Source organism: Cryptomeria japonica, chromosome 10, assembly GCF_030272615.1.
Source record: "Cryptomeria japonica chromosome 10, Sugi_1.0, whole genome shotgun sequence".
Taxonomy (NCBI): domain Eukaryota; kingdom Viridiplantae; phylum Streptophyta; class Pinopsida; order Cupressales; family Cupressaceae; genus Cryptomeria; species Cryptomeria japonica.
Window position 1 is genome coordinate 696929121 of NC_081414.1, and position 72089 is coordinate 697001209.

Consider the following 72089-nt stretch of genomic DNA (forward strand, 5'->3'; position numbering starts at 1 on the left):
TGCCAACTGAAACAAAATGTATGTCTAAATACGTGAATGTATGTCCATATACAAAATATACATGCCAAATAGACATGTAAGCATCCCAAAACTATCTATAACATCCTAAGCTGCTGATGGATCATTAAAATCAATCCTCTTCGCCACACTGCTCGACTTTGAAGGATCCTACACAAGAAAAACAAACCACGATTAATATTAGTTATATTATATAATTCACATTCAAAAAGTTAACATAAAAATGAACTATAATTGAACTATTCATGTTTACCTCATCTCCATGTTTTCTCTTCGGCTTTGTAGGACTCTTGATGTATGTCTTCAGTAGAGGAGGTATGTTTTGAATATTTTCATACACAACCTACATATGTGCAGAAACATGACATTGATACAAGTTAGCATATAATTGTCACTGATAATAACAAATTATATCTACTAATCACAAAATAAAATAAACACACATATACTCCAGGCATCTCTTCTTCTTCTTCATGTATACTGGGTGTAGTCATCAAGGATGTGAAGCCAATAATTCTCTGTATATATACACAACAAGTATATGAAACTATCAATTTATGTCTAGACATGTATAATCACTATAAGTTATTTAAACTATTCATTCAATCATATTTGCATTCAATTACCTTTCCCTTGTCTCCAACTGCACTACCAGATCCTAAATCACACTACATCGCACTCGTGTTACTTGTGCCCTACAAGAGTAAAATAAGATATACATGCAAATTACTACATAATCTAATTAATACCAATATAAATGATGATCATGTATGTACAATAAAATAGAAATGACTAGGTGCAATAATATATGTACCATCAAGCTATCAAGGCCAAATTAAATGGCCTACAAGGTGCCCTCCTGAATCTATCTCAACTCCTCCTTGGTCATCAATTGTTAAATAGACCATGTAAATAAAAATTAGTACTTAATATTCTCTAGATTATAAATATTCATTTAAAATATAACATGAACTGTGAAAATACAAATCTTACCACTACATCATCAATGTATGATGATGGTGCCTCCTCGCCTCTAGCATGTGAGGACTCCCCAGGGTATCCTCCAGTCTGTGTAATAATATCTGGTGCATCATGCATCTCATGCACCTCATAATCTGTACTATCCACAAAAGGATCAATGGGCTATCCAACTGGACCCAAGCATACGTGCCCACACATGACACAACTATGGGGCATGCATATGTGTGGAGCCGAGGATGACATGTTAGTGCCACCAGATGCACCACTACCATCAAGAGTAGGATGAGCTACTCACCTAGCCTGAGAAATAGCCGATATGGTCCGTGAAGCCTCCTCACAAATGATATCAGGATGCTACACTGCAGGTGGGGGATCAACAGGAGGAGGGGGGACATATGGGCCCTGAACTACTCCGACTGCCCCAAGTATATTTTGGGACATACCTAAACCTACACCCTAGAAAGGTTGGATGTCAAAGTAGTTAACATGTTTGCGTAAAACAAACTCAGCATGCAATTTTTTTATGAAATAGAAGGGGACATCAAGATTGTTGTTGGGTGGTTTGTCGAAAACCATCCACCAACGATCCCAAAAGTTTTTCACAATAGCATCATTTGTCACCATTTAATAGAAAGTTTTATTTTTTTGGGATCTACGGGTTGACCAGTGTGGGGATTGACAAACAATGAGGCGATAGCGGCTTTGGATATCTCGAGATGCTTAATATCCTTATGCGACAAGCCATCTGCATATTTTTCCCTCATAGAATCTCACCACAAAAGGGTGGCATTGTGCTCCTCAGTCATGGTTTCCATACTCTTTATGATCGATGTCAGAGGATCAAACATTGGGTTTAGACGAGGGATCCTATGATATACTTCTGCAATCCCCCTCAATTCATTCAAATTTTGTGCAATCAAATCCTGAATTGAGGGGGGGTTTGGCAAAGGAGGGTTTGGTTGTTGCAATTGTGGTTGATCAATGTTTTCATTATTATCCCCCATTTTTAATCTAATTGAATGTAAACAATTAAATTTAGTTAACAAATTTAAACAATTAGGTATTTGATTTAAAAAAACCTAGTTTTTATGAAAAAAACCATATTTTCAATGAAAAATCAAATAAACATTAACAAAAAATACAAAAAATGAATGAAAATGATTGAAAACAATAAAATTCTTACCTTTCTATCTATTTTTTAGCAATTTTTGGCCAAAACATCAGATATCGGGTGCACCGGGTATTGGATTTTTTTAAAATCACGCAACCCGTGAGTTAAAAATGACTCACGGGCTGTCACTGTCGAAATATATTTGTCTCAGAAAATCAGATATCCGATTTTTGTACTCAAATTATTTTAAAATAACATATGTAATATAATAATATATTATATAATATAATAATATATTATATAATATATTATATATATTATATAATACGTATTATATTATATTATAAAATATAATTATATAATATAATAATATATTATATAATATGTATTATATAATATTAATATATATAATATATTATATAATATATAATATATATAATATATTATATAATATATATAATATATTATATAATATATATAATATATTATTATATTATATAATATGTATTATATTATATTATAAAATATAATTATATATTATATAATATATAATATAATATAATAATATATTATATAATACGTATTATATAATATATAATATAATAATATATTATATAATACGTATTATATAATATATAATATAATATTATATTATATATTATATAATATATAATATAATATAATATTATATATTATATAATTATATAATATATTATTATATTATATAATATATTATTACATTATATATATTATATAATATAATAATATATTATATATTATATAATATGTAATATATAATATATTTTTTAATTTAAAATTACAAATAAAAATCGGATATCCGATTTGCATAGGTAATTACCATGCCAAGGTATTGACACTGAGGCCAAGCAAAAAGTCAACACGGATTTTCACGTTTTTAGGTGAGTGAAGAAGGCTATTTTTTTCACATCGCCACTTTTTGGCCCCCCATGATCCTGCACCAACCCAAAAAGGATCTAAACAAGCAGAATCTGATATTCCTAGATCATACCACCTGTTGTTTTCTAATCACTACATCAGTTAAATCCCCTAACCAGGTAAGCTCTAACAAGCTTCATATTAGAAATCCTCTATTAAGGTGATTCATTAACTTGGATATAAATCCTCCACTGAGATTACCTTTAACTAGGTATTTCTCCTAACAGGGCTTTGGGATCTTTAACAGGATCTGCTCTTAACAAAGCACTTTGTAGACCTTAATCGGTCAGTTACCTATTTCTGTAGATAGTTAACTTGTGAGTTCCATCTCACCGTGGTTTTTCCTAGTTGGGTTTTCCACGTATAAATACGTGTGTTATGGTGAATGCTTTACTTGTGAATGCTTTTATAACACTTTGGATTGCATTCAAAGTCATAAGTAAACTGGTTAAATATTTTTACTGGTCTGGGATTAAAGTGTTATTGTTTTTTCTATCACTGATTCACCCCCCTCTCAGTGCTTTATAAGTTTATCACCATTATGTGGTTGGAATTTGGGCCCAAACACTCCCTCCTTGATTGGCCCATTCTCAAAACCTAGTCGCCCTAGGTGTCATACTCCCCCCAATGTGGCCCCAAATTGGGACCTGAGGTCCAAAATAGGAGAGAGAAGTTGAAATGACATGTGGAATTGAGTTGGGATGAACATGACCGGGTGCGAGAGGCCATGCATGCTAAAATAGGACCTAGTTTAGTAAGAAATTATGGAGGGGTGCAATTGAAGACACTACATTTAGCCCTCACTTTAGCGAGAGTATTATCTTACACATATACTCATAGTAAAGAAGAAGAAAGAGAAAGAGAGAGAGGCATTGGGTAAGATTGCAAAGAGATAATACATCACTAAGTTAAAGGGAACAAGTCCCCAAAACCAAGGATCCTAACTCATACAACCATGCACAAGGAAACACAAACAAAAATAAAGACAAGCAAGAAACAAAAGACACACAAAAAGGGGTTAGTACTAAAAACAAAGGCTCCAAGTCAACTATTTGAAGAGACCTGATAATCAAAATATCTCAACCACTAATATCACCCTTGAAATGCTATTGCAAGAACACAAGTTGTCACTTGGAAAGAGAAAGAACTCACATCAAATATGAGACAAGACTTGATGGTCCAATCAATTAGCAAAGCATGCTATGGGGTCATAGAGGAGAGAGAAGGAGAGCATGGATTCCACAAGCTAGCAAGATGTGTTATGCCAAGTGATCCATGAAAGAGGAAGGAAGAGTAGAAAATAGTCTAGCAAGTTGTGTTATGATAGTCCCACTCATCCCAGGAGAGCTTGGTGCAAAGAGAGAGTTGAATAGTCTAGCAAGTTATGTTATGCTATTAAGACCATCCCAACGATAACCAAGGAAAAAATTGTGTCCAAGGAAATCTACCCAAAATGGTGCAAAAGGATAACCAAGGAAATCATTATCTCCAAGGAAATTTGCTAAAAATGGTGCAAAGGGATAACTAAGGAAAGCATTGTCTCCAAGGAAATCTGCTAAAAAAAGTACAAAAGGATAATCAAGGAAAGCATTGTCTCCAAGGAAATTCACTAAAAAGTGCAAAAGGATAACCAAGGAAAGCATTGTCTCCAATGAAATCCACTATATTATACACAAGGAGGCCACATATATGCCCCCCTCCTTAAGATGAAGACATAGAGCTATGGTGACATCTTAAGGAAAAGAAGAACAAGGATACACACCTTCAATCACCAAGGAGATATCCATAAACAATAATGTACATGAAACCCTAGACAAAGAGGCATAACTCCCGTGAGCTAAGAAAGAGATAATTGTGAGATATCTTGCAACAAATGTAAAGGGGTCCTTTTGAGGGATACAAAAGAAGAAGAAGGAAGAGATCTTTACTCAAATAAATATACCTTCAAGAGGATATCTTGAACAAAAATAACATCATTGACCAAAAGAAAGGAAGGAGAACAAGAATTCACACCTTCCTCCCATTGCTAGGTAAAGGGATTCTTGATGAAGGATAACACACTTTTTGGCTCCAAGTGAGGGATTTGTTTAAATAGAAATACATCATCAAGAGAAGAAGAGGTTTTAACAAAGGATGCACATCTCTTGCATAAGAGAGAATCCTTGAGCAAACAATCAATTCCACACAAGAAATGACTTCGCATCATAAGAAAATATCGCCCAGCCAAGGATCCTTATCATGTAGGGCTTCATCTTTTCAAAATATTATTTTAGAAGATAGATCATGCATAAAGTGCATAAAATCATGTTGCCTACAAATATGTTCATGATCAAGATAAGCTCTAAGAGAATAAGGAGTAACTATAGGGATTGATATACCAACATTTTAACTTTGCCCCCCTCACACTAGAGTATGTATATGAGAAGAAGATGGTGTCATGTTACTCTTCGATGATTCATTCCCATTGGAGATATCTGTAGCATCCTAAAATTGTGACACTTGCAATTTCGACTGCATTTCGGTCTTCACGATGGCGACGCAACACACAACCTGAATGGAGACCCTGAAACCTATTTTTGACACCAAAAACTGCATTTTCTAGCACCCTGGCCTGAACCTCCTTTGCACCCTGCTGTCCCGGGAGGTGGGACCAGAGCGCCCAGCACCCTGGTCCCTAGGCCTATTTTGGGCCCGGTCTCCTATGGGGTCTCGGGTCTTTTTGTTTGCAAATTGGAAAATTAACTTTCCTGGTCGGCCTAAGGTCGGGAAAATCAGTCTATTAACCCTAATTGGCAAGTATATAAACTACATTTTCCTCTCTCATTTGGACATATACATACATGACGGAAAAAGCGTGGAAACTATACTCAAGCATTCAAGCATTCAAGCATTCAAGCATTCCTTCTAAGTCTCCATTCAAGGCTAAGTGTTGCATTCAAGACAAGGATTCAACCATTGAAGAGGAGATCACTTACTACATGCTACATACAACATACAACAAACAACAACATCTATACCTTCACACATAAGGATACAAACATCCTTACAACAAGGTTGCAGGTACGCGGCTGAAATTGAAGATCTGGAATCCTTGTGCAGAGATGAACAGATCCCCCTTCGTTTCGCGGATTTTTCGGAGGACAGTGGCACCGGGCGCCATCGTCTCGGCGACTTTTGCTCAAATTTGTAGGACAGCGCCGTATCGACATTTTACTGCTAATTCCAGGTCCGCAGCTTCATCCTATATCCCTATCTCAGTTTATAAGCGAATCTTTGTCACTTTCTATGCATTCCTAGCTTAATTCTTCTATCAACATTCTTTACAAAAGAGGGTAGCCTTGCTTTCTTAACCCTTGAAACTCATTTAGCATCCAATCTTGCCTTATGTGGGATTGGATCTTGTGGGTTTCAACCCCTCTTTTGAATGTAAAGTATCTCCCTTAAGTGAAAACCATCAACCCTAGCAACCTCCCTTCTCTCTCCTCGGAGTTGGAAGAGGGGAGAGCAACTAGGATTCGATCGCGATTTTCTGCTTTACATTTTGGTGAACCCGACGTGAAAATCCTTTCTGATTATTCATGATTAGATCTGAAAATTGATTCCTTGATTACATTTCCATGTTTGATCTTTTGCAAAATTTTAGAGGTTGATTGCATAAAAACCCTAAATTTTCTTTTTGAAAATTGAATTTGTGAAATATTTAATTGTTAATGCTTGTTTCAGATCTGCCCTTCTATTACAAATTATCAATTCATATTTGTGCTTTAATTTTGAAAATTAAGTGGTTAAGTGTCAAAACCCTAATTTTTGAAACCCTCTTGATTCAACCTTTGTCCGACAATTTCACTGATCAAAACATCTCCAAATCGGCTGTAACTTTAGATTCCGGGATAAAATCACAATATCTTTCATCCCTGAAAATTTGGAAAAAAGTTGCGAGGACCGTGTGCACTCCGAGCGCCATCGTCCCTGACATTTTTTCCGAAATTTCGGGAGCTAGATTTTACTGTATTTTCCTGCTAAAATCCAGAATTTTGGCTGATTTTATCAATTACAACACTTTCAAAATTATAGTCAAAGTTGGTCTTGTGATTGCTTTGTTTAAGGCTTCTAATCATTCAAAAATCATTGAAATTGAAATTTTGTGTCAAAATTGTGTTCTTACTGTCCTAAATCTGAAAAGTGTGTTTGCATTCATTCGAAATTTCAGTGCTTTATTCAAATTCTTGCAATTTGTGACTTTTGAAATTAAGTGCTTAATTACAACAACTTTAATTTCCGCTTTCAAAATTGAATTTTGCGTGAAATTGAGTCAATTTTTAAATTTCAAAACTTGCATTTCTTTTGACATTCCCTCTAAAATCATAAAATTCAAAATTTCAGTTTCCCTCTCTTTTTCAAAATTCAAATTTTGCATTTTTCGACAATCTGGGTAGGGTTCAATTTTGAGATTGCAACTTTAATTTGGCCTATCTACAGATCGTAAAATCACTCAATTTTTTCAGATTAGCTCTAAAATCATCATAACTTTCATCCCTGCAAATTTCGAAAAAAGTTGCCGGGACCATGTGCACTTCGAGTGCCACGGTCCCTGACATTTTTTCTGAAATTTCGGGAGACTGTCGTGATTGCATTTAACAACTTAAATCTAGAAGATTGGCTGATTTTACTGAAAATTGCTACCTCTAAATTCGAAATCTTCTCTCTCTTTCTAGTGCATGAGTTTTACAACAATAAGCCCTACTTCCACTATTCCCGTTAGGCGAAGCCGTAGAATTAAGTCTTTCCGAGGTTTGATTACCGAGGAGATGGAACCTAATTTGAATAGCCTTTTTAACGAGGACATGGGTAATTCCTCTAATCCTCCTAATGATGAAGAAGCTCTCCATGAGGTTTCTGTAGAACAACTTTCGAAATTGGACAATCAATTTGATGATTTTCACCAATGGATGTCTCATGAATATCCCAATAGTCAGGCTCTTCCTTTAATTGAGGGTCTAAAACATATGCTTCAAAGTGATAAGAATGGAATTGATATTTTGCGTGGTATTGCACACATTGTGGATTCGAATGTGATGCCTATGAAGAGTTGTGCCGAATATTTAGGTTATACACAACCTCCCACACAAGTCAATCATTCTATTCCTTTGATAACTTCTATTGCTAGCATGCCTACCTTTACATCAAACATAATGACTACTTCTATACAAGACATTCCGCCTATGATTACCAGTCATGGGGGCAATCCTCCTTCTTCAATTAACCCTCTTCCTTCATTTAATCCAACTTCTTCATTCATCCCTTCAATGAGTGCTCCTATTACATCTCTACAAATGAACATGACGCAAGGGGGCAATTTATTTAACCATTCCATTCCTCCTTGTAGTGTTCCTCCTGTCCAATCATCTCCTATGACTAATTATCATAGAGTCCCACCACCTTACTCTTTACCTTCTTTCAATAACATAACACCTCCATCTCAATCTAACACATCTAATATGAATTCTTCGACTGAAGCGACCATTAACAATCTTGCACAAACTGTCTCTTCTTTACAACAACAAATTGCCTCTATGAATCAATCTAAGTTTAGTGTGCCCACATTTGATGTTGCGAGCCCACTTTCTCTTGACATTGTTCGAGCTATTCCTCCTAAACATGTCGAAATCCCGCATTTGGAGCTTTATAATGGTAAAGGTGATCCTCTAACACATGTTAAGACTTTTCAAACAATATGTACCGATTTTGCTTATGACCAAAGATTGCTTGCAAAACTGTTTACTAGAACATTAAGAGACAAAGCCCTACAATGGTATTGCTCGTTGCCTTCTTATTCTATTACTTCTTTTGAACAACTTGCAAATGCTTTCATTCAACAATTTCAAAACAATATAAGTCCTAAAGTTACTTTGATTGATTTAATGCATTGTAAACAAGGTGTTAAAGAAAAAGTGACTGATTTCATTGGTAGATATAAACATTTGTATGCTCAAATTTCTTTTCCAGTGCCTGACAATGATATTCAAAGAATCTTTATTTCTAATTTACAAAAAGATATTCGAGACAAACTTCTGTTTTCTGAGTTTACTTCTTTCCAACAGTTGTGTGCAACTCTTCACAATTATCAACTGACTGTGAGTCAAATGGAACAATCACATCCTATGGCTCCGGGTGATAAGGGTGATAGCAGTCAACAACCATTTGGGAAGTTTAAACCGAACAGAGATTCCATCAAATTCAATAAAAACATCATCAACAACAATGTGAATGCAGCATCAGGTGTGCCTCCTATTTCTAAATTTTTCAGGAAAGAAAGAAAGTATACTCCTTTGAATGAATCATTACATAGTATTATGAATAAGTTATTGGAACAAAATGTGCTTACTCTTCCTCCTGTATGACAAATTGATCCTGCAAAGATTACTTCACCTTATTTTGATAACAAATCTTTTTGTCACTTTCATCGTCAGCCTGGGCATGATACTGAAAAATGTTTTTCTTTAAAGGGTAAAATTCAAGATTTGATTGATAATAATACTATCTCTGTTTCTGGAGTGAATGATAAAGGCAACACATCTGTAGCTCCTCCTAACCAAAATCTTCAGATTTTTACTGATCCATTACCTTCTCATACCTCTAATGCGATTGAGACTAATGATTCCTCTCTCTCATCTGAAGGTCTTGTGTCTATGACTCCGAATGTGATTAACTTTGTAGAGCAGCAGGAAAACCCTAAAGAACCTTCCATCACATTTGATTCTAGTGAAACTATCAGGGCACCTGATGGTCCTTTATACATAGTTGCAAAAGTCAAGAATACACCTTGCTGTGGAGTGCTTATTGATCCTTCGTGCATGGTTAATGTTATTACTGAAGAATTTCTTTTTACTTTGCAATTGAATCAAGTGATCTATGACAAAACAGATGTGATTGTGAAATTATTTGATGCATTTTCTTCTCCTGCAATTGGTTCTATTACATTGCCTATTGAAGTTCATAACAAATCCCTTGATGTGAACTTTGCTATTATTCCTTCATCCGAACAATTTCGTGTGAAGCTTGGCTATCCTTGGCTATCTTCCATGAAAGCTATTGCTTCTCCTATTCATAAATGTTTGAAATTTCCCCATAATGGTGAAATTGTTACTGTCAATCATAGTCTCTTTAAACTAGCTGAAAGAACTTCTAGTGTTCCTATTGATTACTTTTGGCCTAAACAATTCCAATCTCTTCCTTCGCGAAGTGATCATCTTTTTAAATCTTATCAAAAGTGGAAAACAGATATGATCCTATCTTTAAGTGAACCTAGAACACCCAAACTTGATATTCCTATCATTCTTGAGAAGGAAGTTCTTCCTTTGAAAGATAAAACTAATGTCTTTCCTCAAGAAGATTCCCAACCCATCCCTATGGATGTGACTATGTCTATGCCTAATAAACCTCCTAAAAGTAGACCTATACCTCCTCGTCATGATGGATTTGGTCTTCTTCCTAAACCAAAAATTCCTCCTTTATATGGAGCAGTTCCTCCTCCTTCCTTTTATAGAGAGAAGAGACCTTCTTCTTCTCCTATTATCCAGCCTAAGAGACCACAACCTAAAAACCCAAGTGATAAGGATGAGAACATTCCTCCTCCTCAATCTTCTCCACTTCCTACTAAGACTAGACAAAATCGTTCTGCACGTGAACGTCGATGAAAGCGTCGTCTTAGAGCTCAAGCAGCTGCTTCTCAAACTTTGCAATCTCCAAAGACACCTTCAACAAGCATTATTCCATTTTCTCCTCAGCCGGACATTGAGCCTAAATCTCCTAAACATAAGATGCATGATGGTCTTGATCCTGTGCGAGTTAAAGACCCTATTTTTATAAATCTTGATGATGATATAGATGAAAATGTTATTCATGATGAACATGTTACTTCTCTTGCTTCTGACAGTGAATATGAACTTGTTGATATTGATAACCATTTATCTAACGAATTTTCTAAAGCACTTATCCTAGCTCCTAGACAAGAACAACGTGGCTCGGGACATGAACATAGCCCTTGTTTGGATCTTGTGATAGCTCCATCTGCTGTGTTGGATGTTCTTCCTCTAGCGTGTTCCCTGCCTTCCTGAAACATTGATTAGCAAGATCGGGGGGTAGATGACGTGCTAGACTAGTTACATTAGCATAGCAGATTCTCTCCTCCTCTCTTTTGTTACTTCTTCTATATGTTATTCTCATTCTTCTATTTGTTGTCCTTAGTGTTGTCTACTTGAGGACGATGCAAAGCATTGAGATCTCTTTTGGTCTCTCTCATGTTGACTCAAAAGACACATGTGTTCCCTTCTTCTAGGTGACCTTCCTTGATTGGGGAATGAAGAACAATTATGCATACATACATATGATATATATACATGAATTATCATACAGCATACTGACCCCGAGGAAAGCGAAGTCACCTTGTGCTTTGTGTTTTGTGTCTATTATCCTTGGGTTTATCTCACACTTGGGGGCTAAATATTTGTGATAATGTGCTCCTTTTCTTTCTCATTTCTTATGTGTATCACTACGTTAAAACAATCACCCCCGTTGAGGCGTGTGTGATCACTTTAACGTAGGGGGGCATACACCTTGTCTATCCTTTCAAGATACTTGAAAATTTCTTGGTGAACTTAGCTTTGCCTTGAAAATTTTTGGTCTTTCTTTTGAATGACTCATAGTGAGGGAACCTTACTACTGACAGTCATGGTTCTCCCTCGTGATCTTCCCTTTTACTTTGTCAATCGAAGTTGTAAGATCCTTAGTCCACTGGGGGCTTGGTGTGTCTTGCCTCCTTGATGTGGTGAAAGTCTTTCAATGTTGTTTCCTTGTACTTTACCGGAAGTATGAGCATACATACTCCCGCTAAAGTGGGGGCTAAATGTAGCGTCCTAAAATTGCGACACTTGCAATGTCGACTGCATTTCGGTCTTCACGATGGCGACGCAACACGCAACCTGAATGGAGACCCCGAAACCTGTTTTTGACACCAAAAACTGCATTTTCTAGCACCCTGGCCTGAACCTCCTTTGCACCCTACTGTCCCGGGAGGTGGGACCAGAGTGCCCAGCGCCCTGGTCCCTGGGCCTATTTTGGGCCCGGTCTCCTATGGGGTCTCGGGTCTTTTTGTTTGCAAATTGGAAAATTAACTTTCCTGGTCGGCCTAAGGTCGGGAAAATCAGTCTATTAACCCTAATTGGCAAGTATATAAACTACATTTTCCTCTCTCATTTGGACATATACATACATGACGGAAAAAGCGTGGAAACTATACTCAAGCATTCAAGCATTCAAGCATTCAAGCATTCCTTCTAAGTCTCCATTCAAGGCTAAGTGTTGCATTCAAGACAAGGATTCAACCATTGAAGAGGAGATCACTTACTACATGCTACATACAACATACAACAAACAACAACATCTATACCTTCGCACATAAGGATACAAACATCCTTACAACAAGGTTGCAGGTACGCGGCTGAAATTGAAGATCTGGAATCCTTGTGCAGAGGCGAACAGATCCCCCTTCGTTTCGCGGATTTTTCGGAGGACCATGGCACCGGGCGCCATCGTCCCCCAGACTTTTGCTCAAATTTGTAGGAGAGCGCCGTATCGACATTTTACTACTAATTCCAGGTCCGCAGCTTCATCCTATATCCCTATCTCAGTTTATAAGCGAATCTTTGTCACTTTCTATGCATTCCTAGCTTAATTCTTCTATCAACATTCTTTACAAAAGAGGGTAGCCTTGCTTTCTTAACCCTTGAAACTCATTTAGCATCCAATCTTGCCTTATGTGGGATTGGATCTTGTGGGTTTCAACCCCTCTTTTGAATGTAAAGTATCTCCCTTAAGTGAAAACCATCAACCCTAGCAACCTCCCTTCTCTCTCCTCGGAGTTGGAAGAGGGGAGAGCAACTAGGGTTCGATCGCGATTTTCCGCTTTACAATATCATTGATATGAGTATTGATTCTTTTCTCATTCTCATGAAATACCCTAGGAGAGGTACAAGTGGTAGCCTTTTCAATGTCATCTCTAGGATTATCACTTTCTACAAAAGCTTTTATGTGATCTACATATGCTATGCATTTTCTTAAGAATATCATCATAAAACAACACACAATATAGATAAAATCTTTGAGAAATGATTAGAAAGTAGGAAATATATTTGAAATTCTAATGATACCATATGCAAGAATATTATGAATAAAAGTAAGCAACATGAAATGAAAGAAACCATTATCCAACACATGATTTTAGTAAATATAGCTAAGAAGAAATGTAATCACATGTGAAATAGAAAACCAATTAGATTTAGTGAATTACATTATGAAACACCCCAATTTAGATGTAAAAATCAAAAGATGGGAGTATAAGACACATTGGGTTCACCAAAATGTGATGTGGAGAAATAGGGTTCACTAGCTTGTATAGACAAACTTGGAATCTTAAGGCCTATTTATATTTCAATCACTTTGAGAGGGAGAATGATCCACCTGGCCTAATATTTTCTTAGGCACAAGGTGAATTCAGTGGTCCCTCATGGGGGTTCTTGAAAGATCTCTATAATTTAGGAAGAAGGATGCAAAATAGGGTGATAAAATGACCTTTCTGTGTGCACAAGGAGATAGTGGACTGACAGATCAATTTTGAAAGATGATCCAATAGAGTAGACTATAACCGACCTGGAGGATAAATATTAGGAAAAACTGGGGGGAGCAAGGCACCCAGCTTGACATGCTCCCAAAACTAAGGCACCCTACTCGATCCGGTCCTGATAGTTTCAGCTCTGACGAATTGTAGATTATAGATGTCCACCTACTTACTTTGTACTTATTTCTCTAGATCTATCACCTATTCTTGCACACAAAAAAGAGAGAAAATGTTGGGCATAAAAGGGGTTTGCCTAAGTCAAACCTTGGTTTTGGAATAAACCTTGAAATTGAATTGAAGAGAATTTGAATTGAAAGCGAGTTGATATATAGCAAAGGCTAGATTTGAGAATAATAATGTCTTATACCTTGATGATGCAAATGATTATTTGGAGGCAATCACAAATGTTTATGCAATATCATGACTCCACAAAATACCTAAAAGGACATCACAAAAGACATGCTTGCATGAAGGTTGTTGAAGGTTGCCGCAATGAAGAATATTGTGGGATGAAATGCCTTGAATGCTTGAATTGTCTATAGGTCTCCTCTTGTGTTCTATATTCATGAGATTTTTCCAGCCAAACCTAAAATGAGGTAGGATACCTTGCTTATATACCTATCCCAAGCATTTTGGGGTGCAAAACTCAGAGCAAGACAACATGGGAAAACATTTCCTACTTAACCATGTTGACCATTATGTGGTTTGAATTTGGGCCCAAACATTGGGGAGCGAGGTGCCTTGATTGGCCTACTCTCGAGATCAGGTCACCCTAGGTGCCATACTCCCTCTAATGTGGCCCCAAATTGGGACCTAAGTTCCAAAATGAGAGAGAGGCTAGAATGGCACGTGGAATTGAGCTGGGATGAATTGGACCAGATGCATGGCCATACATGTTAAAATTGTTGGAATTCTACACTCTTATGAGAATAGTTGATGTTGTCATTGATGGCAACCAACTGGCAACCCATTGATAGTTACCGGCACCGGCAATAGACTTCTACATCCACCGACAGGCACTTCACCCGCAATGGCAACAATGCTTACCGACACTCAAGCCGACATGAAATAAACTTTTGTTTATTGTTTTATAATATAATTATCTCTTGTAAAATCCGACATGGCATATTATAAAAGACTCATATATGTATGAGATCTTATTGATATGCGAAGTGAGAGAGAGGATAGATGATATTTTTATATAAGGTGATATAGTTGATAGCAAATATTTTGGTTATAGACTGAGCTTAAACCGGTACTGAACTTGGCATAGTTGATGTTGATGTAAAGCAGTACATTGTATTGGATTTTGATAATCCATTTTGTAAGTCAGTGAAACTTCCATTTTGTAGTTGAGCAGTGAGCTCTAGGCTGCTAGCCTTCCTGCATGTGCAGGCCCCTCATTGTAAGTAATGTTTATTCATTGGCTAGTGAGTGAATATTGTGGGTCACAAATCCCACCAAGGTTTTTCCCACATCGGGTTTCCTCGTTAATATCTTGTGTTATGTTGTGTTCTTTATGCTGTCTCTGTTATTCTTATTTGCTACATTAATTCTCATTTACCAGTACACTATTTTGGGATACAAAGTTCTTAATAAGTTTAAATATTTTGCTAACCGGTTAGACACTGATTCACCCCCCCTCTCAGTGTCTTTGGGACTGTCATTGATTCTAACAAAAATAGGGTCTAGCTAAGTAATAAATTGCATAGGGATGCAATTTAAAATGCTACAACTATCACAAAAAGGATTTGTCCAAGTTGGAAAAACGTAATATGTAAGGAATGTGAAACAATATATTAGACATATTATAGACACCTATATTTGATACATTGTCAATAAGCCTAATAACCTAACCATTTCATCTATAGCTGATTGAATAACTCCCTATTTATCTAAATAATTATCTCATTTTCATATTTTTATTAAATAAACAATATTTTACTATTTAATTAGTAAAACCAATAATCATCACTATTCACCTAACCTCATTTCTAGTCTAATAATTTAATCACACCATTTTTATAGTAATCTTTCTCTTGCACATTTTAAATCCTAATTAAATCCCCTCAAATCCTTCACATCCTCCAAAGGAAACAAGGCATGTGACTTTGTACATGTGACATGGCCTTGGTACCATGTCACATGGATCAAAGGACTTACCCATCCCTCAAGGGTAATCCAAGGTATCCTTTTCATTCTCACCATCCACTCCTCCCAAGGGAAACATCCACCATAGGTTCTTCTTCAATATTGGGCTCTTCCCCATCCACCAAGTGAGGACACTTGTCCTCCTCTCATCCCTCCAAGGGTCTCAACCAAATTAAGCCCTTTATTTTCCCTTTTAATCTTATCCATCCAATCTTATAGCCAAAAACCTACAAATAGGAGGCCATCCTAATCCATTTGAATCTCAACTTGGAATGCAACCTAAAATTGCTGGTAAAAGCACTCACATACCTGTTGGTGTAAATAATTATTCATCTTGGATATTATTACACTATACTTAAGTTTACTTAGGAAATGCATTTCATAATAGTTTGGGTATGAGACACTTGGGTGTTTGTGCCACATTGGGATAGTGTGTGTAGGAGAATTTCCACCTTTTATGGTGTGATCTTGTTGTTACACTCCACATTCAGTGGGTGATCCACCTCATGTGGACTATTATATTATTTCTCCTACCTACCCACACCTATTTCCTACCTACCCTTGTTTCTTATTGAGCCACATGTCATGTTTGTGTGCTCACATATCCATATAGCCTTGCCTATATAAGCAGGCTTATATTCATTGTATGTAATGCTAAATGATCCAGTTGATCATATTTTTCATCTTGATAGAATACAGTTTATTTCTATCATCTATTTTGTTCTCTCTTATTTGTGCTTTCCATTGCCTCTTGATCTTGGCAAAATCTCACATGGTATCAGAGCCATTAGAGCGTCTTTGATTCGTCTTGAAGAGGCATTATTGTGACGTCAAGAGGCATATCTAAGGAGCAGCATCTTTTGGAAGCGTCCTAGACCAGATCCGACCCCGCCATTGCATCCAGAAGGCCGTTTCCATGAATTTTGGTTATAAAGTCGACCTATTTTGGTGAGGAAATTTTTTTCACCAATTTTGCTATTATTGTACGAATTTCAAATTTTTTTTAGTTTTTTCTGAAAAATTGAAAAAAAAAATTGAAGAAAAAAAAAATTGGAAAAAAAAAAAAAATTTCAGAAAAATATTTTTCGAAAAAATTAAATTTCAAAAAAAAAATCAATTTTTTTTTTTGTTTTTGGGGGGTCCGTAGACCCCCCCCTGTGACCCCCTGTGACCCCCGTGACCCGCAAGGTTTGCAGATCTCAGTAGCTCACCACTAGGTGCCACTACCACACAGCTCCTGGCAGCTCTGCCCCCACGCAGCTCCTCTCGTAGCTCCCTTGCCATAGCCGCAGCCCGCAGTCCGCAGCCCGAAGCCCCGCCGCAGCCGCAGCGCCTCGCCGCATAGCCTCCCACCGTGCCGCCATGCTGCAGCCTCCCATCGCGTTGTTCCCCGTGCCGCCATGTGCAGGCCGCCCGCCCCATCACCCGCGCAACCCTCTCTACCACTAGCCCCCGTTGGCCCTGTCGGCCTCACCGCCTCCGGCGCACACTCCCTCTGGCAGCCTCCCGCCGACAAACACCCGCCGGCCCTCCGACAGGCCCTCCTCCTGCTGGAATCCACCACCTCCTCCACCATGTGGATAGCCGACCCCATCAGAAGGATCTTGGTGAATCCACACCTGCCACGTGGGAGGAGGCCATTGGCCCGTGGACACATCACACTGTCACGTCATCAGCCACATCATATTTTTTCGGCCAACCAGATCGCGCCAAGTCAGCACCCAGTCAGCCATGAAGTTTTGACGATGGTCATACGACCATCAAATCTAACCCTGCAGTCTGCAGACCTCATCATTTTTTCAAAAATTTTGCAGGCCCCTCTCATTGAGCTTTTTGATTTTGCAGTTCAACTTCAAATGGCCATATCTTGCTCATTTTTGCTCCTTTTTTGGTGCAATTTTTTTTGAAATGGGCTAGAATTTTGTGTACTTTCACATGGTGGAATTATTTTATGATTTTGATGGATAGAGTTTTCAAAATTCTCAGTTTTTGGTGACTGTACCTGTCTAATCCCCATTTTTGCAACTTCTAGGTCTCCATTCAGGCTCATACAAACTCCTTTTTAGGTACCTTTTTTTTGAAAGTGCGTTATTTTTTGTGTACTCTCAAAATATGCTATCATTTTGTAGCAATTGTGGGTAGAAATTGTACTTTCATCATATGGTCTTATTTGGCCAATTTGGCATTTATATTGCATAGATCTATCTTTCTAATCTTTTACTTTGAATTTCTTAGCCTATTGGGGCAGTTGTAAAACAAAATCAGAAGTCCACCTTGCCATTGTTTGCAAGTGGCCTATTGTACACGCACTACATATAAAGTGCCAAAATTATTATTTTGGGGGGTACTTTGATTGAGCGAATCTGGGGGGTGTCTCTTGTGCTTTTGTACTCTTGTGTTCCTTCCTTTCTGCTATTATGGGTTCTTCTAAGTTTCCTCTCTTAACTCCTCATAATTATGCTACTTGAAAAATTGATGCATGGAGTAAACTTATGGAAAAAGGACTAACTCATTACATTGATGGAACTATTGTTGCTCCCGTTGATCCTAAGGTTGATCTAGTTGGTCACTTGGAATGGATCACTAAAAATATCATGGCAATTGGTACCTTAAGAAAGTATGCATCAAAGGATCTCATTTTTCATATTGAGAAGTGTACTCTAATCAAGGATGCTTGGCAAAAGTTTCAAGACTTGTATGGTCAAGTTGATGAGATTAGGGGATATCAAATTGATAGTGATCTCACCATGTTGGATCCCAAGAACTTTGATACTATACAAGATTATGTCACTAAGATAAATGAGTTGAGGGCACAACTCAAAGATTGTGGCATTGATAAGAAGGATACTCAATTGATATTCAACTTGATAGGCAAGCTTCCACAAGAATATGCAACATTTGTTTCTAGTTTCCAAACCCATAGGATGACAATGGGTTCAAGCTACACAATGCTTACATTTGATGCTTTCAATGAAATGTTGATGATGGAACAAACTAAGTTGATAAGCATGGGAATTCTTAAGGCTTCTAAGTCTCAAGCATTAGTGGCAAATCAAGGTAACAAAGGAAATCAAGGAAAGGACAACTCAAACAAGAAGAAATGGCAATCAAAGCCTAAGGACAAAGCACCATCTTCTCCACAACAAAGAGATTCATCCTCTTCCAAGAGGGATAACTCACCAAAGAGGGAGAAACCTACTTGTGCCTATTGTAAAAAGTTTGGTCATGAGGAGAGTCGTTGCCATTTTAAGAAGATTGATGAGCTCACACATATCCTCAAAAAGCATAACATTGATTTGCCTAATGTCTACAAGAAGGATGATTCATCAACTTCCACTTCCTCACATTCAAAAGGAAAAGGGCAAGCATTCATGGCTTCTACAAGTGGGAAGACTCACTCTTTTGGGACAAGAAAAGGAAAAGCTCTATGTGCTACTATCAGTCATGATTCAGAGAGATGGCTTCTAGATTCAAGGGCTTCTCATCATATGGCATCTTCACAGTCTATGTTCTCTACATTTGAGCCTTGCACCATGCCACAGATTTTGATGGGCAATCATACATACATGGATGTGATTGGGAAAGGATCTATTGACATTGGAGATAACTCCTTCAATAATGTGTTGTGTGCACCCCACTTGACAAACAATCTCCTTTCTATCTATCAAATCACACATGTCACAACTAAGAGAGTTGTGGAGTTCACACCCGAGTCAGTTTTCATTAGAGACTTGGAGACTAGAGTTATCATTGCAACTGGGGTGGTTGATCATGCATCTCGGTTATACTCCTTTTCAGATTTTGTTGATGATGATGATTTCACATTTGATGATTCTACACATGATGATCACACTTGTGATGGTTTAGATTTTGAGGAGAACTTTGGGCACTTGAACATGGGGATTCTCACATGTGAACCCGTTCTCGAGTCTTGTATTTCATCTCCTCATATTGATATCACATCACCTATTGCACTTGATGATGCAAATAGTGCGACAGTTTTGCCTACATGTGATTCAGTGCAGCAGGATATTCATTGTCTTCCAGCTTCAGACTCATGGGATGATTACTTAACAGACGTTGCAGGTTTGTTTGTGGAATCCTACATTACAGATTTGGGAGACATCATTGATGACATTCATCTTCTCTTTGATGAAGGCGATCCTTCTTCAATTGTTGCGAGGGAACACTCTGACCCTCTTGTTCATTCTCTACATGATCATTCTTTCGAGGTTGACATGATTGTGGATACTTATGTACAACAATTGGAGGAGGCCTCTTTATTTTTTGAGGAGACATGTGAGTCTTTGGGACATGTTCTACATCCATCTCCACTAGATCTTGGAGTGCCTTTTTCAGCAGTGTGGCACAGTTTACCACCTTTGGAGGGGGTATCTTTCAGCATCAACATGGAGACACTTGAGCAGTTTTCAGAGATTCCTTTCATCATGATTTTTCTTCATACATCTTGCCTTCGTGATTGGGGAGACTTCATGGATACACCTTTGGTTTTGTTTCTTCCTAAGGGGAGGAATGTTGTTCGCTGTTCGTGGAGTAGTTTCTTCATACATCGAGCTTCTATCATTGGTGCAGATTCCACATTGAGGGGGGGCTTCCTAGCTTCTCTTCTTCTCTCATATGGGGGGGAATTTTTCCTCACATGGGGTTTTGTCCTTCACATACTTCTATGAGAGTTCTTTGTATCTAGTTTTCATCTCTCTTTTGGGGGAGGGTTTTTTCCCATTGGGTTTTTCTCTCTTTCCCCACTTTATAAGAGATTTAATTGCATTGGTTTGCATGCATTTGCATTTGTACATGGGTACCTAACATGGCCTAGTAGCTGGGACCCATCTTCCATTGCTTAGTTGCATTGTAGACTTAAGTGCATTCCCCTAAGTTGCATTTAAGGGGGGGTGTTGGTGTAAATAATTATTCATCTTGGATATTATTACACTATACTTAATTTTACTTAGGAAATGCATTTCATAATGGTTTGGGTATGCGACACTTGGGTGTTTGTGCCACATTGGGATAGTGTGTGTAGGAGAATTTCCACCTTTTATGGTGTGATCTTGTTGTTACACTCCACATTCAATGGGTGATCCACCTCATGTGGACTATTATATTATTTCTCCTACCTACCCACACCTATTTCCTACCTACCCTTGTTTCTTATTGAGCCACATGTCATGTTTGTGTGCTCACATATCCATATAGCCTTGCCTATATAAGAAGGCTTATATTCATTGTATGTAATGCTAAATGATCCAGTTGATCATATTTTTCATCTTGATAGAATACAGTTTATTTCTATCATCTATTTTGTTCTCTCTTATTTGTGCTTTCCATTGCCTCTTGATCTTGGAAAAATCTCACATCATCATCCATCAATCTTGAACACAACCACCACAAATTAATGTAACAAGGGTTAATGTAGGTGAAAACTTTGATTATTTTCATTAACTTTATGTTTAGTCTAAGTGTTGTATTTGATTGCGAGTGAATGGTTTAGTTTAGGTAATTCATTTGCATGCTCTAATTTTTATGCACACATACTACATAAAGTTAAATGAGAAAGAAATACATAAGAGACTCCCAATATATATATATATATAAAGTATAAAGCACATAACTATATGTTTGGTCAACATGATGAAAGTGATTGTTAATCAATGCGTGTTTCACCTTGACCCAAACCCATGAGAAACAACACAAGGGAAATAACAAACAATACAAGAAAGAAGTGACTCATGAAATATAAAACACATGTTAAGAGCCATTTGTATCAACATGCACCACTATGGGCGTCCAAGTTATATCATCCACATGCTAACTAGGAACATGAAAACAACATAAAATAAATATAAAGTCAAGAAAGGAAATAAAAAGAGATTTATACAAAATTTAACCAATGAAATCACCTCAACCAAGTAAGTTTACCTCGATATCCTAAAAAATATCATTGTAACTCATACTCCCATTGGACTACCCATATCACCATGAAATGTACCTCTATAACCAAAAGTGTGACTTTGAATAATAAATTTGACTTATGCTTTCAAATAATTGGATTCTAGATGCTATGTCGTATACTTTTTCTTTTCCTTTGTGTATTTTTTAGCTTCACATGTGACCTCAACAAACATGTTTTAGTGTATTATTTATGTTAATTGTATTATCCTAGCTTTATCATGCACATAAAATAAGCTTTCTTAGGTGTGTACTTGTGTAGATGCCAACATTATTGTCATCTTGTTGAAAACATCTTAAATATTTAGTAAGTTATTATCTACTTGGTCTTCTCACTTAGTGACTCACCTATTTCTCATTAATTATGAATCCTCTTCAGTATTTCCTATCTATAGTAAACTCATTATCACAACCTTATAGAATTGGTTGTTAGAGATGCAATCTTTCAAGAGAACCAAAGATCACTCCTTGATCCAAGGTGGTATTGTTTAACTCTATTCTTGTACATTCTTTCTAATAAATTTCTCATTTTTTAAATATGTTGCACATTGATGAATCTTCTTTGTTGAGCATACACTTCTACATGATATTTGGATTTAAAGGTTTCCTAAGTATATTTTTGAGAATGCATGCTTAGTCCACCCTTGTATGTTGGATGCATCTTTCCAACATGGCATCAAAGATTTGTTAGTATATTGAAGAAGTTAATTTATAGCTAAGGATCAATAGTTTTAATGGTTTCATTTTCAAGACTCTATTGGATAGTTGGTTTCTATGCTCTTTAGTCAATATGAACCTTACCATTATGTTTAGAGCACATTGAAACCCTTAGAATGATTGTCCATTTTTTTATTTTTATCATTATGGGAAAAAAAGCAAGGCCCAAAGCATGCAACTTGAGGTTATAAGGTCATTGGCACAACTCTACGTTATATTTTTTCAAATTCATAATTTATTTTTAATTTTTAAAAATTATATTTAATACATTAATATATAATAAGCATTTGTATAAACCTTGTAGTGTTATTTTTTTTTAAAATAAAAAATAATTTTTTTGGAGTACTCGGTACACCCTACCTCCTGACATCCCTATCATGGCAAGATGAATGAAGTGAAGGACCCTAAACCTCCCACACCTTAGAAAAGGTGAAAAACCCTATTAAAGTGGGGGTCATGAATTTTCTCACCTTAGGTTGCACCATACCACAATGTCAATCTTATAGACACGATGTTCTCTACCCATTCATAGGTCTCCACAAAAGAACCTACCCTTTAATATTGATTCCACCTTTTTCAAAACTTATAATTTACCAACCTTGAGTAATGTTTTTACCACACGACTTGGGGATTTCTCATCTTTTCAGTGGGTAGTTTTTACATTTTTAACAAAGGTTTTATTTTTTCAGGAAATTACATTCAACTAATAAGATTCCTCAAAATATTCCTTCTTCCAATTGTAAAGTGGTTTTATAGTCATGGAATGGTGGTTTTCTAAGGTAGAGTGGAATTTTTATGCATGTGCAATATGTTTGCTACTCTAAGCAGATTTATCCATCTTTACTATTTATGCTAATAGGTATTTTTAACCCAAATTTGGTGGAACCTCTCCTTTTCGTAGCACCTCTCACTTTGGTAAGTATCTAAAACTGACAAAGTTGTCTATATTTGATAGGCCTCATAGATGACCTATTTTGATTTTCTAGTTTCTATTAAGGGATTTCTTCTTAGTAATCTAGTGTTTGATTTTGGTAAAATATTCACACTAGCTACTTTTTTACCAACTACATCTTGGTACAATTGGTTTTACAAATCTTGCCTAGTTTGTTCATAGTTTTCGTTTGTTAAAAATATTCTCAACTATCTCTTAGATTTTGAAACTTTGAAACCTTATATCTTCTACACACAAACACATATTTTAGCTATATATTTTGAAAGTAGACAATTTTCTATGTACTATATAATGTTGTCATTCTTTGTTCCTATTTTCTTCTCAAACTATACTTTTAAAATTCTATTCCATTTTTGGACATAGTCAAACTTTATAAAAGTAAGTTGAAATACAATCAAACAAGGTCATATACCCTTAGTTAAATAAAGTACCAAACCTTCCATTATTGTACTTGCACTACTGTATAAAGTTTCATGGGGGGTTTGTTGTGTTGCATATCCTTGTCTACCTTCATGCTTATGTGTCTTATTTTGTACACCCTTTTTAGTTGTGAGTATTAAATGATGCATATGGGGCATTCTTGTTTGTATATTTATTCATTTTCTTGTTGCCTTCTTTTCTAGGCCTAGTTGCATAGCTTTATCTCTCCTAGTCAACATTATGAGGTTTTTTTTACCAAGCCTAATACTTCATTGGTTTCATTAAAGTGAGTTATGTGCCTATTATTTGTTCATATATATACAAGGAAAATGCAATGATCAATTTTCTACGCATATCAATGAGATGGAACATGTACCATAGAGACACTCATTAAGTTCTATTTTATAGAAGCTTTACTTTTGGATTCTTGTTTTTAGAAGTTTTTTTTTTTAATTATAGAGACTCTTGGATATCTATTTACACAACCCTTCTTCAAAGGATCTAGCTCATGAGATCGTTGACATTGTGTCATCTACACTATTAACATGTTCCAATTTTTTTAGTTATTTGAGTAGTGTTGCTTTCATACTTGGTGGTTATAACTCTTTATCTTGATATTTGGTTTGAATTTTATTATAGTTGTAGTTATCTTTGATATTGATTGAATTATGCACCTATTTGATCTTAATTTTATTAGATCTCATTTGATCCTATAATGTTGTAGTTATTCTTTGACATATATTTCCATAACTTCTTTTTTTTTGGATTCTATTTGTAGTGTCATAAAATTGTGACCTCTGCAATTTGCTACCACATTAGGGTCTTCACGTTGGCAATTTGAATCCCCAAGCCTGATCGGAGATCTGAGACTTTCTCATCCTCAGAAACTGCACTTTTTCTGCCCTTCACACTGCCTGAACCTGCTTCCTATCCTGAGATAAGGATAGGATAGGGGCGTGACACCCCTATCCCTACCCTATTTTGGGGCCCCCTCTATCCTCTCTTTGCATTGGTCTTTGCACTTAAAGTGGGAAAAATTTCCCTATGTCGGCCTATGATGAAAAATCAGTCAATTAACCCTAATTGACAAATATATAAGTCACATTTGTCCTCTCATTTGCATAAGTTCAAGAAACAAAGAGTGGGCACGAGTTCAACCATTCAAGCATTCCTTTCCAACATTGTGCATTCTCAAGTCTCCCTTCAAGGCTAGGTGTTGCATTCAAGTCAAGGATTCAACCATTGAAGAGGAGATCCCTTTCAACATTCAACTACACACAAGTAAATCTACCTACATTTCTAGCTACAACCTCTCTTGAGGTGAATTACATTTAAGTCTTTCATTTACTTTTAATTGCAAGTACTTTCTTTTATCATTTGGTTAATTCCAAAACTAGGGTTTGACCTGAAGGCAAACCCCTAATCCCAACCCCTTTTCCTCTCTTTTCTATGTGTAGGTTGTAGGTGCGCAGTTGCATTTGCAGATTTGGACTCCATTTGCAGAGGCAGAAAAACCCTTTTCATTTCACAGATTTTTCGAAGGACCATGTGCACTTTCAACATGGTCCCAATAACTTTTCCTCAAATTTGCAAGGCGACTTCATATCGACATATTATAGTCATATCCAGGTGCACAGATTCATCCCACGCTTCAATTTCAAGTTATAATCAGTTCTTTGCTACTTTTACACTTAGTCTCAAAAAACATAATTCAACCATTTTCCATTCTAAAAGAGGGGTCAACTTGTCATTTTAACACCATTATCAATTCATTTAGTATTCAATCTCTTCCTTAAGAGATTGAATCTAATGAATTTCCCCCCTCTTTTAATGTAATGTGGATAAAGTGTTTGAAGGGAAATCCACAGTGAAACTTCCATCTGTCCTCAGAGGGAAGAAATTTTTTCCTCTTGATCTCTCCATCATTCACTTTTCCCCACATCACACTATTTTATCAAGTATGGTATCTTAGATTCTTTCTCTCTTCTCTTTTCGGATAAGTTTTCTCCTATTGGTTTTCCCCATTTTCTATTTATGAGGGAATATTTTTTACATGGGTATCTAACATGGTTACACATAATCAAGACCAATCTCTATCTACCTAACATGTGCTTATAGGGGCTATTAATGCATTCTTTATTAATGAAAAAATATTTATTGCCTTATCCCAAATTTACTATGCACATATAGGCAAAGCTTTCTTAGTGTCTACTTGTGTGGGTGTCACATAAATGTATCATTATGTTGAGAGTACCTTTTATACTTAGCAAGTTGTTTACTTGGTCTCATCACTTAGCACTCAACTCACCTATCTAGTCATTAGCTAGGGCTCCTCTTAGGTATTTCTTATAATGATCACTACTTGATTGGTGTTATTGCATAAAACTTTGCTTATATTTTATTCATTATATATATTTTTCTTTATTTTAATAAATTACATATTGGTGAATCTTTTGTGTTGAGCACATGCTTGTGGTTGGCCATTAACTTTAGATGTTTCCTAGATCTACCCTTGTGAATGGATATTTATCCCACCTTCATATGATTCAATGCATCTTTCTAACATGGTGTGATATGAACATCAAAAAATAAACTTTTCATTGATAGCATTAAAAGATCATCATCATTTAATTTTATATGACTAGCCTTAGTGTGCACATGAGCATGCTTACTCTTAGTCGGTACCAATAATTTGTATATAAGATAGTAAATTTGATGTTTGAGTTTGAGGCATCCATCCATAAAGAATCCATAAATGTGATGATAATTATATAAAAATGATGAATCTTGTGCGATGCAATCTTATTCATGTTTGTTGTTTAACAAGATTTTATTCTAAAAGTCATTCCAATATAACATATTGAGGCTCCTCCAAATAAATGATCTCTCAATTTGTCTCTGGTTGATATTTTGAAGAAGTCACCGGTTAGGAGGGACCTCAAAGAGATCAATTCAGACCGGTCAGAAAGAGTAACACAATGAAAACACAAAGATATGATGGAGGCAATGCAGAACGGATTGTATTATAACATGAAAATTGATTACAACCAACCGGTAACAATCGGGTTACAACATAATCGACTCATAGGCTTGCTAGAACATGCTTTAAATATAGAATAGGTCACAGCTGGGACCTTTAATCTTAAGATCTATCTTCTACGCATAGTATTGCTACTTGATTTTTCAATTGATTACATTCTAATATGCAATTACAATTATATATACGATCTAAGGGATCTGGTCGGCTCAAAAAGGGATCAAAACGCAAAGAACAAGACCTAACGTGTACAATCAACAAGGTCGGCTTGCACCAAGAGATTTCTCCAGAAAATCCAAAGGATGAAGTGTAGATTGCGGGAAAAGGTCAGCCACACACCAAGGAACATCATAATCAATGTCCAAGGCTCCACAAACTTCGGAAGGGGTTCCGATAGATCACTAAAAATAGGTCCAGGCAATTGGTAACAGGAAAATGTCAAGGAAACCGATAGCGATAACTTGCCAGAAAATGATCCAAATGCGATGCGGTCTAGAAATAAGAAAGATGATCAAGTCTTCAAGTAGAATCCAACTCCACAAGATCCGATGAGATAAAACCGAGACACACAAAAAGAAAAGCTGAAACTACAAACATAAAGGAAAATGTTTTGGTTGATGCAAGATTCCTATAAACTGGGGATGCTCTTGCATCAAACATCTAAGGTTATTGAAAAAGTGAGCCTCTCACTTTGCTAGGATTAGAGGAAAATCAAGGTAGTTTACCTCTACCTGAGAAAACCAAGATGAATCTTCAACTGGTATGTCTTTCCACTTCACAAGATACTCCTTATACTGACAACTCCGACTACTATGTCTAGTCCTACTATCCAAAATGTCTTCAATCTGATCTGGTTCCTTCTGGGGCAATTGATTCTTCAAGTCTGCAATATTATCCTCACTAAATTTTGGTTCATCATACTCATGAAGATAGGCAATGTTAAACATAGGTGAAATACTCAGACTATCCGGTAACTCCACATCATATGCATTCTCAGAACTTAACTTCCTCAAAATCCAGCAAGGTCCAAACTTTTTCATCTGCAATTTGTTGTAAGTTCCAATCATGAATCTCTCTTTTCTTAGATATACCATCACTTCATCGGTAACTTCAAATTCCTTATGTCTCCTCTTCTAATCTGCCTTCTTTTTATACTTGTTGTTCATGTCTTCCAAATGCCGCTTAACCTGAATATGCAAGGCTACTATGTGATATACAAAATATTCTGCTTCTTAACTTCTCCAGTCTTCACTACTAATATCTGTTAATTCTGATATACCTCTAGGATGAACCCTGGTAACAATCTCAAAATGTGTTCTTTTGGTACTCCCATGTATTGAATTGTTGTAGGAAAACTCTACTTGTGCAAGGATCAAATCCCAACTTTCGGTTTTATCTCCAACTAAACATCTCAACAAATTTCCCAAGCTTCGGTTAACTACTTCTGCCTATCCATTAGTCTGTGGATGAAAAGTAGAACTGAACTTCAAATCTGTCTTCATCTTCTTCCAAAGTGTTCTCCAAAAATAGATAACAAACGTAGTGTCTCTATCTGAAACTATGCTCTTAGGTAATCCATGCAATCTCACTACTTCCTTGAAAAATAGGTCTACTACATGTAATGCATTTGATGTCTTCTTACAAGGTATGAAATGAGCCATCTTCGAGAATCTATCCACTACCAAAAATATAGAATCATTCCCTCTCGGTGTTTTAGGCAATCCAAATACAAAATTCATGCTTATATCCTTCTAAGGTCTTACCAGTACTATCAAATGTTTATACAATCCCACATTTTGACTACTTCCCTTTGCAACTTGACAAAATCAACAACTTTGCACATATTTCTTAACGTCCTTATGAATTTGGGGCCAAAAGTACTGCTCACTCACCAATGTTACTATTTTGTCAATACCAAAATGTCCAGCCAATCCTCCACTATGTTTCTCCTTTATCAGATTCTCCCTCATATAATTGTTAGGTATGCATAACTAAACTCCTCTGAATAACATCCCATCCTAAATGAAGTAATCCAACCACTTGCTTCTATCTACCATAACTGGTTCTCTACATACTTTCCAAGGTTCTGCAAAATCCGGGTCACCATCATATAAGTTCTTCAATTCTTCAAATCCTAATGCTGTCACTCTCATCTTTGTCAACAAATTCCTTCTCCCACTCAATGCATCAACAACTTTGTTAGATTTTCCACTTCTATGGTTCAACACAAAGCTATAACTCTACAAGAATTCTACCCATCTCATATGTCTTTGATTCAACTTACTCTGACTATTCAAATACTGCAAGGCTTGATGATCTGTATGCAACACAAACTCCTTAGGCAATAGGTAATGTCTCCACTTCTTCAAGGCTTGAACTATGGCATAAAACTCTTGATCATACACTGAATATCTCCTTCAGGCATCATTCAATTTCTCACTAAAATAAGCTACTGCTCTCCCTTCTTGACTCAAGACTGCTCCTATTGCTATTCCACTTGCATCACAATCCACTTGAAATACTTTATTGAAATCCGGTAAAGCTAACATAGGCTGCTCAGTCACTTTCTGCTTCAATAGTTCAAAACTTTTGTTTGCTCCAGTGGTCCACTTGAATTCCTTCTGATCTCCTCTCATGGTCTCAGTCATAGGGTTACAAACTGAACTAAAATTTCTGATGAACTTATGGTAAAAACTAGCCAATCCATGAAATGATCTTACCTCTCCAATTCTTTCCGGTGTAAGCCACTCAATAATTGCTTTTACTTTCTTAGGTTCCATCTTCAAACCATTCTCCGATATCACAAATCCCAAATAGAGTAACTCATCTTTCATGAAAGTACACTTCTTGATATTTATCAACAACTTTTCTTCTCTCAACCTCTTCAAAAATTGTCTCAATTGCAACAAATTCCCCTCTTCTGTCTTACTGAAAATTAGAATGTCATCCAAATATATAATAACAAACTTACCCAAGAATTTCTTCAATACCTCATTCATCAGCCCCATGAAAGTACTTGGTGCATTAGTTAATCCAAAAGGAATCACCAACCATTCATACAGTCCTTCATTTGTCTTGAATGATGTCTTCCACTCACCTCCTTCTTTGATCCTGATATGATGATATCCACTCTTCAAATTTATCTTTGTAAAGTATTTGGCTCCACTCAAACAATCCATTATGTCATCCATCCTAGGCAAAGGAAACCAATATTTTATTGTGATCTTATTTATTGCTCTGGAATCAGTACACATTCTCCATTCTCCATTCTCCTTAGGTGATAATACTATTGGTACTACACAAAGGCTTATACTTTCCTTGATCAAACCTTTCTTCAACAACTCCTGCACTTGTCTATTCATTTCTTCATTCTATGTCGGTGTCATTCGATGTGCAACTTTGTTAGGAAAACTAGCTCTGGGAACCAAGTCCGTGCAATAACTAATACTTCTCACAGGTGAAAATCCATCAGGTACATTATCTGAAATGATGTCTTCATATTCTATTAGCAAATATTTTCTCTTCTGGTTGTTCCTCTTCATGCTCCGGATTCTTAGTCTTCTTACGAATTAAGGCAAATTACACATTCTCATGTCTCAATCCATCTAGGAATTTCCTTCCATCTACCAAAAAGATTCTAGCATTTGTATAGACTTCATTCTTCAAAGGTTCCTTCAAGGACAACAAGGTTTGCTTCATCCCATTGGCCACAATAGTGTATGTATTCTTCCTCCCATCATGTACTACCTATCTATCAAACTCCCAAGGTCTACCCAACAAAAGATGACAAATATCCATAGGCATAATATCACACAAGACTTCATCATGATAATTCCCAATTTTTAATTTCACCAAACATTGCTCACTTACTAACAAATTATGTTCATCCTGAATCCATGCTATCTGATAAGGCTTAGGGTGTTTCAATCTCTCCAAATTCAGTTTAATCACCATCTCTTCTGAAACAAGATTATCTAAACTACCACTATCAATAACAACTTTACAACACTTACTAGATACCTTACATCTGGTCTTCAACAAATTCTTCCTCTACAAGGGCTCTTCATCTCCTCCGACATGACACAAATATTTCCTCATCATCAACAGTTCTCCATCTTCTAGTTTATTGTCTGATCCAGTGGGGTTTTTTTCTACCATTGCTGCTCTTTTGATATTCTCTATTTTACTACACTTGAAAGTATGATGTCCTTCTCCTCCACATTTATAGCAAGTTCCTCTAAATGTTCTCTTGTCTAGTCCTCCAAAATTATCATTCTGGTAGCCATCTAGTTCTCTCCTCTGGTAGAAATTTCTATCATCCTTCCGGTATGAATTACCTTCTTTGTTCACTTCCTCACCTTTGTTCTAATCTATACAGGTTCCTCTACCTCTGGTATATCCTCTTCCTCCTTGAAATATTCCTTTGGTAAATCTTCCACCTCTGCCTCTTTGCCTCTCCTCATGTCTTTTGTTTAGCTTCTCTTATGCCTTTAGGCATACTGGTAAGCCTCTTCAACACTCTCCAATTTGATCAAACTGAAGTGTCATAAAATTGTGACCCTAGCAAATTTCAACTGCATTAGGGTCCTTACATACATGAGATCGAATCCTCTGGCCTGATCCGAGATTGAAGACTACTCAACCCTCAAAATTAGCTTCTTTTTTGGCCTTCGTACCACCCTGTCTGCATTCTGCCCTAGAGAAAAGGGTAGGACATGCTATTTTGGGGTAGGACCCTTGCTAGGGTTGCAAATAAGGTTGTGCAACGAGCGGGAAAACTCCCATGATGTCGGCCTATGACGAAAATAAAATTCATTGACATGTATTTAAGGGGCATTTCTCCTCTCATTTGCATAAGCTCAATAAGGTGGAATTCGATAAGGTCCTATTGCATAAGCGATTGAGCATTCAAGAGAATTCAAGCATTCTTTTCCAGCATTGAGCATTCTCAAGTCTCCCTTTAAGGCTAGGTTTTGCATTCAAGTCAAGGATTCAACCATTGAAGAGGAGATTGATTCCAACATTCAATTCCACACAAGAATTTCTATCAACATTTCTATCACAACCTCCCTTGAGGTGATTTACAATTCAGTCTTTCATTTACATCTACTTGCAAGTACTTTCTTTCATTACTTGGTTAATTCCAAAACTGGGGTTTGACCTAAAGGCAAATCCCCAATCCCAACCCATTTTCCTCCATTTTATGTGTGTAGGTTGCATGTGTGCAACTGTACTTTTGGATTTGGGGCTCCATTTGCAGAGGTAGAAAAGCCCTTTTCGTTTTAAGGATTTTTCAGATGACTGTGTATATTCCCACCATAGTCTTAGCAACTTTTCCTCAAATTCGCAAGGCAACTTCATCTTGATATATTATGACCAGATCTAGGTGCACAACTTCATCCCATATTCCAATCTTAAGTTATAATCACTTCTTTGTCACTTTTGCACTACATAATTCAATCAATTCCTTTCCATTTCAAATAAGGAAGAGGCGATCAACTTATCATTCCCATTTCACTCAGAATTATATCTTCTTCTGTGGAGGGTTGAATCTAGTGAATTCTCCTCTCCTCTTCCAATGTAACTAGGTGAAAAGTGTTTGAAGTGAAATCCATAGTGAAACTCTCATCTCTCCTTGGAGGGAAAGGGTAGTTTTCCTCTTGATCTCTCATTCACATTTAACCACATTACACAAACTAAGTTCATCTTGTATAGACATCCAAAATCCATTCAAATATCTTGCAACTTGTTCAACCTCATCATCAACATGTCCGGATCTGATGTTCAACTTGTAAAATGCTTCGGTGTATTCCTTCACACTAAATTTTGTGACTTCCAGAACAGATTCACATGATAATCAACAGGCATAAACTTTGACTTCAACTTAGCAATCATCTGATCCCATATCTTAATCTTCTCTTTACCTCTTCTCTGTCTATCAAATTGCAAATGCTCCCACCAAAGAGATGCATGACCTTTCAACCAGGTACATGCATATTTCACCTTCCTTTCTTCTGTAGTGTTTTCAAAATCAAATTACTTCTCCATCTCCAAGAACCAATCCATCAATTCATCCGAATCCAACTTTCCATCATATTCTGGTGGGGTAAAATGAGGTTTAGTATTCACCCTACTAAAAAATCTCAAAAACCTTTCCTCATTCGGATCAACCATTGGTGGGTTTATTTGTTTTGTCGGGGCTTCTTCTCCTTCATCTTCACTTACATCTTCAATATGTCGACCTCTTCTCTAGGCTCTCTCCATGGCTTCCAATTGGGCTGCTATCCCTTGCAACATTTCCATCATAGTAGGGTCTGCATTTCCACATGCTCCACTATTCCTAGCTCCTCTTTGCACCATTGTTCACGCCGGTCCTCTGCAACTATAGGTCGGATCTATAATCCACCACCCTACAAAAAAAATCTCAGGTTAGACAACCTTCAGAATGAAAACTCGCTTTGATACCACTTAAAGCAGTCACCAGTTAGGAGGGACCTCAAAGAGATAAATCCAGATTGATCGGCAAGAGTAACACAATGAAAACACAAAGACATGATGCAGGCAATGCAGAATAGATTGTATTATAACATGAAAACTGATTACAACCAACTTGTAACAACCGTGTTACAACATAACCAGCTCATAGGCTTGCTAGAACATGCTCGATATATAGAATAGGTCACAAATGAGACCTTTAATCTTAAGATCTATCTTCTATGCACAATCTCACTACTTGATTACTTGATTGATTACATTCTAATGTGCAATTACAATTATATATACAATCCAAGGGATCCAGTCGGTCCAAAAAGGGATCAAAACCCAAAGAACAAGACCTAATGTGTAAAATCAACAAGGCCAGCCTCCGCCAAGAGATTCCTTTGAAAAATCCAAAGGATGAAGTGTAGATCATGGGAAAAGGTTAGCCACACACCAAGGAACATCAAAATCAAGGCCCAAGGCTCCACATGCTTCAGAAGGGGTTTCGGTAGATCACCCAAAATAGGTCCAGGCAACCGGTAACAAGAAATTCAACTGATAACAGGAAACTATCAAGGAAACTGATAGTGATAACTTGCCAGAAAATGATCCAAATGTGATGTGATCTGGAAATAAGAAAGATGATCGAGTCTTCAAGTAGAATCCAACTCCATAGAATCCGGTGAGCCAAAACTGGGACACACAGAAAGAAAAGTTGGAACTGCAAATAGAAAGCAAAACAAAAAGGAAAATGTTTTAGTTGACACAAGACTGCTATGAATCGGGGATGCTCCTACATCATATTTTCATGGTCATCATCCTTGAGTTTTACATAAAATTTACTCCTTATTTCTCTCATTTTAAAAATTTACATTGAAGGTATGTAATGCCCTACATTTTCACCCTACACATTGATTGAACTAAAACCAAAACCAAAACATATTTTTAACAATTGTAAGTGTGGTATTTACATGCTGCATTGCTCTCACTATGCTCAAGGTGTCATGAAAAACACAATGACATGTAGGCAACATCACCAATACACCAAGCATGATGGATTAAAGCAAAAGGGTTCACTAGTTGTGTAATGGGATCACCATGATGAGCACATGAGTAGATGTAGATTCCTCCATGTTGATAATCAAACACCAACCTAAACCTCATTCTCTTGCAATTACATAGAGTAGGATGAGAGTGATACCTACCCCATATTCATTACATCATGTTACCAAACAACATCCAAATAGAAGGGAAAACCTACACAATAGGTGGATCAACTAGGAGGTATAGGGCCTCAACCAATTAGCATGATAACCAATCATTTTCATGTAAAGGCACACTTCCCAATACAAAAAAGGGACAATTCATCATGTATGTCTCTACAAGGTGCTACGATAGTAAGTGTTATCACATGGATATGCACCCTTGCCAAATGCTTCACTTAGCTATTCAACAAAACATGGGATGATCTCTCTGAGTTTGAGCTCTAATAGATAATCTAAATCAACCTCTAGTTATAGAGTTGGTTCTTTGTTTGAGGACCTCACCTATTCTCCTACCTTCACTAAGAAAAGGGAGAGAAGAGAATTAAAATAAAATGAAAATCTAATGGGTGATGCACTAAACACTTATGACATGTAACATTTCTTGACATATACAATATGCTCGAAGAGCAAACTATCTCTCAACTTCTATATATTTGTGCATGAATATTTCATAGTAAAGTTGAAGCTTATTAATATTTTAGAAGGAGAATCATATATTCTTCACAACTAAAAGATTCATAACTTGGTAGGATAAACAGTGACTTGCACACATATGTATTTCCACATGAAGATGGATTGAAAATGAGACATAAAATAAAGGACATATCAAATATCACAATATTACATCTATCATTCTCAAAACTTCATAGAATATGAAAGATCTGAGAAGGCTAAAAAGATTTTTTATTGACCAAAAGATACTTTTAATAGCTGCATACGAGTTCATTTCACATATACTTTTGACTTACAATGTTGTTCCTCCTAAAAAGAGTTCATAAAAATATGTTTAATACACAACCCAAAAAACAAGAAGTCCATTCTCATTAAAGAGCCTAGACATCTTATTCCTCTCTTCCACACTGGAGAGAAAGTAGGGCCAACTTAAAAACTATTAATTTAGTTTCACTTGCATAGCTTGACTAATTATTCTCCACCTAGGCACATAAAGATTCATCTCCTAATTAATTCCACAAGAAACTAAAAAATTCCAACTATTGTTCTAGTTGGTATTGATTATTTAATAAAATATACCTTATCCATTCAATTACTTCTTTATTGGCTTTAAGTTGCTACTCACATACAAATGGGCCATTTATTGAATTGCTTTGAAGTGGAAGAGTCTCTCTATGGTGTAAGATATGGCTCTTTATTTTTGATGGATTTCATAGACATATTTATATTATCCTTTAATCATGTTTTCCTCAAATTCATTTCCGCCACCTCAAATTTAGTAGTTCTATCTAAAAGGAAAAAATATTTTCCCTTGATCACTTCCTATTATGGAAAAAGTTTGTCCTCTCCACTGTCCTTTCTCATTATATACCATCACTGTGAATAGATTCTACTAAAAACCCTTCACTAGAAATACTCATTGCATCATCGACATGATTAGTAGATGTTCTACTTGTCTAAGTTCTCGACAAGTCTCTTGAGTAGCCTGCCACATCACCATGGAATATGAAAACTTCAGGGAGTCCAATATTCAGCTCAAAATCATATTTTTGAAGAATTTATTTGTCACATCCTCTTCAAAGTCAACATTCCATGAAGACTCGATGGATGCTCCGACTCTATACATTTCACACCACACTATCCTTTGACAATTGCCTTTTGCATTGTGAATGCTATCCACTTTCCTTATATGCACCCTTTTAGCCACAAAGTCCATTCTCTCTCTATGAATGTCACAAGGTTGTAGTATATGTTGTCAACATCACATTGTATGCTCCATTTCCATATCTAAATTGTATCTTCAGAAGCCCTCAAAAGTGCAATGCAATTAATGGATTCAACAGAGGATTTTTTCATCATAATTCTGGATCCTCAACATCAAGACTAGAATACAGTCCTCAAGATTGTAATTCTTTAGAAGTAGAAATATTAGCATCAACTCTAGCTTCCTGTCCTAAAACCTTGAATATTAAACTCTTATTTTTTAGAATCATCTCTTGTGAAGCTAAGTTCATGAGCCAAATTAGCTCTTTCCTTGAAACTTTTCTAAAACGTCCACCTTAAACTTTGCAATGACAAGTTGAGCCATTAATATTTTGGCATTTTTTCATCATCCTGCTAAGAATAACATTCAACTATGATAAAAGAGCACATGATATTACAATTGTTGTTATATTATTTATTATACATGCAAGATATACTCGAGATACTACTATGATCTCATTAGAATTTTCACACTCAATACTCTCAATGAAGTATATCACCACCTTCAGAAAGGGAAAATCAACCCTATTCTCTTCTTGCTAGTAGGATCTTCACATTGATTTCATACTTATTTTCCTCCTCCCATACATGGCCATTGGATTCAAAACAACTATTTGGGTCCCAATCTATAAGAGTGTGCTCCCTTGCATTGGCTTAGTTCCCAAAATGAGCACCACAATACTCAACTTTGAGAATGATTAAATATTAATGATCTATTTCATCCATTAGATTGATAGGTTTGGTATAGGGCATATCTAAAACAATAATTTTGATACAATCAAAGAACTACAAGCTCAAAAATTAATATTTTCACCACTATTTATGACAACAAAATTACATTGAACAAAGACTAGCAAGGATTTTAAGGTTTGTGCAACATGTTGAAAAACTTGATTTCCCCTAAGCCTCGTGTTCACCTACCTATTACGAGTAGCCAATAGACATTGGGATCTTCATACCTTCATCTTGCCCCTAATGTGTAGTAATTGTTTGAAGTGAATTAATTTTTAGTAGGTAACCTTAAATTTGGAATTTATATGGGAAATTTTGTGAAGGACAAGAAGAGACAAATGAGAAGAATGTTCTTACAATAGTTGTTGGCATTTGGCATTATAACAGACAAGGAGAGATTGTTGGCATTTCAATAAGGATATTGAGAAGGTTGTTGATGATTACGGATAAAACTGATTAAGGATGCTTACTGTCTTAATATTATTATTTTGTCATTGATGTCAAGAAATTTATTTTCTAATTTAGTATGATGTTGCCATATCTTGAGAAGTATGATTTGATGAATATAAAGATGTCGGTAAAAGACACAAAAAGAATATGATGGATAAGGGGTGAAATAAGTTATTCAATGGGCAACTATTACCGAGTTAGACAATGATGAGATCATAATGATTATCCTACATATGTTATTGATTGAAAGGTTAATACTATACTATGTTACCGAGCAAAGAACCTAGTCGGTAAACCCTAAGGTTATCACTATCTGTTAATGAAGGCAGAATGTCTACCGAGTGAAGTTTAGTATTTACCGAGTTGCAACCAAGTAATAACAAAATGCATTGAATGAATAAAAGCATTATTTAATGAAGAAAGCTGATGAGCTGGTTATGATTAAATGATTGGTATGCCGTGAATGAAGTTTGTTAAAGAATCTATGGCAAAGGATAATCGACAGGAAGATCTACAGCTCAGATTGAACCGCAATACCCTAGCGCAAGTTCCAAGAAATATATGCAAGTTTCAAGGCGGGGTAAAAAGTTTTCAGATCTAAGGATACATTAAACCTGGTCAAAGTTTGAAGATCTGATGGCTATGATTGATCATGGGAAATGTGATCAAGGAGATTAAGCGGTTGGCAAATTGTTTATAAATAGGAAACTATTGATAAACAATGGATGTGGGCAAGTGTATGCACAGGGATGCTACATAGTGATTACCGAGCATAGAAGCTTGAAGATCTGTTTTGAATAATAGAGTATAGAGCCCAGTAGATGGACAAGATTAGTTCTATGTCTATATTGTATTGAGAAAACAAGAATCTACTTTAGCATTTTAGATGTGAAGTTGCAGATAGATTTTTATTACTGTTATTTTGTGAAGTGACAAAAAATCTCTTAACCGAGTGGACTTAACAGTCTTATTTGTAAAACCCTCTAGCAAGGTGACATTTTGATTGAGTGTTTGGAATCCTTTAACAAGGTCACTTCTAACAAGGTGAAGATCCTAACAGATCTGAGGGAAATCCCTTAACCGGGTCACATCTAGCAACATGTTTGTAATCTTTAACAGGATTTGCTTTTAACCGAGCATACTCTAGAAGAGTATATTTCTTAGTGGGTCTGAAATCCCATAGTGGTTTTTCCCTATTTGGGTTTCCACATTAAATCTGGTGTTATGAGTGTTATGATGTTTATATGCTTTTGAGTTTGCATGTTTAGTAGTTTTGGTTATATTACTGAAGTATATGTTACCGAGGTTGAATCTGTTGTTTTTATGGAAGATTAAGTTTGTATGATGTTTGGGCAAAGAAGATGAAGATCATTATGGTTTCAAATGATTAATGGGAGTTTATGGTCAATGGGTTTATAGATATTACTGACTCAGCCTAGTTTGTAGCCCTTACAAACAATCGGAAGACCTAGTTGAAGGAGAGGAGGAAAGTTGTTAAGGCATTAAGTTTGGTCGAAACAACCTTGACAAAGGCCATTTTTCCCAAAATAGCAGTAGTTAATTATGCAAAGGAAGCTTGGGAAATCCTCCAAATCAATTATAAGGGGACTAATAAAGTTATATTGGTGAAGCTCAAGGTGCTTCAAACTAATGTTGTGATTCCAAATGAAGGATAGTGAGTCCATCTTAGATTTTCACACAAGTCTCTGCTTTGATAAACCAATTGAGGATAAATGATGAAACCATGGAAGAGAAGAGGATTATGGAGACAATTCTTAGAAGTTTGTCCTCAAAGTTTGATGCAATAGTGATTGGCATTAAAGAGGCAAAAGACCTCTCAATATTGCTTCAAACCCATGAGTAGTGACTCGGTGGGTCCAGTGGTGGCTCGACAGCTCCATCAGCGGACACCACAGCTCACCACTCTGCCACCTACACATCCGCCATTCCACATGGCTCATTTTTCCACCTGCACTGATGCCACATGGCCCTCAGTAATTTGTCCACATGGCCGACTCTAATTTACCCACGCGGCCTACTCAATACTACAGACAGTACAACGTGACACAATTACAATCTCTAACTGAGCCCAACCGTATTGCCACGCGATTGACTCATTAGCATATTAACAACTGCACATCATTGCCATGACGTATTTTCGTACTACCACATGCCTGCCATGTCATCCATTGTATGACACGTGTTAGATTCCTATTTGACTACGTCATCATTCGTATCGCACAGACATGCCGCACAACAGGGAGGTGAAGTTCTTGTGATGATTATATGACCATCAAATTTAATACCATGAAGTGATGACATCACCACTACATCACCACCTTTTTGAAGATTTTAGACGCCTCACCATTTGAGTTTTTGAATTTACAGTCCAACTTTGAATTTGCAGCCCATTTTTTCAAAACTGTAACTGTCCAATCCTTGATTTTGCAACTTCAAAGGCTTCATTCAGGCTCATAAGACCTCTTTTCAGGTGCATTTTTTTGAAAGTGCATTTTGCCTATTTTCACATGGTGCTATCAAATTTTCACCATTTCGAGTAGAAATTGTACTTTTAGTATTTGGTCATTTTTGGCTTATTTGGTACTTGTAATTTGCTTGGATCTCAGTCTAGATCACTTGCAGTATTTGTTTGAGTCTCTTATTGCCTATTTGAGGCAGTTGTAAGGGTAAGTGCACAAAGATGGGGGACTAAAAAGGGATCTTAAGATGCCAATTTTTTTTTGAAATCAACAAAGTTTGAACTTCGACGAGAAATTGAAGATAGGTACACTCAAAATTTGAAGATGCAACAAGAACAAAAGTTGAAGTGCTTTGAATCTATTTTCTAAACTACTAATTTGTTTTGAAAATGGTGGAGATTAAGGGTTTCAAAAAGGGGCACCACATTTATTGGTCTTGTTTTTTCAGAAAAAAAACATAACATAACATGAAATGTGGTGCCCCTAAAACATCAACTTTTTAAAAAAAATTTGCAAATCGCTCTAGTGAGAAAGTAGCTAACACATTGAGGTTTATGTTGGATTTTTCTACAAAATTTTTTATGAATATTTGAATTTTTATGAATTTCCTAAGCAAATAGATCCCAAAAAACGAAAATTTGAGCTTGCTCCCCCCAAAAATTTGTGAAAATTAATAAAAAATTAGATTTATTGTGTAGAATGAAGTTTAGTTTCTAAAGAAAAATATGTGATTAGTTATGTCTTTGAATACTAGTACATGAAGATCTAAAATGACTTGAATTCTTTGAGGGATGGAGTGTGCAAGGGTTGCAGGAGTTGAGCTAGGGCATCCTTGCCCTAGCTCGTGAGTGGATTGTGTTGGTGTGTGCGAGGGGGAGGGCAGTGTTTATTTTTGCAAGGAGGGGTGGTATTATTTGTAGGTGTGATTGGTGTAGGAGGCGAATCGAGGGTGGGGTGTTTGCAGTGGAGTGTGGTTCGAGCTTGTTTTTGCAGGTAGATTTGTGTGGTTTCTGCAGGGTGAGGTGGGCTTGGGCCCGTGCTCTTATTTTGGAGGAGCTTGAGAGGAGTGTGTGACAGGTGTAATTAGGGAGTGGAGTGGAGTCTCCCATATCCATTTGAGGGGTGGGTTTTTCTATTGTGTGTGATGTCTAGTTCTCAAGAAGAGCCCTTGGGGGCATCTATCAGCTTGGATTTTCAAGCGGATTTGGGATTGAAATCCCTGAATCAAGTTATTAATACCTTTGATAATAACCTATTTGATTCGAATTCAGGGCTTGCTAGCACTGCTATGTCCAATGGATCCCAAATTTTGAAGTTTAACAATTGTCTTGAGAGATGCAAAGAGAGGCTGAAACTGGTAATTCCGCTTGAGATGATTGCTGAGGATGTTGAATATTTTTCAAAGCATTCTCTCTACTAAATTTTTTTGGGGATGAGGGTTTCTTTATAGTTTTTAGAGAATTGGGTTCAGAGGACTTGGGTGCCAGAGGGGGAAATGGATGTTATGTTGTTAGCAAACAATTACTTCATGGTCACCTTTAATTGCATGGATGATCACAATCGAGTCTTTGAGGGAGGCCCTTATTTTAATAACCAAGTGGGATTGTTCATCAAACCTTGGCATGCAGGATTTAACCCTTCAGAGGAGCTCCCAAATTGGGTCCTAGAGTGGGTTCAATTACCTTGTTTTCCAGTGGAATGTTGTCGAGAGGATGTGTTGCGAATGCTAGCTTCATTGTTGGGGAAGCCTGTTGGATCTTCAACACAAACCTTGGGGAGAAAGGTAATGACTTTTTCTCCCATTTGTGTTGAAATTGATCTTAGTAAGCCTTTTCCAGATGCTATAGATATGTGTGCAGGCTCTTACTCTTGGGTCCAACCGTTTGATTATGAGACTTTACCTTTCCAGTGCCGTCTATGTTATGAGTATGGTCATTTGCAATGCAAGTGCCCTAGGTCTAAATTGGCTGAGCATCAACCTTGACAACCGTCTCATAACCTTGATGGGGATGATAAAGGAAAAGCTTCCATGTCTGGTGTGGCTATGGGTGCTGATGATTTTGTCTCAGTTAAGACAAAGAATAGGAATCAAGGTCAAAAGAGGTCTTTGCAGGAGAGTCAGGAGGAGGATACCTTTAATGAATTTGAGGCCTTGGATGATCTTAGCCAGCAGGAGGTGAATCTGGGGATGATTCCTTTGGATCATAGTGTAGCAAGGTTGGTGCCTGATAATGTGAACTTGGATACTACCCAAGGTTTGCAGGAGGTTGGAAGTCAATAGATGGAGATGGATCAATAGGCAGTGGCTTAGAAGGGACCCATCTCTAGTTCTAAAGTGAAGATGGCTGGTGGGGATGTTTCTCCTGCAACACAAAAATTGGACTCTACTGGGGTTAAAAGTAATAAAATCTCTTTACATCTGGGTCTTCTTCAGAAAGACATTAAAAAAGGTGCATCGGAGAAGATTTCAAAGGTTGGCAGAAAGGACTTGGATAAGATCAAATTGATGGAGGAGAATTTGGTCGAGTCAGGGTCAGTAAAAAATTTGGATTCTCACTTTTCTAATCCCCCGAAATGATTGTGTTATCATGGAATGTGAGGGGCTTGAACAGTGGCCCTAGACAAAAAGCTGTTCGGAAATTGATAAGGAGTCATTCTCCTAATGTCCTTTTCTTGTAGGAAACTAAATTATCTATGGAAAGTATGTTGGGTCTGGTGCCAAAGCTATGGGGGAGAGGCGAATGTCAGTGTATTGAGGCATTTGGCTCCTCTGGAGGCATGGCTTGTCTTTGGAACCCCTTGAGCATTCATCCTATATGGTGGGTTTCTTCCAGATCATCTTTATCTGAGATTGCCTCTAGTATTGAGACTGGGAATATATCTTGCTTAGTAACATTTATACCCCCACTGATCTTCAGGGTAAGTAGAATTTGTGGTCTCATATTACTTTTATGCATGGGTTTTTTCATTTTCATCCATGGATTATGACGGGTGATTTCAATGCCATATTAGAGTTGAGTGAGAAGAAGGGTGGTGTTATGCGATTGGAGCCTTCTTCCTTCCTTCTTCAAGATAGCATATCAACCTTGAATCTTGTTGACATAAAGTTCGATAGTGGTCTATTCACATGGAACAATAGGAGATTAGGGGAGTATTGGATTGCAAAGAGGCTTATCGCTTTCTAGTTTCTAGTTTTTGGGTTGGTGGGGGATGGTCCACATGCTCTGAGATTTTAGATTGGAAAGGTTCGGACCACTGGCACATCAAATTGGTGTCCTCTTCTACTCAGGTCGCTCACATCCCTTCATTCAAATTCCAGCTTATGTGGTTGCGATATTCTTATTTGCAGCTTCATGTTGTAGAGTGGTGGAAGAAAGGGAGGCCAACCTTTGGCACTGCTATGTACACTTTTGCCAAGCAGCTCCAATTTGTTAAGTTTCAGCTTAAACGGTGGAATCGTTAGTGTTTTGGTAATATTTGTCATGCTAAGACAACTGTTCAATTAGAGTTGAATGGCATTACTAGAGAGATAAGAGAGCATAGATTGTCAGAAGCCTTGCTTAGGGAGGAAGACATGGTAGTCAAGGATTTAGAGGAGTGGGAGCTTAGGGAGGAGATCTACTAGAAACAAAGAGCTCGTATTGATTGGCTTCAAGAAGGGGATAAGAATATGATGTTATTTTTCAATTCAGTGAAAGCAAGAAGACATGCAATTCCATCCTTGTTCTGGTTAATGATAGAGGTGAGCAGTTTTTATCCTTGCAGGAGATTTCTAGGGAGTCTATGCAGTATTTCCAATCCCTTTTTAGTGAGGATTCTTAGGGGGAATCAGAAGAGGAAAATCAGGTTTTTGCTTGTATTCCTTCTCTAGTTACTAGGGAGATGAATAAGTAGCTTATGGGACCTATTTTTCTGGATGAACTTGAGAGGATCATTTTTCACATGAAGAAGGGGAAGGCTCCTGGATCAGACGGGTTTTTGATTAAGTTCTATCAATAATTCCAGGATATTATCAAATTGGACTTATTGGAGGTGGTCCAAGAGTCCCAGAGGAGTAAGTAGATGCTTCAAGCTTTGATGTGACTTTCATTGCGCTCATCCCCAAGTGTGATGGGGCTGACTGGTTAGGCCAGTTGTGCCCCATTTCTCTCTGTAATGTGATTTATAAGACTATTTCCAAGATGATAGCAGAAAGGTTGAAGAATTGGCTTGGGGGGTCATTTCTGAAGAGCAAAGTGGGTTTGTGGAGGGCCGTCAAATCTTGGATGGAGTGGTCATCACTACTAAGACCATTCATTCTATGGAAGCTTCCAAGGAAAAAACTATGTTTATCAAGCTAGACATGGAAAAAGCTTATGATAGAGTCTGATGGTCCTTTCTCCAGAAGATTCTTAGGGCCTTTGGTTTTGCTGATGAATGGATCCAATGGGTTATGCGTTGTGTTTCATCTACCTCTTTCTTTGTGCTAATTAATGGAGATCATACTGAGTTGTTTGGTGCATCAAGGGGTCTTCGTCAGGGAGACCCTCTTTCTTTGTACTTATTCATTCTTCTGGTTGAGGGTCTGGGGAGATTGATTAAGTATAATATGTGACTATGTATTATTCATGGTTGGAGGTGGGGTAATGAAATACCTCCTTAGTCCCATTTGTAGTTTGTGGATGATACAACCCTGATGGGACTAGATAGGATCAAAGAAGCTATAAATCTGCATAAAATCTTGGATGTCTATCTTGTTGCTTTTGGCCAGTTGATCAATTGGGATAAATCTTCCATTCTCTTCTTCAACACACCCAAAACTATTCAATTGTGGATTGCTCATATCTTGAGATTCTAGGTCAGTTTTCTTCCCTTGAATTACCTGGGTATTCCTATCTCTGCTGGTAATCCTCCCAGGGACTCTTGGTAGGGTATTCTGGTCAAATTTTGCATGAAGGTTAAATATTAGACTCATAGATGGTTATTCTTTGCTGGGAGGGTTCAATTGATCCTGTCGATGGTTCATGCTCTTCCGATTTATAGGTGTATGCTCCAAGTGTCCCCAGAGTGGTTTGTGAGGGAATTGGATTCTTTGGAAAGACAATTTTTATGAGCAGACAACCTGTCCTCCTATAATTGGAGTCTTGTCAAATGGGACTTGGTATGCAACCCCAAACAGTTGGGTGGGCTTGGATTAAGGAAATCTACTTTATTTGGGGAGGCTTTGGTGAAAAAATTGTACTGGGGGTGGTGTGTTGAACAGGATCGAGGCTGGGCTAGGATTTTGTCTTACAAGTATATGCAGAGGATCCCGAAGGAGGAAATCCCAAGATATCTGCTTGCGGGAAAAGTCTCTACGATTTGGAGTAGTCTCAAGAAAGGGTCTGCACTGATAAAAGGACTTTTTTGGATCCGTAAGAGGGGGGAAGAGGTTCTTTTTTGGTTCAATTATTGGGATGGATATCCCCCCATTATTGGTCAGTTTCTTAATTTAGTGAATCTTTGCTAGAGGTTCCCGGAGGCAAGGTGGTCTAAAGTGAGCGACTTTAAGTTTGTTTATAGGTGTGAGCAATTGGAGATGGTACAGTAGAAGGATCCTTTAATTAATGGTTGATTGTTGGTATGGAGGAAGACTGCACTAAGATTCATGGCATTTTGGCTAGTAGACATTGTAGTTCGCTTAAGGATAGGGATAGACTTGCTTGGTCCCCAAATCCTAAAGGTGTTTTTACTGTTGCCAGTGGGTACCAGGAGCTATTGCTCCATAGCTTGGAGGAGAGGGATGTGCATTGGTGGAAATATGTTTGGAACAAATTCTCTTGGCCGAAGTGTAACTGTTTTGTTTGGACTTTGGCTTTGAATAGATGTATAACCTATGACAGTATTCACAAGCATGGGTTCCACAAGCCTTCCATCTGTGTTTTGTGTGGTAATGGAGAGGAGGATTCCTCACACCTGTTCTTCATATTCCCTTTCTCATTGCTACTTTGACATTACTGGTGGGGGGTGTGGAAGCACCCTTGTGTTCACATGGATTATTTGGTGGTGTTTGGGTAGGGCTCCCATTTTGTCCTCTTTTCTCCATATTGTCTGGCACATTGGGCCCATTTTCATTCTTTGGTAGATTTGGCTAGAGAGGAATAAGAGGATCTTTAGGAAAGTCAGACTGTTAGTTCAAAAAGTGTGGAATGGAATCATTGGAATGATCTAGAAGATGGTGGAAGCTAAATGTGAGGTGAATTTTCCTCTGGATAGAGGAGAGGCTGATATTATGAGTAGGTTGGGTTTGTAGGAGATGTCTCCTATCTCAACTTGTGTTAGGAGAGGTAGACGTGCTGAGAAGAAGGTTCAAAGGGTGTGAATATGGTTTCCCCCTCAAGATGATTCCATTAAGATTAACACCGATGGCTCCTCTTGGGGTAATCCAGGTCTTGCTAGAATTGGGGGTGTTGGTAGGGATTGTATGGGGGATGTGGGTTTCTTCTTTTCAGTGCATAAAGGACAACAGTCTAATAATTTTATGGAGGGACTTGCAATTTTCTATGCCCTGGAGCATGCTTATGAGTTAGGGTGGTGTAAGGTTATCTACGAATTTGATTCACAGATTATTGTTAAAATGTTGATTGAGCATAACATGAATGGGATTAATTGGTAGTTGGCAGAGATTGTGCACTAGATTTTGCAAATTAGTGCTATTATGGAGAGGGTGTCTTTCATCCTCATTCCTCATGAATGGAATAGAGCAGTAGATTGTTTGGCTAAGTGAGCTTTGGAACATGGTGATGATTGGAAAGTTGAGGGTTGGGAGCATCTTTCCCCTGATTACTGTCAGGACTTGCATAAGATCTTTGCTGAGGATATGGATAGTTGTGAAGTTGGATGATTTCTGGTTGGGTTTGTTGCTCTCTTCTGGAGCCTTGTGGCTCTGGTTTTCTTGTGTAATGTTGGTTTTTGATTATCAATAAAGTTTTTACCCCTTTATTAAAAAAAAAAGTCTAGTTTCTAAAAAAGTAATTTATTTCAAAATTCGATAAACGGGTAAAAATCTATGGCCAAAATACAACATATTGGATTTTGACAAAAAAACAAACACACTAACAAAAGAAATTATGGATGAAGACCTTAAAATTATCAAAGTTTGAAAAGAATTATATGGTTAGTTAGCTAAGAGAGAGCTTGATGATTTTATGGTGTTTTTTAATTGCATTGAAACACGTGCAAACCTAATGGAGAGCACAAACAAAAAAGTTAGAAAATTTTCAATATTTGTTGGAAAACACGTCTCAGGCATAAGGAGGGCCCAAAGAAAATCCAAGCCTTTGGCTTGGTGTTTTCCAAGGAAAAATGTTTTGCACGTGCCACATGCCAAATTTGGCGTGCGCCAAAAGGAAAAAATTCAAAAAATCATTTGGTTGCCAAAAATGTTCAACCCAACAATAAGAATAATAACTCTAGTTGAAGTCTCAACCCGAAGTTTGGACATTCACTTGGTAAAGTCACTATTTCTATAGCTAGTGTTCATTTGATTGTTAACCCAGGGACGTAATACTTGAAATGGTTCTGCACTATATATGCACTAAGTTTCTGCAACAACTACTCTGCATTACTGCAGCAACTAACATTAAGTGGAAAAGATAATCAAGAATTGAAACTATTGAAAGGCTACAGGAAAACTTCTGCATTAACATAAATTCATTCAAACAATATTGGCTAAGTTCAATGCTGATAAACAAAAATTACTTTGTTTTGGTTTGGTTGCAGGAATAGTTAGTGGATCTGCTTCCAGTGGTTGCAGGAATAGTCAATGCAAGAATGTCTACTGTAGCTAAGGAAAGAAAACTAATCTTAACAAATGCATAGGAACACTCACCAAGTGGGCCCCCTTGGGTGAGTGATTCTAGGCTTCCCAAAAACAACTCTAAGTGCTCAGAATAACATATTTTTATTCATCGTTCTTTGGAAGTCATTACATGATTCAACATAAAAAGGAACTCAAAAACACTTGTAAAAATCCTCTGCTCTGCTTTCCCTCTTTTTCTATATAACCTCTGAGAAGAGATGAAGAGCTTATTTTAAAAGAAAGCATCTACTTTAGACAACATAGATCACGTCGAAGAGAAGAGGTGGATAACTAAATGAAAAATGAGATAGCTAGAGTTAAGCTACTGAAAATGCGGATCTATACCAAACCACAGTCATAACACACTGTGGCGGTATTTACAACACCAATGTCCACTTGAGTTAGACATCAGTAGTATCGCATGATTTCTCCTCCTATGCCATTCCTTACTCTTTTTAGCATCTCTGCTGTTTGATCTTTCAGTCATCTTCTTGAATATCTCTTCCTGCAACTGGCGTGATAGGCGAGCTTCCACCGCAACATCATTTATTCCCTACACTTCAAAATAAATAACATACAAGAACATACATACATATTTTATTTAATCAGGACATCTATTAATTTCACGCATGATATTGCCCTAAACAATCTGCATGGCAAGATGAATGAATAACATTGCTGCAGGAATAAATTGGCAAAGACAAAACATGTTTTAATAGGTTCAGGCTAACATCTAAAATACATATAGTAAACTTCCAATACATCATTACTATTATGTAAATCAAAATATGACAAAATCTCAAGAGTTCTAAGGATAAAAATATGCCAATGTCTCAACTCATCAACATGCACATTTTTGGTGCACACCAAATGTATTTCATAGCAATTTTTAATCTTATAAAGCACAAAGTGTTCTCTCTCTCTCTCTAAATATATACATAAAATATAACATTTCTATCTATACTTAAAGTATAAGTCACATTTTTATTTTCCTTTTTCCTTTCTTATACTTTAAATTATATTTTATGTATATATTGTTAGGATGTTTGAGAGTGGTTCCAGATTTCTAGGAGTTATAATGCAGATTCTATTTTTTAGAGTATTCATATAAATTTTAGTAATCAACATGCTCATATCAATATTATCTCTTTGGTCTCTTCCTTGCATTCCCCCTCTCCCTTCCTTAACCCCTACCTCTCTCTCTCTAATTCCTTCCCTCTCTTAGGTATCTCTCCCTCACCCACTCTCTCTCTTTAGTCTATCCCTCTCTTTACCTCTTTCACTTGGGGTCTCTCTTTCTCTCCCTCTCTCAAGTATCTCTATCTCTCACTCTCTCCCCCTCTCTTAGGTGTCTCTCTCTCCCATTCTCTCCCTCTCCCCCCTTTCTCTTCCTCTCTCAAGTGTCCCTCTCTTCCATTCATTCTCTCTCTTTCCCTCTCTTTGTCCCACTCCCTCTCTCTCCCTCTCTCTATCTCTCTCTATCTCTCTTTCCCTCTCTCTTTCTCTCCCATTCTCTCTCTCTCTCTCTCTCTCTCTCTCTCTCTCTCTCTCTCTCTCTCTTCCATTATTTATCTCTTAAGTCTCTCTCCCTCTTAGCCTCTATCTGTCTATCTCACTCTCCTCTTTCAGATGTATCTCTCTTCCATTCTCCCCCTCTCTCCTCCCCCTCCCTCCCTCTCTTTCTTATTATCTCTCTTTTCTCACTCTCTGCCTCTCTTCACATCTCTCTCTACTCTCTTACTCTCTTTCCATACCTTCCTCCCTCTCACTCAGGTTCTCTCTATCTCTCTCTCTCTCTCACCATCCCTCCCTCCACCTCTTAGGTATCTCTCTCTTACCATCCCTCCCTCCACCTCTTAGGTCTCTCTCTCTCACACAATCCCTCCATCCACATCTCAAGTCTCTCTATATCTCCCCTACTCCCTCTCTCCCCCCTCTCTCTCTCCTCCTCTCTTAGATGTCTCTATCCCATTCTTTCCCTCTCTTCCTCCCCATCCCTCTCTCTCTCTCTCTCAGGTGTCTCTATCCCATTTCATCCATTCTCCCCCCCTCTCTCTCTCCTTCTCTCTCTCACAATCCCTACATCCACCTCTCGAGTCTCTCTATATTTCTCCCATTCCCTCTCTCTCTATATCTTCCCTTCTCTCAAGTGTCTCTATACCATTATTTCCCTCTCTCTCTCTCTCTCTCTCTCCCTCTCAAGTCTCTCTCTATCTCTCTTTCTCTCTTTCCCTCTCTCCCTCCCTTCCCCCTCCCTTTTCCCCCCTCCCTCTCCCCTTCTCTCTCTCTCTCTCTCTCAAGTCTCCCTCCCTCTCTCTCTCATGGTCCCTCCATCCATCTCTTAGGTCTCCATATATCTCCCTCACTCCCTCTCTCTCTCTCACCCTCTCTTAGGTGTCTCTATCCCATTATTTTCCTCTATCCATCCCCATCCATTTCTCTTTATCTCTTGAGTATCTCTCTTTCCCTCTTTCCCTCTCCCCCTCTCTCTTTCCATCTTTCCCTCTCAAGTCTCTCTCTATTTATCTCTTTCCCTCTCTCCCTTACCTCCCCCTCTCTCTCTCTTTCTCTCTCTCCTATTCTTTCTATTATCTCTATTCTCCCCCTTTCGCCCTCCCTGTCTCTCTCTATCTCTCTCTTAGGTGTCTCTATCCCATTATGTCCATTCTCTCCCTCTCTCCCTCCCAATCCCCTTCTACCTCTCACCCTCTCTTTATATCTCCTCTCTCAAGTGTCTCTCTCCCATTCTCTCCATTCTCCCTATTCTCTCCCTCCCTCCCTTCCTATCTCTCAAGTGTTTCTCTCTCCCAATATTTACATTCTATTCATTATCTCTCTCTCTCTCTCTCTCTCTCCCATTTTGTCCATTCTCTCCCTCCTAGTCCATTTCTCTTTCTCTCTCAAGTCTCTCCCTCCTTCCCTTTAACACTCTTTCTCTTTCAAGTCTCTATCTCTTTCCCTCCCCATCTCTCTCGCTCTTTGTGTGTCTGATATCTCTCTCTCTCCCATTCTTTCATTCTCTCCATTCTCTCTCTCCCTTCCCATCTCCCTCTCTCTCTCTATGGTATCTCTCTCTCCAATGATTTCATTCTCTCCATTCTCTCTCTTTCCCTCCCCATCTCTCCCTCCTGCTAACTCTTTTTCCCTCTCCCCCTCTCACTTTCTATCTTTATATATATATATATCTCCCCTCTCTCTGGTGTCTCTCTCTCCCATTATTTCCATGCTCTCCATTCTCTCTCTATCTCAAGTGTCTCTCTCTCCCATTCTTTTCATTCTCTCCATTCTCTCCTTCTCTCCCTCCCCCCTCTCTCTCAAGTCTCTCTCTCTCTCTCATTATTTTGATTCTCTCCATTCTCCCCCCCTCTCCCTCCCTGTACCTCTCTCCCTTTTTGTCCATTCTCTCCCTCTCCCTCCCTCTCTCCCTCTATCTCTCTCTCTCTCTCTATATATATCTCTTTCAGGTGTCTCTCTCTCCCATTCTCTCCCTCTCTCCCTCCCATTCATTTCCTCCCCCCTCTCCCTCTCTTAGGTTTCTCTCTCTCCTATTCCCTCTCTCTCTCTCTCTCTCTCTCCTCCTCCCTTTCTTTTTTTTTTGTCAAGTATATCACCTCTCACCCTCTCTTTCTCTCTCAAGTATCTATCTCTTTCCCTCTATTTCTCTCTATCTCCCCCTCTCTCAGGTCTCTCTATCTCTACCATTATCTCCCTCTCTTTCCCTCTCTCCCTCCCCCATCCTCTCCCTTCCCTCTCCCTCTCTCCCTCCCATTCTTTTCCTCCCCCCTCTCTCCCTCTCTCTTAGGTTTCTCTCTCTCCCATTCTCTTTCTCTCTCTCTCTCTCCCCCATTCTCTCTCTCTCTCTCTCTCTCTCTCTCCCCCTTTCTCTTTCTCTCTCAAGTATATCTCCTCTCACCCTCTCTCTCTCTCATGTCTTTATCTATTTCCCTCTATATCTCTCTCTCACTCTCTCAGGTGTTTCTCTATCTCTCTCCCATTCCATCCCTATCTTTCCCTCTTTTCCTCTCTCCCTCCCCAATTATCTCTATTCCCTCTCCCTCTCTCCCTCCCATTATTTTCCTCCCCCTCTCTCCCACTCTCTTAGGTTTCTCTCTCTCCATTCTCCCCCTCTCTCCCTCTCTCCCTTCCCTTCCATTTTTATTTCTCTCAAGTATATCTCCTCTCACCCTCTATTTCTCTCTCTTCTCTCTCTCTCCCATTATTTCTCTATTATTTTCAAAAGAATTGAATGAATCCTAATTGAAGCAGATCCCTAATGCATATAATTAACTAAATGTATCTAAAATGAACTCATCTAAGGTGAATGGATGAATGTAAGCTAGAGAGAGAGAGAGGAAAAGAGAGAGGGAGAGAGGGAAGGAGAGAGAGACTTGATAGAGAAAGAGAGTAATAGGAAAATAGAGAGAGATGTGAGAGAGGAAGAGAAAGGGAGGACATGGAGAGAATGGACAAAATGGGATGGAGACATCTGAGAGAGAGAGAGAGAGAGAGAGAGAGAGAGAGAGAGAGAGAGAGAGAGAGAGAGAGAGAGAGAGAGAGAGAGAAATTGATAATATTCATAATATCTACAAGTTAGTTTATCAATCACAATGTCTAGTCAACTAGGTCCTAAAACCCACACGTTACTCCAAGAGTGGGCACGTGAACTACATGTCACCCAACCCACACTATACTTGGTCCAATAAAAATCCACACACTTTGTCTAGCTAGTGCATAGTGCAATACTCTAATGCATTTATTTGGAACACCCTGGAACAAACTACGAACTAGTCATAGTGAGCATAATGTCAAACTTAATTTTCCTTCTTGATCTCCCCCTATAAAATTTGAATATATTTGTCTTCATGTTTAGCCTTACTCATTTTTCAAACTAAAAGCCTCAAAACAATATAGTGGTAGAACATGGTACAAAATATTGCATCAATGTACTAATAGGTTGTGAGCAATAGACCTTTGAAAAATATCATAAATAATTTTTAATATAGAAATGTTTAATATCCCATAGGTCAATTTTGATTTTTAAAAATAATTACATATATAAATGTATAATATCCCATACCTTGGCAATGTATACTTATAATTTCATATAAAAATGTTTAATATCCCATAGGTCAATTTTAATTTTTACATATAATTATAATATCCCGTTTAATTATAATTACCAAGCAAAGCAAAAGACATGTCTATGTAATTGAAATATCCCATTTACATATAATTATAACATCTCATAGGTCAATTTTAATTTCAAAATACTCTGCAAAGCAAAAGACTTTGAAAAACTTCATTCCTACAAGGCAAATCAGAAGACCATTGGCACGTGCATGAGGGGAGATTCACAGGGATAGAGATGGTGGTGAATGAATACTTCATTCACGCATGCAGGAGGAGGAAATATTACAGGGTGAGCATATGTGGTGAATGAAGAACCCAATCAGAAGACTTCATTCACACGCGCCAAGGTTAGAAGAGACAATTTGGCTGGATGCATTCTCAAATCCCTACCCAAGGTTATAGGAGACACTGGAGATAATCATAACGTGGTATTTTATTTGCATTTTTAGATCTGATTACAAAATTTTGGGGGTTTATTTTCACTTTTAGATCTAATTGGGTTTTTCATCCAAATTGAGTTTCTCTGTTAATTACTCCGATGACACTATGACCTACAAATATTAATGGTGATCTCCTCTTCATACCTTTTAGAAGCTTTCTCTTTGTCTTCTTAACTTTATCTCATGCTTTCTTACTACTATTATTACTTGGTTTGTATGATTCTTTAAATATTTTCGCTAAGACTTCAACATAAATATATGTGTAATATTTTATAGTTTTCAATGTCTTCCATCATTTTCCCATGTAAATCATCTCATATTTTACCTTTAACCCTCCTAACCTACCTTGTAATCTCCAATGATCATTTTTTACTTGATTTCATTGAAAATTATATGCTTCTTTCAAGGCTCCCTCATGAAATTGAAGCATTAGTACAACTCCACTAATTGATTGGTCCATCAGATAATTCAATAAAATAGTTTTTCAAGAAAAAACTCTATATCATCTTCCTCCTTCAATTCTTCAACGTCTAAATTATCTTCAAATGCATGGTCTTCACTAGTCACCCTTTTGCTTATTTTGGAGGGTAGCTCAAACCAACCTATCCAACCTCCTGCTTCTATGTCTAGAAAATAATTAGAATCAAGTATCTTTTCCACCTGAATTTTCTCTCATCATTCATAGGTTTGTGCTCTTCTTTGCTAAGTTGTCTTCTTCTTTTCCTATTATCACAAATATGTTTTAATTCTCTTTTGGTATCATCCAAAATAACTTGCATGTAATTTTCTACAAGAAACCATAAACATTGTTCAGATCTAGTGAAGATCTTGGTTGGTCTTTGCAAAGCTAGAGAGTAAGAAATAACTTCCCTTCTATGTCATCATTTTCTCTACATTGTCATTTCCATAGGTACTTTCATGGCAGGTCTATCATATTGTCCTATAGAAGATTACATATTTTTCATATTTGTTTGGTTATCTTGACTTCATAGGATTGTCAAAAACTCTTACTTGTCATGGCTACCATCCTTGATGATTTCCATGGCCTTTAAATCTTAAGGCTATCACTAATCAAAATTCCTTGACTTTCACTATTATTTTCCCTTTCAAAGTATGTATATGTTATCTTTCATTGTATATGACTTGAAAATTAGGTAAAAGGCTTTGATACCCCTTCATGTAATATCATATGATTTTCCTTACTTTGACTGTCATATCTCTTTGTTCTCACTCTTACAAAGCTCTTGTCTCTTATTATCATATAGGGTTTGCATTGGATAGTTATCAACTGGCCTTTCCTTTTTTTATACATAACTATAAGCCCGAAATAGATTATGCCTACCTTGGAATCTATTAGACACATTTTGAAACTTAGCTATGTAACAACTATCATGGTTTCCTGCATGTTCGTGAATGATCATGATAATAATTGCCTCATAGAATACCCATTTATAGATTAAGTGTTCTTTCTCTCTATAGACCGTACTATTATTTATTTTGTATTATGTATTATCCTTTATGGCTTTCTTATTGTCTTAATTGTTCCAACCCACATGCTTGGAAGCTATGGTAAAGTGAAATTGAAACCCTACCACTATATACAGTTAGAGAAATATTGTTATATATGACTAAATAATTACATTTACACCAATTTCAAAGGCTATTAAATTTTCTATTATTTACTTAAAGTCAAGTCATGACCTTTCTTCACTCCAACCAAGGTGGAGATATGAGCCACTTTTATAAATTCAAGTGGAACTTCCAAATTTTCAAAAAGGATTAAAATTAGCATGACCTCTTTTTCTATTAAGTTTGTGTATGGGTATGCAAGACCTTGGAATTTCTCTGAAAGCTCCAAAATTGAATTTTGTACATTTTGGGTGATTTTCAAGACAAGACTAGGTCTAGGTGATAAGATAATAAAGACTTGAGCTTTAAAATTTCTCAAAAATTTCTTTAAAATTGGGGTTTCATGCTTCAAATGATGTTGTGAGGCCTTGAAGTGAATGATGCAAGTAGAGTACTCCAATATATTTAGTTAAAAAAAGGCTCAATTAGGTGCCCAAATCAAAATTTATGGTCCCTAAAAGTTAGGCTATTTTTGTGCAGGAGTTACAATTTTTTTTTTTTTTTTTCCTTAAAGTCACAAAAGGGGTTATTATGACCATTTTTTGAGCATTTTTTGGCAGTGGAAGTGGTAAGTCATGATAAAAGGAGGGAAACTAGAAAATAGAAGTATATTTGAAGGTGCAATAAGGCATAAGGCTCCAAATACTAGAGGAAATAGGTTGAAATGTGTTGCAGCCTATTGAGGATTTTATCCTCTATTTTGATTCCAATTTTTGTAATGTGATTTATTTTTGTTCAATAAAAAAATATCCATATATACTTGTGAGTAATTTGAGGGGAAGGAAGGAGAGTGAATAAAGGTTACTGGAGAGTTACAAGGTTGGGTAAGGCAAGTTCTAGTTAAGACTATGTTCTATTTTGAAATCAATTAGACAAAAGGTTACTCTTACTTTGAAAGGTACCTATGTTTTGTTTGCTCCAAGCTATCTTTATGTACTTATATTGTTTTAACTTTTGCTTCATGATTGCTCCTTCATAGATATTACAGTTGACTATCCCACCTTATACCTTTATCCTTATTGCTAGAAGACTTCATTCACGTGTGCAGGAGAGGAGATTCATAGGGTGAGAGATGGTGGTGAATGAAGAACCCAACTAGAATTCATTGTGCGAGGGCTAGTTCAGATCAATCACTTAGATTCATCTTATGTGCATTTCAAACATAATCAGATTTATTTGTTTCCCTTTTGCTAAAAATTACCCTATCCGATCAGATAATCTAAACCTAAAACCCTAGTGATGCATGTTTAAGGCCAAAATATCTAAATATGACAAATGAGAAGAAAACCTAAGGAATCTATTAAGATAGCTAAAACCACATATTTAATAAGATAGCTGATAGAAGAATATCTAATCATAAAGTATTACTAGATAGCATAAAAAATATCTAATCACAAAGTATTACTAGAATAGCAAAATAAATTCTATTACTAGATAATTTCTCAATGAAAATGCATAAAGTATTTTTTTCATTTTACAATTTCAAGACAAACATATGACCATCATTTAAAAATCTAACAAAGACTTTCTCTCCACCCTATTGTAATAACGTCATGGAGCCTCATGGGCTCTAGCCATATGTTTGAGCAAGAACATTATTATAGACCTATGTCAAATCCATGGATTCTTCTCATATACCCAAAAATGAACCAAGAATAGAATAGTTGTATAGTTAGATGAATTTCAGAAATATTTCTCTTCTTCTTTTATTAATGTTTTCAATCACAATGAAAGTCTTGGATCAGACAGAGATCCAACTATTGTTAGGAAAATACTAAAAGTGGAAGCCATTTTGAAGTGATCCATGACTTTCATTGTGATTGAGTCAAGGAGTTTAACCCATGAATTGTAGGAAATAGATTTTTGTTGTTTATATTCATTTTTCTAATTACATAGGAAAATATTCATTTAACTTTTTAAAAGGGCAGTCACCAAATACACCAAATAGTTGTCTAACTCTGAGATCAAAGATTAGTTAACATCAAAATTTATCAAAATGAGATCCATTCATTGTTAGGAACATATAGAAATGTATAATATCTTGTATGCCAATTTCAATTTTAGAGTAAAATACTTCAAATTACCAAGCCAAAAGACTTCATTCGTGCGCACAGGAGAGGAGATTCAGAGGGTGAGAGATGGTGGTGAATGAAGAACCCAACCAACATTCATTGAGCGAGAGATAGAAATATATAATATCTTATAGGCCAATTTTAATTTCAGAGTAAAATACTTCAAAATACATAGGAAAGGAGAGGACTTCAAAATACTTCATTCCCGCAAAGCAAAGCAGAAGATCAAAACATTAGCTAAGTATATGAAGTTGCTAAGATCAAAATTTATTAGAATGACATCCATTTATTGTGAGGGATTTAGTAAAAGTGGAAGCCATTTTGATTGTTGGATCTCTATTTGATAAATTTTGATCTCATATACTTCATAGACTTAGATAATGATTGAAATAGAGAGTAAATAAAATAGAGCTTATCAAAATGAGATCCATAGGTCAATTTCAATTTCATAGTAAAATACTTCAAATTACTATGCAAAGCAAAAGACTTCAAATTTGATGCAGAGCATCCGCACACAAACTCACCAATTAGGGACAACTCATCCCAACTCACCTATCTAGTATGTGTGTTCCATCAACTAGGTGCTCTCACTCTCCTAATTCATCAACACCTTTCCTTAATAGGATTCACAAACTCACACATCTACAACCACCCCAAGGCTTGATAACACCATGTACCTCACTTCCATGATTGAACACAAGACCTGATACCTTCACACACCCCTCAAGTTCTCACAACACCCAGTTGCCAAACTACATTCCATTGTCTCAACAAACATCCACATTTAGGATAGTCATTATGAAACTCGAAAACACATATGGGAATGAAAACAAGACCCTCATACACTCTCTTGACAATGAATGTTTTCCAATCCTTGAACATTCAAGATGGTTTGTGGTATAAGTAAATGAGTCTTGTAAAGGGAAATTAGGATGTAAAAGTCTATTTATGATGTAATTGGACCTATTTGGATCCATTTTGAGTCATTTGAGGTCTAGGTTTGGTCTAGGTGGGATTTTGTGCAAAATTGTCAAAGTTGACAAAAAATGTTGTCATGCAAAAGTTGCATTTTGGAAGAAAATGATGTAAAATTGGTTTCAAATCAAGTTGAAGGTAGTTACAATCTATTTTGGTTGTGTATAAAAGAAGATCGATTCATTCTTGTGAATCACAGTCAAAACCCTCATTAGGGTAATCGGTGGCCAAACAAAATGTATTTTGAATTAGTTCCTGATTGATTGATCATACCAACGAGGAAATATTTGTATCACATTGTGTTCTTGATTATAATATTTTTTGTAGGGTCTCAAATAAATGTTGGAACATGCTCAAACAATGGTTTATGATTGAAAATGTGTCTCAGTCAAAATATAGCAACAAGGAGTGGTTAATGGTGAAGCTTATGCAAAGGATTCATTGAGTAAGAGAATTAGGGGAAGGAAGGAGAGTGAATAAAGGTTATTGGAGAGTTACAAGGTTGGGTAAGGCAACTAAACAACCCCAAAATCAAAGACCTTTGACTGTCCTACAAATGACAGTGGCTACCCTTGTTGACAGGGTATAAGGAACTTATATTTGCAAGATTCATTCTTGATTGGTTGGATGATTAGTGTTGGTGGAGAACTTTGGGTAGCTACTATCAAATTCCTAGAAGTCCCTAAGGCATTTATAAGAGTGAAGAAGTCTAAGGGTATGACTATCCTTGCATAGTGTATGACTATCCTAGAAGTTGCATGACTTCAAAATGGCAATGAAATAGTGTCCTAAAAGTCCCTAAGGCATTTATAAGAGTGAAGAAGTCTAAGGGTATGACTGTCCTTGCATAGTGTATGATTGTCCTAGAAGTTGTATCACTTCAAAATGGCAATGAAATAGTGTCCTAGAAGTCTAAGGGTATGACTGTCCTAGAAGTCTAAGGGTATGACTGTCTTAGAAGTCCAAGGGTATGTATGTCCTTGCATAGTGTATGATTGTCTCAATCACAATGAAGTTCTTGCATCACTTCAAAATGGCTTTCAATTTTACCATTTGTCTGTTAACTTTTGATCTCGGTTACTTTAAAACACAAAACTTCATTTGAGGGGGGCATAATTTGGAAATGAGAAGTGCACATTTGATTTAAATAAGTGTGCGAACCTGATTATGAAAGTTTATGTCCCTTTCAAAGGGCATAAATAATGAAGAGTTGCATTCTTTCAAAAAGGTGCTATTTATATTAAGAACTATGAAAAATGAAATTAATCATCTAATGAGGAAAATAAATAAGAACTTGTTAATAACTAATTGAAGAATATCAATCAATTTTAGTATATTGAAATTATGGAATATAACTTGAAAAGGTTTCTAAAATATTGAATTAACCCTACAAACTCCTTGCCTCAATCACAATGAAATTCTTGCATCACTTCAAAATGACTTTCACTTATACATTTCTATATGTAATTATATGGGATATTTCAATTTCATAGACATATCTCTTTTGCTTTGCATAGTAATTATAAGTAAATGGGATATTATATGGGATATCATAATTATATGTAAAATTTGAAATTGAAATATCCCATTTACATAAAATTATAATATACCATTTACTTATAATTACTATACAAAGCAAAAGATCTTCTTGTGTTTTGAATATCCCATTTAGATATAATCATAATATCCCATATAATATCCCATTTACTTATAATTATAATATCCTATTTACTTATAATTATAATATCCCATTTACATATGTCTATGAAATTGAAATATCCCATATATTATATATATATATACATATATATATATATATGTATATATATACATGTGTATATATATATATATACATATATATATATATATATATATATATATATATATATATATATATACATATGTATACATATATACATGTATATATGTATACATATATACATGTATATATGTATACATATATACATGTATATATGTATACATATATACATGTATATATGTATATATATATATATATTTACATATATACATATATATATATACATGTAAATATATATATATATATATATATATATATATATATATATATATATATATATATATATATATATATATATATATACATGTATACATATATACATGTATATATGTATATATATATATACATATTTATATCTATATACATATACATACACACACACACACATATGTATATATATGTGTGTGTGTATACATATACATATACATGTATATACATGTATATACATATATATATACATATACATATATATACATATATATATACATATATATATGTATATGTATATGTATATATATACATATGTATACATATGGATATGTATATATATATACATATACATATGTATATGTATATGTATATATGTATACATATATATATATGTATATATACATATACATATGTATACATGTATATGTATATGTATATATGTATATATATATATGTACATATATATATACATATATACATATACATATACATGTATACATATGTATATGTATATATACATATATATATATATACATATATATATATATACATATATACATATACATATACATATGTATATGTATATATATATACATATACATATACATATGTATATGTATATATATATACATATACATATGTATATATATATATATGTATATATACATATACATATGTATACATATGTATATATATATATACATATACATATGTATACATATGTATATATATATATGTATATATATATACATACATATATATACATATATACATATATACATACATACATACATATATATATATATGTGTGTGTGTGTGTGTGTGTGTGTGTGTGTGTGTGTGTGTGTGTACATGTAATTATAATATATGGGATATTTCAATTTCATAGACACATGTCTTTTGCTTTGCATAGTAATTATAAGTAAATGGGATATTATAATTATATGTAAAAAATAAAATTGACCCATGGGATATTAAACATTTCTATAAGAAATTATAAGTAAACATTGCCAAGGTATGTGATATTATATCGAATCTCCTCTCCTGCACGTGCCAATGGTCTTTTGCTTTACCTTGCGGGAATGAAGTTTTTCAAAGTCTTTTGCTTTGTAGAGTAATTTTAAATTGAAATTGACCTATGGGATATTATAATTATATGTAAATGGGATATTTCAATTACATAGACATGAATTTTTCTTTGCATGGTAATTATAATTAAATGAGATATTATATGGGATTTAATTATAATATCCCATATAATGCCTAACATAGGCCCCGATGAGAATGCTGTACCCATGACTAAATTAAAATTGACCAATGGGATATTAAACACTTTCATATGAAGTTATAAGTAAACATTGCCAAGATATGGGATATTATACATTTCTATGTAATTATATGTAAAAATCAAAATTGACTATGGGATATTAAACATTTCTATATGTAATTAGAGAATTTGTGATCCGAATGAACATTGCCAAGCTATGTTGAATATATGTTTTCCACTATTTGACCAATATAAGTAATGTATGAAAAATATGGTAACATAGACAAGGCAGTGAACTGTCAGAAAAAATGCCTTAAAGAAATGTGGTCTCATGGTGATGGAATGCAATGATGGTGATAGAATGCCATGACAGTCAAATTACTATGGATTGTCATGCCATTCCATCACCACAAGAACACATTTCTTTGAGACATTTTTCAAACAGTTCGCTGCCTTGTCTATGAAAAGAAGTGAACCGTTTGATAAAATGCTTAAGGCAAACATGCATTTAGTTGTATGTACCTGATTCTAATCAGTAAATAAGTTACTTTTACCTTCCCCTAATTGTGTATTGTGTAGTGTGATGAAATGATTGATTTTTTACAGCCCTGAAGAATCCTCTGTACCATTCATTCTAGTATTTGTATAAACTATGATGACTTCATATTGTAAAAAGAAATAAATCTATTCATGTTGTCTTCTATGTAATTTTTATCATACATATCATGTGACATGTAAATCTGATTATGATTGACCTTCATACAAGATGTAAGCTAACATCAGATAAATGAATTACATATGCAGGAACCAAAACCCCTTTGACAAGGATCCTGCATAGTCTACATAAAGGCAAGGCGACAATTCTTCTCATGGATCAACATGTATAAGTCAATACACCCTATAGAAACCATTTATTATTTGCTTGCTTTCTCTTTACACCCATTTTGGAGTGGTTTAATAATAAGCCAGGTTTTAGCAACTATATTTTGTCAAAACTTTGATTTTTTTTCTCACCTAAACCACCTTGACGTCCACATGGTATAGCTCATTCCACTTTCTCGACCCTCCTATATGCTTTAAGTGACGAGGAAGACTATTTTTCTGAGTTTTTGAAACTCCAAAATTACCAGGAAAACAATTTTGCTCAGTTTTTGAAACCTCCACATTAGGAACAACTCTAATACAATTTATCAACACTTGAGGCCCCACTTGGGCTTATTCAAATTTAAATCTCAATATCAACTTTAGGGCTGACTTCTTCATCAACATTACCCTCAATGATGAATTTGGGGGAAAAGCACGAGCCATTCTTATCAATCCATGCAATGGAACTTTCACAACCCACCCTCAAATCTATTTGCAGCATTTACAAAAACTCAACAAGATATGGTGAACCATCTATTAGAACTTCTTGTCATCTCTCTCCATGTAATCCTAAAATTTATTTCTTCTCACAATAAAAATTGACCCTCTACCAACTATCTCTCTCATTTGATGGAGTGCAAGTACCACCAAATAGGTATTTGTCAGATGTGTCTTCCTCGAGTGAGGGAAATTCAAGAAGAGAAGAGGAAAACAAGGCATGTAGTAGGTCTAAAAGAGGGAGATCAACTAAAGGTCAAAATATTAGAAGAAAATCCCATAAACGCATGAAAGATTTTCTTGCTCAAGGGGGGTCATGTTCTTATAATGATGAGAGCATATGCAACATTGAGGTGCCCTTAAGGTAAACACATCTACATAAACAATGGGCACCCAAGGAACTTCCTCCAATAAACACTGATTGTTGTGTTAACAAGAGGATATATCGCATAACACCATCGTCATTACATGATGGTTTGAGTCTATTTTCCATGGACGACATAAAGATCTGTTACAACAAAGTTGTTGAATTGATGGAGTATGTCAGACCTTGTTACAATTACAAAAATTGGATGCAGCTGGTTCGATATACACAAAGTATGCGTAGGTATGCATTGTCAACAAATTATATACAACTAAAAGATAATGATCAAAGTAAAAGAGTGGCTATGTACATTGATGAAAGGCCAAAAGCAACAGGGAATATTGCAGGTTTTATAAACAGTACACGACCCGGGTCAACTAATAGGCAACCAAATTGCATATTCGAGGTGCACGATGGAAACCGTGTATTCGTATATGCGATAAAATCAATAAGTGCAGGGGAAGAGCTGCTAATCAATTACAATTTGAATCACATAGATACAAACAAAGTTACTATCATGGGGGCGGTATATACTATATACCATTTAAACCAACCTCCAATTAATGACTCCAATATACCATTTTATTATTAAGTTTTTTTGGTAAGTCTATTGGTTTCATTTTGCTAATGTTTTTTTATATTTAATTTTTTGTCATAGTGCGACATTGATCTGACACATAGCACAGAACAAGATGTAGCTCCGGGCACTTCTATCCAGCAGGTAAACCTCATTGTAATTGTACAAATTAGATACAAGCAAAATATTATATTATTATATTCTTTTCTTTTGGGTTTTGGATTAATTTTGATAATGTTACTAATATTCTTGTCACAAATGGATGTTCGGGGAAAGGTACCTCCAATAGCTGAGAACATTGATACAAAGGTGGACTCACTATTATGTGATGATGACATCACATATTCCACAAAACCTACTGAAATAATAAGAAAGATGCAAAATAAATTAATAAAGAAATTCTTAAATTGTTATTCATAGTCCCTCAAATTGATGAGATAAAGAGGGTGAAACAATTGATAGAGAGAGCACAAAACTTGCAAGTAAAAAATCATGAAATCTTTAATTATAACATAAGTTCATTCATGGTTTATATTTTATACTCTTTTATGTCATGAACTAAAATATGTATGTGTTATTTTTTACAGGAATTTTTGCGTCCTCATGAAGCTGGTGGCCATGATTAGGGTACTCCAAGTAGTTCAGGTGATGGCCATATTCTGTGCATACACTAACTCATATTTTTACATGTTCCTATCCTTCCGTTAATGTGTTATTGCTCATATATTTAATGTATTGTATATTTAATGTATTATTCTTCAGGTCCTATCCATGTTCCTGTGCATACACCACCTCATTTGACCCCATCATCCGCACCTACATTACTAACTGTAATGTCGACAACATGCAACATACATGCATCAAGTATTGCACCGACCTATGCAACATGACATGTACTTGGGGATGCAGAGGCATGAACTAGTGGTGATATTTTAGTAGCATTTCCCGAATCTTCTCGTATTACTAGTATGGGAATGTTTCTGGTCACATTTGTGGTGACCGATTATTTTGTTCCCATAAAGATAGAGAACTTTCCAGGTACTTTAAAATTATTATTATATATAGTCCAATTGTAATTTACTTATTGATCACTCATTTTGGACTAATGATCCCATGATTTTTTTGTAGACAATGATGTTTTTTATAAAAATATAAATGATATTACATTCAAGATTTTTGGACCTACCATACGTACACGATGGAATGCCCAATATCAATAATTAAAAGATGAACTCATAAACCGTTTGGACGTGTTGTTCAGAAATGACACATTCAACAAAACCAAGGTCCTTTAGAAAGCTAACACATATCTAAAGTATGTGAGGGACCAATATAGGACACATTTAGATAAGAAAAAAAAGCACGAGCATCCCCCCATGATTCCAGAGAGGGAGTGGAAGGACCCGGTTTCAGATGGAAAGGAGAAAGATGAAAAGAGAAAAGGCATACACCATCGGGTGAAGGAAGGTATGTGATACTATTAACAATGTAATTATGCACTAATTACTCTTTATATTTACATAATTTAACATATTTCAAAATTTTCATAGGCTGCCTGACACATCGAAGGCAACTAATACAAGACTAGAAAAGCATGGGCAACACAAACTTGGCTCTGGTGGTTATATGAAAGTTGCCACACGAATTGTAAGTATCAATAAATGAAATATCGCATCGAAATAATAAATTGAAAATAATTTTTTTCATCAAACAATAGAAGAAAAATTCATGATATTAAGCAAAAATGCAAGGCTCTAGATTCAATAGTGCACCCACAGAAGATGACATGAAAATTGCCTTCCAGCAAGGCTATGGAGCCATGGTTGAATGCCTAAGAGAATTGAGTGGGCAAACACAATATTCCGATGCATCTATCACATAGGTAAATAAACTAAATGAAAATGATTTAAAATTGAATACTTGAGCAATAATCTATTCAATGTTAATTTCCAACATAAAGTGACTATATTTGTTTTAAATAAGCAAACAATGATAACAATGCACATGACATTGGAATGCAACTTGCTAAGGGTGGAATAGAACCTGCACATGATGAAGGTTGTGGTGTGCATCCTAGTACTGGAGGTATTCATGTGCTATACAATTTTTTTAATGTAATTATAACTACAATTAAACGTCTTCAATTGAAAATTGGTGTTGTAATTAATGTAACCTTTTTTGTTTTTATTTTAGAGCATGTAGAGCATGGTGAACAAGTTGAGCATGATCAGGGCAGACAACATCAGGAATGTGATGTGCCCCCATCAGGTAAAGAGGACCAATGTTATTCCTTTAAGCAAATTTAATTGCAATCAGTGTATTGATTAATGTAACCTTTCATGTTTCAACTCCAGAGGATTTAGAGGGTGTTCAACATGTTGAGGATGAGACTAGACAAAAGGATCAAGAAGATGATGTGGTTCCATCAGGTAAAGAGCACCCCAGTAATGTTCTTTTAATTAATGAAATACTTGTAACAATAATAAAAAATGTTATGAATTTAACCCATTTATTTGTTATTGCAGTGGACCCCCCTTTGCATAGGCGTCCTTGTTATGAGTACAAGACTAGGCATACATTAAGATCACGAGCAGAGGGCACAACAACCGAAGAGGGGAAAAATGATGAAGAAAATGATGCTCCACTTAGCTTTAAAAAAAAAACAAAAAAGCAAATGATTGTAATCGTATTATTTGTTAATGAATGAATTTTATGTGTTAATGAATGTTAATGAATGATATGTGTTTATGAATGTTTTTGAATGTTATGTGTTAATTAATGTTATGTGTTAATGAATGCTATGTGATAATGAATGAATGTTATATTTTATTAATGGAAGAAATAATGTTATATGTTAACGTAGAATTTAGAGTGATGTTAGGGGGGGAAGGGAGGGGCCAAATGAGCTTCCACCTTCACGTGGCTGGTCCTGTTAAGTAGAGTATTAAACTATTCTTGAAACAAAGAGAAGCTCAATAAGGTAACATACTTTTTAATATTTCATTATGCTCCACTGTTAATCTTATTGAATAATATGTATTGAATCTTAATTGCAAGGTCCAATAGAGCCAACACGAAAAACAAAACAAGAAGTTACTTAGTGGAGACCATCATAGGTAAGGTCCTTGATTAAGATTTTATTGTTTATATTCATATTGCTGATTACATAGGCAAATATTCATTTAACTTTTTAAAAGGGCAATCACCAAATACACCAAATAGTTGTCTAAGTCTGAGATCAAAGATTAGCTAAGTCTATTAAGTAGCTAAGACAAAGATTTATCAGTCTAAGATCCAACTATTGTGAGGAATTTAGTAAAAGTGAAAGCCATTTTGAAGTGGTCCATGACTTTCATTGTGATTGAGGCAAGGAGTTTTGATGCAGAGTCACAGGGAAACTTGGTAGAATACCCAATCCCAACACACATGTACACACTCTCCAAGGGACTTACTCACTCAATTTACACTTATCAAATGAATCAACAAGTCATTGGTTGATAACACATGCTTTCAATGTGACCTTCCTTCCTATAGCTCTAATTCCCAACAGGTTATACATACCCTTACAAAGGCAATACACCAACAATATGGCACAGACCCAAACCACCCATACACAATGCCTTATTACATCCTATGAGACATGATTCAAGCATTGGAAGTGATTCTTAAACTTCCTAATATCCTTGTTCTTCATAAATGCTTCACAATCCTACTAGCCCTAGGTTTTTCAGTTTTTGGGCAATAACTCACAATTCTCCCAAAACACCAAGCAAAAAAATGACAGATTAGGATACCCTTTTGAGCCTTCTACAACATATGTCAAAATTAGATAGGGTTATTTTGGACTGGTTAGCTTGACCAACACCTGTCCTAATTAGGTAAGAGCCACAATTAGGCCTATTTAACAAAGCAACCCCTCTTCAAACTACTCACAAAAAACTTATCTCCACTTGAGACACTCATGGTTAGTGTCAAAACTACCAATTTCATAAAAAATTTTCATGTGTGATGTTTTGGAAATCATCCAACTTCATCACCTATCTTCAATTGCTTGCCATTCCTCCTAATGCCAAGCAATTCAATGCATTTTTCCTTCTTCAACCATCACAAAAACCTCCATCAATCCTTCCATGCTATAATACACTAGTTGGCCCAAAATCCCCTTGAGTTTCATGAATTTTGACTCTCAGGAATGTTGAGAACCAACCAATGTAAATGAAACCCTCGGTAGGGTTTTCACAATATTCCTTCATGTTTTTTTGCTCAGATCTCTCCTATACTCTTGAGGTTGCTTCTTGAATCTTTTGTTCATGGATACCTCAAATTTTATGATGAAAACTATTAGAGGCCAATCTTTATAATACCATTGTTGCATACTTTTATTTGAGGAAACCTATGACTATGCCTTCTACTATTATATCATTGCTTTTTGATCTTGTACATGGTCCCTTTTGTCATATGACCTCTGTGTTTATAGCTTACTTGCACTATGAGATATACTATTTATGAATGCAATCTTAATGTATGTTTTATATGACTGTATGCGAATCATGTGCCCTTATTGATGATGTGTTTTGGTAGAAAGGCTGTATATCAAATTTCTAGCTTTGCTAATGCTTTTATGACTGCATTATGCTCAGGAAGGCAGTAAAAATTCTTGATATTATTGAGAGGATTGTCTTGTCCATTAGCTGCTCTTATGTTGGCTGTAGATGCACTCCTTTGGACTATCATAACTATGTCTTCTATCTTTTCCTGAGTACATTACCAATTATGCTCTGAGGACTGAAATCACTGTACCTGTCTTTGTGAGTCCTCTCTGATCAAACTAGTCCTACAACATACATGTGAGATTTCCTTGTTTATTGTTTGGAAATTTTGTTGCTGACATGGTTTTTTCTTCAATCTATGAAGTAGCTGGGATCAAATAGTTGCCTAAGTCTGAGATTAAAGATAGCTAAGTCTATGAAGTAGCTGGGATCAAAATTTATTAGACAAAGGTCAAACCATCGTTAGGAATTTAGTAAAAGTGGAAGCCATTTTGAAGTGATCCAAGACTTTCATTGTCATTGAGGTAAGGAGTTTAACCCATGAATTGTAGAAAATAGATATTTGTTATTCATATTGCTGATTACATAGGCAAATATTCATTTAACTTTTTAAAAGGGCAGTCACCAAATACAACAAATAGTTGCCTAAGTCTGAGATCAAAGATAGCTAAGTCTATGAAGTAGCTGGGATCAAAATTTATTAGATAGAGACCCAACCATCGTTAGGAATTTAGTTAAAGTGGAAACCATTTTGAAGTGATCCAAGACTTTCATTGTCATTGAGACAAGGAGTTTAACCCCCAAATTGTAGAAAATAGATTTTTGTTATTTATATTCATATTGTTGATTACATAGGCAAATATTCATTTAACTTTTTAAAAGGGCAGTCATCAAATACAAAAAATAGTTGCCTAAGTCTAAGATCAAAGATATCTAAGTTTATGAAGTAGTTGAGATCCAACCATCGTTAGGAATTCAGTAAAAGTGGAAGCCATTTTGAAGTGATCCAAGACTTTCATTGTCATTGAGGTAAGGAGTTATATAGGGGTAGTTCAATATTTGAGAAAGCTTATCAAATCATATTGCATAGTTGTAATACTTTATATTCCCTTATGGCACTTATTGTGTCCATGTTATATGGGGGTAGAATGTATGTTTTTTAAATTTTAAATATTGCCTGTTCATCAGAATTCTGATGGAAATGCCTAACATAGACCCCGACGAGAGTGTTGACCTATAATTTTTTTTTTCGTTGCATGTACAACATTCTCGTCCAAGCTTACTTACATTTGTCATCAAAATTCTGACGTTATTGTTGATATGTGGTGACTGATCAGGAAAGTACTATACACTCATCATGTATCCTCGCTGAGGAAATTTTTTTTGGCATTTTTTTTGTTGAAAAAACTGACGTTGTAAGAAAACCTTGAAAATAACTGACTTTGAGTGTTTCCCTAAAAATCGCTTATTGTAAGTGGCTGGAATGTAAAGGCATGGTAATGATATTGTACTGATTTACTGGATAATAAGAAAATATTGGACAACTGTGTTTGGTAGATGTAGCCCATCTTGGGTGAACCACATTAAATCTCCGTGTTATGAATTTTTTCTTCATCTTTTGTGTTTGTATTTGCATATAATTGTTAATTTGTATTTGCTCTCGATCTACCTAAACCCTAACAGTTATCTCCATCATTTTTTGATGGGAATGCTGTAGGGTATGTGCACAAAGATGGTGGTCAAAAAAGTGGACACCACCTAAAAAAAACATGAAAAAATAAGCAACGATACACGATATTAAAAATTTCAATCACCGCATATGTGCTTAGGTTCATTGTCCCTGAGCCTAAAAAAAGATACCACGTAATCAGTGTTTCTAGGAAAGTGAGCGCATGCACAGTGTTTTTAGGAAAGTGAGCGCGTACATGATTTTAAGTCCTAAAAAACCACGTACGTGGTACCTGTCAATTTTTATTTTTTAAAAAATGACTGGGTCTTATTTTCCCCATGATCATGGCGTTTTTTCCTCTATTTTCCCCACGAAACCGTGAACGAGCTAGCACATTTCTCCACCAAACACTATGGATCAAGGTTAGTTTTGCTTAATTTTTGTCTTTCTTTCTCATTTATTCAATTTTTTTTTACATTTTGAATTTAATTTCATTTATTTTGATTAGGTTTTTTAATTTTTTGTTTCAAAAACCAGATTCTAATAATCCACAACAATAACAACAAGATGCCTCCTAAAAACCCTGAACAAAACCCACAAGATACACCTCCAGATCCTCCTTTTGACCGTACACTCAAAACATAAGAGCAATTGATTAATCAATTAGGGAATAACACGTCTAAAATAAATAGTCCGATTAATAAATTGAAAACATCTGAGCTTGAGCATCATAAATCCCTCGCCACTAGCCAATAAACATTAGCTAGTGGTGCCACAACCATTTCCACACAAATTAAAAAATGGGGAAACTTTAGGGATATGTGTCATCAATACTATGCTAGTGGGTTATCATGCGAGGGAGTGAAAAACAAAAATATTAGTAAACAACAAATATGTGCCCTTTTTGTTGATTCTAAAAATGGTAAGTTGTTACCTCTTAATGCAAAGAGGTTTCCCATACATTGGTTGTATCAATGTGCAGATGAAGAAATTTTTTTGGTAGAGGTGGTGGATGGTCTTTGATGATCCACCTTGTAATAATTATGAGGTGCCATTGTATTTTTTGAGAAAAGTATACTATGAGTTTGTCCTTAATGTGGGGCCAAACTATTTTGACATGAGAGAGTTCCATGGTAGAGGTGGTGGCTGTGCCCACAATAGACCTAGAGCCCGTAGGCGATTAGCCTCGGAGAGTCGCTGCCACCTAGCACCCAAACCCAAGGTGCATTAGGCTATCCCAGTAGAGCTGAAAGAGTCGATGGAGCTATAGACTCTTCAAGTGACCACAACATTGACTAGTGCCATCATCCAACATGGGACACAGTTAGCACACTCTCTTGTACTCGATGATGAACCATTAGTTTCTCCAGGTGGTGACATAGAGCCCATTCAACATATGTGTGTCAGTGGCTTGGGGATATGCATTATGACGGATGCTGAGGCTGTTGCAGATGGATCCACATCTCATTCGTGAATGATTTGCGGGAGTAGATGTTAGACCTGCATGATTGAGGATGTGGCACTGAGAGACAAATTGGTAGACATATTATTTGGCCATCGGTCGTAGACACAGGTGTGTTGATTTGAATTCATAGCATTTTATTTCTTAGTCACTTTAAATTTGTAATTACAAAAATGAATTTTCATTTATACATTAATTTAAATTGATACAAATAATATGCATTTCAGGATGCAGTAATGGTATCTCATACTCTTTCCATAGTTACTACAGCTGCATTTTAGGATGCAACAATGGTATCCCATACTCCTCCCGTAGTTACTACAACTGCAACTTTGACACCTGAGGTATAAAATTTGTAACATGTTAAAATAGAATAGTATACTTTGAATTCAAAAAAATTACAAGATATACTAACTATCTGTAATGCTTGGTCCAATTTTTTGTTTGTAGGTGTTGACAGGGGACCAAATGTCCCAGATTCATGACATCACAATCTCAACGATTGATTTTGGCCTATAAGGCTATACGGTACCATATTTTGTACAACCTTTTTTATGTATTGTTTTGATGGAATATGCAAGTCATTTCATTTTAGATTTTTAAAATTATGTTTAGTATATTATCTGTACTAA